General features: G+C 40.6%; 2 protein-coding genes across 7 annotated transcripts; one reads left to right on the top strand and one right to left on the bottom strand.

Annotated features, from left to right (window-relative positions):
- Positions 1-9,686: 9,686 nt before the first annotated feature.
- TIAL1 (TIA1 cytotoxic granule associated RNA binding protein like 1) lies at positions 9,687-29,021 on the bottom strand. 4 transcript variants are annotated; one of them, XM_081863366.1, is made up of 14 exons: positions 28,716-29,019; positions 23,079-23,146; positions 19,743-19,839; positions 17,066-17,164; positions 16,785-16,839; positions 16,219-16,306; positions 14,282-14,357; positions 13,501-13,609; positions 13,290-13,385; positions 13,121-13,205; positions 12,321-12,444; positions 11,872-12,011; positions 11,160-11,251; positions 9,687-10,780 (listed from the first exon to the last, which is right to left on the bottom strand). In XM_081863366.1, exons 3-14 carry the CDS (start codon positions 19,752-19,754, stop codon positions 10,728-10,730), a joined length of 1,029 nt encoding a protein of 342 aa, XP_081719492.1. In that variant the 5' UTR covers positions 19,755-19,839; positions 23,079-23,146; positions 28,716-29,019; the 3' UTR covers positions 9,687-10,727. The 4 variants fall into 4 exon arrangements, with proteins under 4 accessions (XP_081719492.1, XP_081719491.1, XP_081719490.1 ...); XM_081863365.1 differs by having other exon boundaries at positions 17,066-17,215; positions 28,716-29,018; XM_081863364.1 differs by lacking the exon at positions 23,079-23,146 and having other exon boundaries at positions 28,716-29,021.
- An 8,433-nt stretch (positions 29,022-37,454) lies between these two features.
- Positions 37,455-58,891, top strand: BAG3 (BAG cochaperone 3). 3 transcript variants are annotated; one of them, XM_081864569.1, is made up of 4 exons: positions 37,455-37,997; positions 53,755-54,102; positions 55,737-56,102; positions 57,644-58,891. In XM_081864569.1, exons 1-4 carry the CDS (start codon positions 37,812-37,814, stop codon positions 58,418-58,420), a joined length of 1,677 nt encoding a protein of 558 aa, XP_081720695.1. In that variant the 5' UTR covers positions 37,455-37,811; the 3' UTR covers positions 58,421-58,891. The 3 variants fall into 3 exon arrangements, with proteins under 3 accessions (XP_081720695.1, XP_081720694.1, XP_081720696.1); XM_081864568.1 differs by having other exon boundaries at positions 37,456-37,997; positions 55,734-56,102; XM_081864570.1 differs by having other exon boundaries at positions 37,458-37,997; positions 55,734-56,106; positions 57,660-58,891.
- Positions 58,892-66,540: the final 7,649 nt, after the last annotated feature.

The raw sequence follows: 66,540 nt of genomic DNA, 5'->3' as shown, positions 1-66,540 counted from the left end.
CTGATGCAGTCAAAATAAATTAAAAAATTAAAAAATTGTCCAGTAGCACCTTAGAGACCAACTAAGGTTGTTCTGGGTATAAGCTGAAGAAGTGTGCATGCACATGAAAGCTTATACCCAGAACAAACTTAGTTGGTCTCTAAGGTGCTATTGGACGATTTTTAATTTGCTTATTTATTGAGAGACCTAGATTTGTTTTGCTTCAATTTCAGACCGAATTCAAGCCACACTTCCCCCCTCTTATCCTCTAGGTTACATATGGAGCAAGTAGAACACTTACGTTTTAAACTGGCAAACTTGAAGAGCCCTGAATGCAAAGCAGCAGACCGCTTCCCAATTTAAAACAAAAACAAATATTTGAGATGAACCTAGAACAGCAATCCGCATCTGAAGATAGGAACCAAGAGAGATGAAGTTCAGAGTGCACAGAGAACAGGAATCTGGGCACCTATGCAATGTTTACCATGGTCCCCCAAGCCAACGCCAGAACAAATGTCATTGGCCCTTAAGGTATTAAATGTTACTACTTGCCAGTATAATTTACAACACTGGGGAAATGAGCATTTAACTGAAAAGATGAAAGGATAGAATCACACCTTTTCCTACACCCTCCATGGACAATGGTAGCTTTCCATTTAGTTCAAGGTGTTAAGTCTCTTGGATCTCTATGGTTTTAACATGTGATCCAGTTGCAGGAAGCTTAACGAGGGTTAGATGCTTGCAAAGAGTTTAGGATTTGTGCTATTGACCTCAAAACATCTTCTTGCCATATGGATGATTTGATGTGTAGATGCTCCACAGTATTTATATATTTAAATTCAGAGGTTTCACATTGCAATCTCCCTTGGAAGTTCTTTTGTGCAAAGATGTCCATCTTAAGTTCAGTTAGACTCCCCTGAAAGGGTGAAATGTCCCCCCAGGAGCTTTTCTGTATTGTCATTTCTTATGTGAGATGTATGCCCATTTATTCTTTTGCATTGAGACATGCCTCTCTGTCCTATATAGAATGCAGAAGGCCATTGTTGCTTAACTCAGTGTTTCCCAACCTTGGGTCTCGAGCTGTTTTTGGACTACAACTCCCATCATCTCTAGCTAGCAAGATGATGTCAGGGATGATGGGGTCTGTAGTCTAAAAACAGCTCAAGACCTAAGGTTGGGAAACACTGGCTTAACTAGACAGGCAGCCCAGTTCCAAGCATCGTTACTGAGAAATGTGCCTTGCCATGGGACTCTTAATGCACAACCATTGTGAACCCACACGATGGACTGCATAAACGCAGTAAGCCAGCAGAGAGCCATCATTCTTTTCTGTGTGTAAACTGAGAACGGTCTCTTACTCTAAATATTTTTAAAGTCTTTTAGGATTCATGTTCTCTTTATATAGTCCAGCATGAATCTTCCTGGAAAGCTTAAAAAAACACACCCCATGAATGTCTGCCAAAACTGTAATGAATACAAAGATGCTTTTATTGCCTTGCTGCACTGTAATACAACATAATGTCCAGAATTCGTGCCCAGAGCATATTTTTGTTAAAAGACCTGAAACTAGCAAAGCCAAATCATGTCAAAACATTACCAACCTTTAAATAGGAGAAAAAGGAGAAAGGGGCCTTTTTTATATACATAACGAACACAAAATGTTCTATAATCTCTCAATGCAATATCTCTATTTACAAAATCTCTCTCTCTCTCCCCATGTGGATTTGCCAAATTCCAGCATCAAGGGAATTCTTATAATTGCTGAGGTGCAATAACTTTCAACACCAAGCAGCAAGTCCAAGCCATTGCTTATACCGTAATACAAGTGTCATACATCTTTGGTTTTGGTAGTCACTTTGAATGTCTACATTTGAGATAGAATTATGAGAGAGAAACGTGTTATAAATAAATATAAACAGCTCCATAGCTACTGGAATTCCAAAGCCACATCCTGTCCTCATCAGTTTACTACACGGAAATTTACAAGCAAGGAAGAAAGTGAGAACAAATTGCAGAAGACATGGGGTGTGTCCATATTTGAGCATTATGCAGCCGTTAGCTACTTTCCCCACATTCAAATCAGACCTTATCAACTTTCCACACATTCAAATGAGACCTGAGGTATCCACACCTGAACGTATTTGAATTTGTAAATGAGGAGCAACTTCCACTTTTCCTGTTCATAGAATCATAGAATCATAGAGTTGGAAGAGACCACAAGGGCCATCGAGTCCAACCCCCTGCCAAGCAGGAAACACCATCTGAGCACTCCTGACATATGGTTGTCAAGCCTCTGCTTAAAGACCTCCAAAGAAGGAGACTCCACCACACTCCTTGGCAGCAAATTCCACTGTCGAACAGCTCTTACTGTCAGTAAGTTCTTCCTAATGTTTAGGTGGAATCTTTTTTCTTGTAGTTTGGAACCATTGCTCCGTGTCCGCTTCTCTGGAGCAGCAGAAAACAACCTTTCTCCCTCCTCTATGTGACATCCTTTTATATATTTGAACATGGCTATCATATCACCCCTTAACCTCCTCTTCTCCAGGCTAAACATGCCCAGCTCCCTTAGCCGTTCTTCATAAGGCATCGTTTCCAGGCCTTTGACCATTTTGGTTGCCCTCCTCTGGACACGTTCCAGTTTGTCAGTGTCCTTCTTGAACTGTGGTGCCCAGAACTGGACACAGTACTCCAGGTGAGGTCTGACCAGAGCAGAATACAGTGGCACTATTACTTCCCTTGATCTAGATGCAATACTCCTATTGATGCAGCCCAGAATTGCATTGGCTTTTTTAGCTGTTCATACCAGTAGGTGTTCCCCTTTTTGTCCCCACCTTGAAATTTGTTGATTCTTTTATGCTGATTATATACTGACAGAGCATGCATGCAAACAGCTGCATGCACACCCTGTTTTTTTAAAAACTCCCCAAACAGGAAGTGTGCAAGAGTCAGGCAATTGTAAATTTGCTTGTGCATTTTTGTTTTTGTGCAAATCTTAGGGATCAAAAATGTGAGAGACACTCCAAGGAAATGAAAACAATTGAATTCACAGCACACACTTTTCAGATTGCTCCATAATATCTGGTGTACAATTTTTTTTAATGTGGCTTGCATGTGCAGTGTTCTGCTTTTCTGCAAATCTGAGGGATCAGAATAAGTTAGGATCACTGCTGGAAAAGGAGAGAAAGCACTGGGGAAGTATACGGCATGGAGTAGCAGGAAGTGACAATTGATCCACCCTCCCCCAAAATATTGAAATAGTCTTCAACCCCGATTTCCCCCAATTTACCAGATTATCCTCATATGCAGTTAACCCCAATTTACAGGAGAAAGCTTCAGGTTGTGTTGTCTGAGGGTGCCATGTGAGTATGCAAATCAAATGGGAATGCAAACACAATAAACTCTGGTGTGGACAAGCCCTATCAGGAAGTAAGCTTGGGGTGGAAACATCTTACAGTACCTGCAGGATTGTAGAGCAGAAAGTTGGCTTGCAATAATCTGGCTGGTAATAAATAAGAATAAGAATAAGAATATCTGTTTTAGTTGCTTTATTATATGGTTTTTAATCACCTTGAAATTTATGTGAAAGGCAATTCATAAAATTAATTAATAATAGTTTCCCTTCAAAAGTATTTATTATTTTAAAAGAAAGAAAAACCTGCCATTTCATGAGTTTCATTTTACCCAGTTGTTGCTCTCTCGCTTACATCGTTTGTAGTCTCCACATGATTTTCTTTCTTTTCTTGGTAGTGTTAGACAATGACATATTATTAATAGTGAAATAGCAAGGACTACACATTGCCTGGTGTCTTGTTCAGAATGGTGTTGAAAAGCTGGGCTTCAAAGCATAATGACTGTCAGAGTATCTGCCATCCAATTTTGTGTCTAAATACAGAAGACATCTGGTTTAAATAAGAGACACTTCCACAAGGGTTTTTGTTTTTGCTGTTAATGAATGAGATCAACACACTTCAGAGAAAAAATACCACTGGTTAAATACTTATTAGCACACATCATTAAAGCCATCCACAATGATGATGTTGACTACTATCACACACACACAACACACACACTCCACAATCCCTTAAATTGCTGGCAACTTCATATATTTTAAAAGCTTTGATGTAGATCACAATCCCACAGGAAGAAATCTGAGCAAGTCTATGTCTGCAGAGTCTGCCAAAGCAGTAACTTTTTTGGCAGTAGCTGTCAGGTATTTTTCCTGTTGCATATTCAGTTGTAGGTAAGCGTACACATAGCACAGCATGGAATAAAACATACGGGAAGCCTGTGGCACCAATTGACTAAACGACTGTGATTTCATGGAATTTTAATAAACAGTAACCAAATTTATACTCCAGCATCCATGAAAAAAGGGATAGGTTTGACACTTTGGGGGGTCAGGAGTAGCTCACATAGACCCTAGTCTTTAGCATATGCGCTGCCGGGGTGCAAAGATCCTCCCAGCGCCTCCAAATTTAGTTTAGCTCCCAAATTAACTTTTATTATGTTTATGTCACTATTATCATTTGATAAATAGCACTCAAGCCTGTGTGGCTCCGAAAAGAGTTTTTTTGTGTGTGTTTTGTTTAAAACCAGCTTTTTTAAAGAAGACAAAGAATACATTGGGAGTTGGTGTAAAGACTCCACGCATGCGCTTACGGTCATAGGGAGGTGTCTGAAAGAGACGGGCGGGCATTGTGCGCATGCGTGGGAGAGCCATCTCAGGCAGCCTTTCATTGTGGGGGGAACCTTATTTCTAGAGGAGCTAGGAGGGCCTTTGCAAACGCGCATATACAAGTTCTTCTTGGGAAGGTTCTGGAGCCTGTGTGCACTCCCGTCACTAGATAGGCGCATTCTCTTTCTGTCTGTCTCTCCCTCTTTCCTGTCACTCCCCATCCAGCTGGCAGGCGGCGTGAGATCAGCCATGTCAAAGATGCCACTGACCCCGCTGCCGTGTAGCAGCTCAATACAATACGGTTAGGCAGCTTCAGCGGCGGGCTCCTGGTGCCCCCCAGAATTCGGCGCCTGGGTGCCCCGCACCCCTTGCACAGCCAGGTAAAGTTGGCCCTGACCCTAGTGCAGAAAATTCTGGCGCGAACGGGACAGACATCTTATTCCCCAATTAGTGCATGTACAGCATGATGTGAAAGGCCATAGCTAATTTCCTTGGAAACAGAAGATGCCAAATTGTAGCTGAGGCATGTTACAATTCAAATTATGAAATTCAAAGAAATGAAGGACCTAAGCAGGGCTTTGTTCACCTTAGTGGTTACCTTCGTGGAGGGAGCTGTAAAATACCCTGCACACAAACTGGATGGAAGCAGTGGTAGTGGGGAACCATACAGAGCAGCCTCCTGGTGATGGCAAGTTTGGGTGCAGCAGCCCTTAGGAACAGGGTGGCTGGGAGCAGGCACAAGAATGGTTTCCATTTGCTTTCTGTCCTTCAGTATCTTTGCAGCCACATTTCAAACATTATCTCAGCAAATATAGGAACAAGTACCTCTTCTCCGTTTTGGTTACAAGTAAAGCTGATGGTACTGAAAAGTGCTGCCCAATCCTATGCTTAACCTCCCAGCAAAAGCAAGTACTGTATGCAGAATGCATTTTCACAGAAATGTCTAATTTTGCTTTTATCCCCTGAAAAGGCACAGACAAGGGATGACTGAAAACCAGCGTGCAAAACTTGGGACTCTTCTTTGCAGACCCTTCTAAATATCTGCATTATAAAAGTTGAAACCAACAGGTAAATTAACTCTCAGATGCCGGGAATTAATTGACGCTATACATACAGGGCATCCAAGGAGTTTGCAGTAGCCATAGACTGTTGAAACTACCATATGCATGACTGTAAAGCATGGTAGAAGAAAAATTCTAATCCATTGTTATGTATAACTCTTATGGAGCAGGTTACGCTTTCTTTCTTATAGAAAGTACCATGAGGTATTTGACTAGCAGTTATTTCTAGTTTACAGCCTTCTGCCAATACCCAGGTGTAGAAAAGATGAGTATTGAGAATGAGGTAAATCTATCTATCTATCTATCTATCTATCTATCTATCTATGAATGCTGCTACATCTGGAAGATCTAAATGCAGATCTTCCCTTGAGAATTTAATTGTTCGCTCTTCGGATAAACTGGTTAAAGTACTCCAGCATCTTTCATTGTTTTATTAACTCAGTTTATTTCACTTTGGCCATTTTTTATTAGGCACAGATTAGTTCTGCGGAAAACGCATACATATTTAAATATGGAGATAGAGCACCTAGTATCCTATGCATACAGTCCTGAATTCGGTACCTACTTTGATAAAGGGCATTAACCACAAATAGGTTACATACCATTTAGATCAGGATTCAAAACACTGCTTCAGCAGGCATGAGCCCAGCGGACCAAATAGAACATCTGACCTCAATGCCATGTCAAAAACTTTTTCTTTTTCTTTCTTTTTTGGTAAACACACCATTTCAAAAACAGCTTGTGATGTGGTACAAAATAGGGATTATAATTTAATAGACATAAATCTAAAGTGCTTGTGTGCATGTAGCAAAGTTCATAGTTCTTTAAATCCTGGATCATAATCTTTAACCTGCATCCAAATGCCAACTTTGCCAGATTGGTTCAGTTGGGCATCCTTGCAATGACAAATATACTAGATCACGTTTTGGGCCCTGAAAGCAAAGTGGCCTGCTTAATCCCTCTATAAAGCTCAGTGTGTGTGACGGAGATATTCGTTCCCTCAGCTCCTGCTGCTCACAAGCATACTGTACCATAACATTTAACGTGGAGTAATATCCAACAATTTATCTTTAAATTAGTGGCTCTAACAATATATTGTAGTAATGCGTTCCAGATTGTGAAATGCTTCCAAACTCTATCCCTACCAACTACAAGGCACAAATTATGCCCCTTTGTTTAGTTATCCAGTAAAATTGAAGTAATGTAACATAGCTGCTCTCTCACCTCAAGTTCAATAGAAGCCATGGTCTTTGGGTCTTAGTACTAAGTTATAGAACTTACCAATACTTATCCAAGGGTGCCTCCAGGCTGCCAGTATTCTGCAAGGGTGATTGGAGCATTCTGCAACTTTAAGCAATCACAACTTTAGAGTTTGCATGCTTAAAGTGGATTAAAGTGTCCTAGCACAACCATCCCACTCGACTTTTTGCAGTTTTGAACGTGGCAGGAAAATGCAATTAAAAGCATGACACGAACTCTACAATTCTACGAAAATGCCTGACAGGAAGGTGTGTAAACACCCCATAAGCAAATCAGGATCGATGATCAAATGACTGCCTTGTGAATCAATTAGAATGAATTATCCATAGACACCAGGCATAGACCAGTCACCGCATAAGCTTCGTGCAAGCAGATCAGGATGAATGCTGAATAAACAGGTTCTCTGTAGGAGCCCCATGGCAAATTAATACTCTGTCAGCTGCAATAATTTTGCTTTAAGTGCAAGGGATCAGATGGCAGCCTTTTTAGTTCTAGCAAGAAATTAGTTCTTCATAAATTGAGGAAGTAGTTCAGTATGGGATAAGCAAGAGTCTAGTTGCTGTTGTTATTTCCAAAAATAAACAATGCCGTTTCATTCCAGATCGCTCATTAAACATCACTTAGGGTTGTGCTTTTTTTGTATATATGTTTTTTGAACAGTTGTTTACAGATTAGACAGAATTTCCTTCAGTATTTTCCATGTTTCAAAAGCTATGCTGGATACTAAGTACCAAAGTTTAAGTGAGAAAATAGCAGTATAATCTATGCTTAAACAGAATTTCAGTCAATCTGCACAGATATAGACTCTTTATAAGTTCATGGAACTATGAACATTTAATGTAGGCACAAACATTAATGTATTAGAATACTTGAACAGACTTATCAGCTAAGTGGTGTTAAGTACCACAATTCAGAAGTTTTATCTGTTCTCCTGTATCTATGAAGATACATTTAAGAATGATTTTTTTTTCATTCTGTGCTAAGGCCTACAAACATAACCTACCTTCTGTATCAGACAGCCTTTTGCTGAGCGATCCGACATGGTAAGACCTTGAATTCCTCCCACGGTATGCATGCAAGCCCTACCTCAAGAATCAGGTTAAATGTGCAGCTTAGATTCTATCTCTTGAGCAAGGCTCTTATCTTAGGATAAAGCAGGGCTAGAGATCCTGTGTTGCCCTATACATGTGGTTGGACTACAACTTACATCAGCCCTAGTCAGCATGACCAATGGCCAAGGATGATGGTAACTGTAGTCTAAACATCAGGAGAGGGACAGGATGAAAAAGAATTGTTCTATGCAAAGAAAAAACAAAACAGTTCCGTTCTGTCTAACTAATACTCCAGTGGAACATATTAGATTAATTACATTCATATTTAGGCGCAAACACTAAGAATGCTACTAAAAATATATGTAGACTCCCAATACACTGGAAAGCGGTTCTGTAAAGGCTACATTGTTATAGGGAAAACATAAGTAAGAATGCAGAATAAATCAGATTTTGCTTTATTGAAAAATTGTTGAAGGATGTCAATTAAAAACCTTGGCTCAGGTCATTGCATGCATGTGGGATAGCATCGTGCTCCTTTCATCAGGATTCCACATCCCAGTGGTGTGAGGTGGGCAGTGGTTGATCTCTGCAGGTTAGATTCCAATATAGTATAATGTAGCATCAAAACTTTTGGGTTCCAGAAAAACCCACTGAGCTGTGCTGGTGAAATATTTGAGAATACAACCATTAGTGGTCAAAGAAGAAAACTCACAAATTACAACTCTCTGGCCTAAAAACCCCCTTGAAGTATCTTGTGGCTGGAGTAAAATTGAAAACGATTTAGTTTTGAAGGAAAAAAAGTTTCCTATAAAAAAACTGTTCCACCTTGGTATGTTAACCTAGAACTTTTACTTTTAGTGGTTTCTCCATCTTCAATTCATGCACTTGCTAAAAACTGCATGGTAAGGCCCTTAAGATAAGACCAAGTGAGGTATACTATTGAAACCAAATACAGACTTGGGAAACACATTTATGTAACATGCATCACTCCTGAAAGACATTATATTTCATTACTTTTCTGATTACTGTTACATTCATGTTGTAAAACAGAACCAGAGGATAAAATTCCTTTGGGAAGCAGTTGCTGGTCCACGTACAGCATGGACGAACAAAATGTTATTTAGCAGGAGTAGCATTTTTTTAAAAAAGTAATTCTATCTTCTTAGATTTTGTAGTCTGTAACAATAGAGTCTGTGCCCTATCTTCCCAGGTTTAACACAATTCAGAAATTCAGAACACCTGAAGAATATTTCAGATAAAGCACAGGGTTTAGAGATTCCCCTGCTGCTAATGCTGACACCCCTTGAAACAGTTTAGAGGAGCCACTGCTTGAGCTGCAAAAAGTCTCCTATTCAGTGTTATCCAAGTAACAAGACGATTGGTTTGCCCAGAAGAAAAAAACACTTAACAGTCTCAGAGAACACATGAAGCATTTTCAAATTGCTCTAAATCTGTAATGTGGGACTTTTGTCACATCCACTTCTTATTCAGGATTAGTATTTTTCTAGAATTGGTGTCTACTGAAACGCAAGTCTATTTTGTTTATTCATTGGAGCGGACTATTTATCCAAGTGGAGTGCTTCAGTGCATTCAGAGATGAAACATCTGCACCCCCTAGCTGTAGTAGGTAACACACACAGTTATTGTATCTAACTTACATTCGTTTTCAACTCAAAATTTATTGAGGCAGTTGTGTCAGTGTATCCACAAAGTAAGTGAGAAATAACCCAAGTATACCTTTTGAACAACTTCATGATTTATCCCAGTAATACTCGGTGCACAAACAACCCAGCCTCTGTACAGGTTTGTCACATGCAAGCCACCCCAAAATACAAAAAAACAACAAAAAACCCCAAAACATTTTAACTAAGAATAAGCCACAGCTCAGTATACTTGTTTCAACTGCATTTCTGTTAACCAAATGGCACATTGAGGAATTTCTAAAATAAGGTATTTTAACAATCTGGTTAAAAAAATTCTTGGGCTAAATATTTCTAGATTTAAAAAACATCCCCAATTTTTTTTTAACACTCAGTTACTATACAACTTATAGGAACCGTCAAGTAGGTATACAAGGTTGTCAACCAAAATATTTACATACTGAGTAACAGAAAGCAAAATAATTCAGGTTTCTAGTGACAAAAGGTATTGAAGAATTAAGGCTCTTTGTATAGTTGTGTCACTTTACATAGTAGCCAACTTTGGAAGTGTCAGTCTTTCACATTCTTGTCAATCTACTGCAAATATAGCAGCAGAGCATATTAAGTATTATTTTGAATAATTACATTGCTACTTCTATCTCTGAGCATGCTTTTGCAACATTGCAGTTAGGTACAAACTTTTATGTAAAAGTACAAGTATGACTGCTTAAGCACCATACTTTGGAAAAAACTGCTTCCCCAAAATCAAATGCAATTTTTTTTCACTTCAAGCAAACAAGATCTGGAAAGATTTAATATGCTCCTGAATGTGGTTAACAAGTGTTTGCTCAAGTATTGCAGATAGCACTGTTTTTCAGCAAAGACTGAAATATTTATACCAGACTTCAGTTTCTTCAAACATATGGAAAAAAATAATTTGTGGAAAAAAAGCTATTTCCATGAGTATGTCTTCTGAATGATGGCTTTGTGGTTAATGAAGAAAACACTGTCTTCTTTGATGTAATGTTTGGTCCACAGCCAAAACGTCAGGATTTACTGTTCAACTAAAAGCATCTTTAATGTCATTTTTCTTAAAATCTGTGATGTAAAACACTGAAGACAAAAAAAATGGAATGGTAATCTAAGAATCAGGTTGTTAAATATTTCTTCCTAACATACCAACATTTGCAGTCAGAACTGTCTTTATTGACTTTATTTTAAATTTTGTACATAAAGAAAACATGTTCATATCCATCATGAACACAAAACTTAAAAAGGCATAACTAGAAGACATTTGTGTCCTTCACCAAAGCAAATGCTGTGCTAAAGGTTCCAAATATTTTCAATTTTCAAAATAAATATTCTCTCTCCTCCCTCCCCCTGCCAATGTCTATATTCCAGGCTTCAGAATAATCACTGGAAATTGAAACCTATCTTGAAATCACACTTCTAAACAGAGTCCCAGCTCACTGTGTTTGGTAACTTGCCATACCATATCCAGCCTGATTGGGTATTACAGGAGCTGCTTGTCCCTGGGCAGGCTGGGCACCAAATCCACTCATCCAGGCTGCAGAAGGTGTTTGACTTGATTTTAAAATAAGAAAAGAAAAGAAAAAGGAATGAATTATTTACTGGGGGAAATCGGGCATGTTGTATTTTGCAACTATCAAATTCCAGAACTGAGAGATGCTAAAATTTGTAACATGACTTGGGAATTCAAAAGATATTTTGGTTAAATCAATATAGTTTCTCTTTGTAAATAATTACATTTAAAAATACTGACTTTATTACTATGCATACATTCATACCTAATGACAGCAAATAAAAAACAGTGAGTGTCAGGTTCGTTGTGTTCTCTTCCTACCTCCCGGTCCATAGACAAACTATAGTTTGAACAAACCAAAGTTCATTTTTTAAATGAAAATTGCAGGGTGTGTGAACCCAAGGCTCACAACTGCTGATTTACATAGAACAACAGTAGTTAGTACTGAAGACAAACACATCACCCTCATGTCCCCCATTTCATCAAGGTTGAAAATTAGCATTAATATAAAGTATGAGAGGTGAGTTTAGAGACAGTAGATTTCCTTCACCAAGAACAAAAGTGATGCTAAGTAAGGCACAGGCAAAGATTCCAGATCAGAGTTTAAACTGTTTTAGAAAAGTGTCTGCCAACAGTAATTTTAGTGAAACAAATTACTTACTCCACACCAAATCCCTGTTGATTCCACGCTTGTCCATACATTCCATAAGATGGCACTTGCCACCCATTGGCCACATACTGTCCATACTGCTGTGGATTCCCATACACTTGACTCCAATGTCCCCACTGACTGTAATCCACCTAGCGATTAAAAAAAGGATTAAGATTTAAATAAACTTGAAGCAACATAGTGCACACTGAGTATATAAATAGACACAAACTCCATCAACTAAAATTAGCAATTTAGTGGCAAGTAATTTAAGACCTATATACACATTCAGCAAACTGGGCAAAGTACACACACTGTGGGGCAGGTTAACTGCAACCTTCCACTTCGATAGGACAGTTTGCAAATGGTGCAGTCACCTCTAGCTTTCATGCACTAACTTCAATCACTTAGAGAGATACATGCAGAGGCTGTAGGAAACACTATACAAACAATCCAATTACCTGTTGGAAGTTTTTACTTATATCTGGCGATTCTTTACCCCAATAGCATTTAACAACATGGCCTTCAATTGTAGTTCCATTTACTGAAACAATGGCATGTGCTGCACTTTCATGAGTTGAAAACCTATGAAACAAAACATGAAGTCAGATTTTACCAACATATGTGCAGAAATGGTGCAGTTAACATATACTATTGTCTACAGAAGCATTCGCCAACCAGGTGCGCACCACATGTTTCAGACAACAGCTCCTAACCCATAAATTCCAGCTGAGCTGTGGCCCAAACTATATGGACACCAGGCCGGCAAAAGCTGCTCTGTATTTTGCTGCATGAAAGTGCAGAGAATGACGTAAGAATAATAAACTTCTTTGCTTGCAAAAATGATAGCTATTAATACAGCATCAATGTACATTGTGCTTTATAAAACAAACACAAATAAATCAGGCATGCCCCTTTCCAGATGAACTTACAAACTTAAATTTCAACAGAAAATAAAAGTCCAATAGCAGATAAGGCAGAACCTGAATCCTCAGCATTCAGGGATTTAGTGATTTAACTGTTCAAGAACCTCCAACATAGATGTCCTAAACTCTAAAAAATACATGCAGAGCACCACCCACACGTTATCACTTCTTTTGACAAAAACAAGTTACTTCTAAATGCAACTCCACGTCTTCTTTTAAAGGTTCAATTCTTCCTTTCTCTTTAAGGACAGTAGATTTTGGGTAACATTTTCATGTTTTATTCTGTAAACAAATTGCTACTTTAAGACATAAATAAATAGTAATAATTGTCCTACCTCACAAATGAGTAGCCTTTTCCTGGAAAAGCTCTTGTTTCCATAATCTGTCCAAAAGGTGAAAATGTCTGTCTCATCAACTGATCTAAAGGTAGTAACATTTTCTGTTAGAAATTTTTATGATTAATGGCTTCAATAAATTTCTTATAAAGAGAAATGCGATCCCTACCTGTTAATCCAGAGGCAATTCCTCCGCAGTAGACTGTACAGTTTTTAGGGCTTGACTGATTTACTACATCTTCAAATCTCAGTTGTTTTGTGCTATCTGAAAGACAAATGACACTTTAAATAATTGCTTTTCAGTTATCTTTCCATTTCATAACAATGAAATGATTCACATTTACCAATACACCCCAGCTGACCTCCTTTTATTCACTTACTTTCTTGTGTACTTTTAGGGGCAGGCGGTTTCCGTGTTGCCCAGTTAGTTCTGATTTGTCGACCTCCTAACCACTGGCCACCCATATGCACAATTGCATTTTCTGCATCCTGACAAAGCAAAACAGATTCTGTTTTCAGAACCAAAACACCTGCAAATCTGAAACTTTGTACATACATAGTCCAAGAAGCTCTGATTACTGAAAAGGTATTGTACAGGTGTGCTCTGTTGCTACTTTACACACTTTTAAAAATCACTAGATACCAATGGAGAGATGCTTCATTCTCTTTCACTGATAAGGGTATCAGAATTGCTAAATTGCTTCCTTAATAGACAGAGCACTCAAATTTTGTGCAGACAGGTCCAAGCAAACATAAATTCCACTCATAAAATGGAGCATTTCTGCCTCCACAGAACAGTATTCCTTATAGCAGAAGAAAGTTGGGCCACGTCTCTGCACAGTGGTACCTCTACTTACGTGCCACTCTTGTTACGTATCCTCCAGGATACACACATGGCAAACCCGTAAGTATATTTCTGGGTTTCTCCTCGTGCACATGCGCAGTAGCGCTCTATCACACTACGTTTGTGCGCAGAACATGCACCTCCGGTTGCAGAAACCTCGGGATCCGATTGGAGCTCCGGAATGGATCCCGTCCGCAACCAGACGTACCACTGTACTAGAATTAAAGGATTTGGAAAGTTGCCCTTCACATGCCTTTTTATATTAATACATCAAACACATTCAGTGTCAACAAGTGGCAAAGTTTCTGACTGCTTACCAATTTATTATAAAACGATACAAAGCCATATCCTTTAGATTTTCCTGTTGCCATATCTTTAACTACCCGTGCATCCCTGGGAAGAGAAGCACAGTTATATGAGGAAAACATTAAATATTTTCAAAATAAAAACTAAAAGGAACCACACACACTGTATTGTGAGCATAATTTTCCCTATTATAAACTCAATAACCCCTATAACTATAACCATTCCTAAACTCTCCCTATTGCTTCTTTGCCTGTTAGAAAAAAAGCAGTAGGACAAAAAATAACATGTAATAAACATGCAACCTATCCATATAACCTGCACTTTCTACAACTATGTTCAGATTTGAAATTTTAAAAAAGGAACAAAGTTTCCTTTTCTAATACTCTATCTGCTAGGGTCCTCTTCACTGTTCTATAAATTACTCTAACATTTCTAACTATTTTTACCATGCATTTTCTAAATAAATGCCCTCTGCCTAGTGATATAAAATATGAAATATTAAAAAATTGAAAAAGAGGAAAAAAATAGGAATTAAAAGGCATACATGGCCTGTTAACAGATTTCTTTATTTTTCTTGGTCAATTCTCTACCATCATTTTGGAGTTTGGGCAGCTGTAAATTTTGAAAAATTGACATTTTCAGAAATTTAAGAAAGGAGAATAAAACTAACAACAATGCTAAGCACACCAGTACGAAAACAACAAATTTTACACATAAATTTTAGTGAGTAAGTTAAAATGATTGGAAATATAGAACTGCACTGAATATAGAATGTTAAAATGTAAATACTAAGATATGTATATATAAATAATGTATAATAAGAATAAATAGAAATGAGAAAAAAATCTACAACTGAGTTCCAGTGTGCACAGTTCCTTGCAGTTAGCTTCAAGATCCTGTCCATTCTTATGAGCAATTCTGCAAAATAATCAGAATGCTATTACTTTTAATTGTGACTTGGACTTAAGAAAAACTGCAGGTCTCAGGTATAAATAAAGATTGAGAAATAGCAACCTGTATTCAACCTTTTTTATATTTGCTCGCAAACAGTACTACTTACCACATTGAGATAAAAAGCAAAGTAAACAAAATAGACAAAATAAGATTTACGTTTCAATTGAAAATATGTACAGATTGTATATAGAAAAGATTGTTTTTTTAAGCAGAAATATATTCCTGTAAAGTAACACAAGATGTTCAAGTTTTGTTTTGGTGTTGTTAAAAGGACAAAGAAAACAATAGAAGAAAACCTCTGAAGAAACTAGATTATGCAACAAAAGAGACAGACATGCTATAGCACTTAACAGGAACACTTGCAATGTTTAAAATGTTCAATTAAAAAACTATAGTTATTTGGAAATCTATTCCCAATTTCTACTGTCTAAAAATAAAAGGTTGTTTTAGAAGGGCACACTTGTGCACCACTACAAACAAAAGCTGCTAAACTTACCAAAACGTTTGGTTTAATTTCCAAATGCATGAACTCTAAATATAACACCACTACTTGTCAAAATGATGAATGTACACTAGATTTTATTGCTTTCTACACTACCTTATATAACTTGCCTGCAGTTCAACACTATCTACAAAATTATCAGATGAGTACGAAACCTTGATTTATCTAACACACAACTTTATGTAAATTCCAAGAACCAAAACATATTTTCTTGCCAGCAATGTAACCCATTCACCACCAAACATACCAGGTGTTAAAAGCATGCAGCTTTCAATTGATTTGATGCAGAGACCTTGTTAATTTTTGTGGGGGGATAACTGAATGCAAAGAAACCCACAAGATCACTGTACCCCACCCATTGCCCATTATCAAGAAGACTTTAAAGAAACAATCCGAGCAAAGTGAAAGACATTTAACTTGAAGAAGAAAATACAATCATGTATTATGACTTGTTCTGTATTAGTGAATTAAGATACAAACTAGGATACTTACGATATTTTACCAAAAGGAGCAAATGCTGACTTGATGTCTTCTGTTGTTATTTCTGGACTTAAATCTCCCACAAACACATGGAAGTGATCTGAGGGAAAGCAAAAACCAATTAAATATATTTCTCTTAACCAGCACTTTAGTTCTCAGCGTAGACAGGGGTGCAATTCAAACAATCTTGTGTTTAAATTTCCAAGTCACATCTGCATTTAACCAGTAATTAAACTTGTTCAGCCAAAGAGTATTTATGGAGATTATAAAACCGAAGTAATTCAGCTACTATATAAAATCAAATTGCAGTAAGTGCATGAGCTCAGCTCTACAGTCATACCTCGTGTTGCGTTAGGTTCATGTTGCGTCTTTTCGGCTTGCGAACGCAGCAAACCCGGAAGTGTATACTTCCGGGTTTTGCCACGCGTGCACAGAAGTGTTCTGCGCGCTTTGCACATGCACAAAAGTGCTCTATCACGCTCCGCCAACAGCACCCCGTAACAAATCGTGTCCGCAACTAGAGGTACCACTGTGCTTTAATAGTTGATTTTGGTAGAATTGTTACAAGCATTACTTACTTGATGTATCTTTTTTCTGGCTACTTGGTGTTGTTGCCCAGTTAACCTTTACTTCCTGAAAAAAAGAAAAACATCAGTACAAACATAATTTTAGAATACATGCATAAATTCAATCAAGATACAGTCTTATTCTAATAATAACAGCAACCAAGATTAATTTTCAAGGTACTTCTAAGTAAGAACATGGTCAAAAATGCTTGTCATGGATCATAAATTAACCTATTAATTTCATTTACTATGTGTTTTCTTTGTTTTCTTTTTTTTTTTTTTTTGCAACGTACCTTTCCCAAAATTTTTCTCCCATTCATAGCAGCTAATGCAGCAGCTGCATCCCTGTGTTCATAAAATTCCACAAAGCAATAAGGGTCATTGCTTGTATGCTGCAAAACAGAAAATCCAACAGAAGAGTTGACCCTTCTGCTATCGGGTTGCTGAGAAGAAAATCCAGGAAAATATATTACTTAAAGCTAGAAAAGGAAGTATTACTACACACGCTTATAAAGTAACCTTAAGAATGGTTGTCCATTGTTTCACACTGTAAGTTTAAGATATAACATTCTGCTGTGACCCTGAACTAGACAGCAGCACATAACAATGCTGCATGACCAGAGCAGCACACACTGATTTCTCTTCCCAATGGATAGTACTGATAGCAGAAATATTCTTGATCACCTGCTGAGGGGGAGGGAGGCAAAGCTGAATCAGTCGCAGGCCATTAGTGCTGTCAAAACTGTCATAGCCAGCTATCTATGTGGTGGGCATAAATACAGCACCTATCCAACAGAAGGACACTGAATGCACACAGTGTTTATCACACTTTTGCACACTTACGACTAGATCCAGAAAAAACCTGTGCACAAATGTCTGTTTTGGCATAAAGATTGCCTTTACTAGATTGGGCTATGCAGCCTTTACAATTTGCTAATTCATTCACATAATCTTTAAAAACTGAATTCTCAGACATGATAGTTATGGAAGGAAAAAACTCTGCCTGATATCTGGGGTCAATTTCCTGTAGCTAGAGAGACAGAGTTGGTTATGCACATGTAGCACCTCAAGCACCGATAATTCCCAGGGTCGAGATTTTTGGGGGTGGATGAACAAATATTTGCAACTTTTACAAGGTAACAGAACCAAGATACAGACTAGAAGTTTGAACTTTTGGGTCTTACAGCAAAATATACTAACTTAGCAATCTGCAGATGGGGGGGGGGGGAACAACAACAACAACAACAATACCCAGCCACTCTAGGCAGCTTACAGTATATATAAAACATAGTAAAATACAGTTGTAACTTGGATCCTGAAAGCCCTGGAACTTGGATGTTTTGATTTCTGAACGCCGCAAACCCGGAAGTGATTGTTCTGGTTTGCAAATGTTCTTTTGAAACCTGAACGTCCGATGGTGCTTCCGATTCCTGCAGCCAATCAGAAGCCGCAATTTGGTTTTTGAATGTTTTGGAAGTCAAATGGACTTCACACACACACATCATATATCTGCCACCACCAGAAGACCAAGGGATGGCCCTTGCACCACTGCAGACTCCCTGTCATGCCTGCAGGGAGTTTTGTCAATGGAGATGTCCCCAACAATAGGAAATGTGTTATACCTCAGCCCCTGGAATTGACAACTAGAGTACAGACAGCAGAAAGTAATTCCAAAAGTCTGCTTGGGGCAACTCCAACAAATGTAGGGCTCAAAAATAAGGTCCACTCTGGGTAAGCTCACTGACACTGAATAACCAAACACACAATGGGATTAGCAAAAGTTGATCAAGACTAATTTCCATTTTATTATTTTCAATGAGATTTCAGTAATTTTTGCTGGATTATGTCAAGCGTAGTTTCAAGCAAACAATCTAGCAAGGGTTATTTGGGAAAACAATAAAATGGTTCATCAAAATGTAAGGTATGTTGCCATGTCAAAAGCACAGTCTTTTCCTGAAGCTATGAAAGCCAGAAATGAGGGTGTAAAATAGGAATGGCATGCAGCACCTATCATTTCTGGGTCCGAAAAGAGCCTGACTTTGATTCCTCTTTACTTTCAAGTGGCCTTTTAGTGAAACAAGATAAATATTCAGCAGTGGTGAAAAGCATTGGGGTGGGGGCACAGCAGGCAGCAAGAAACATCAGCAGAGTATCTAGGACCAACAATGCATATTGTACTGTATATATGATTTATATAGGTGTTAGCATGATAACGCTTTAAAATCCTGGACCTATTCTTTTTACAGCGTCACTCAGGGAAGAGAGATCTTGAACTTGCTCAGAGTCACACAATGAATCCCAGAACAGGCAAAGCTTAATATACTGCCTTTGTTTGTGAAGTTATGACTCTAACTGATGGAACATATTTTGATTATCCTGATGAAACAAGGGTAGTAGCGATTATCAATATGGTACAAGAGATATCATGTATCTCAAGTATTTCAAATAAAAATGTTTAGCATACATACTTCAGATGCAACTATTGTTGCATACAATAACTTACATCTGTTGTTTCCCAGACCTGAGAATCTTTTACCTAAATCCTTTAAGGATTTAAAGAAATCCTTAGTTATTAACTGCATGTTTTAATTAATTAAAAATGAATTCATTTGCATACAATTGTTTCACAGAAAAGAACATCCTATATAGTTTATAGATAATCTATACAGTTATAAATAATCTATATAATTTATAGATAATGGACACCATTTTAAAAGAGGCATTTCCTCCTGAGCAGGAGAAAAGGGAAGATTGTGCCTCCCTCTGCACTTTATGTACTAAAAATAAAATAATAATATTTTAAAGATGTAGTGCATGTTTAAAAGGCACATTTCAAAAGATTTTTTGATTCAATTAATCAATCACTAACTGCTGCAGCCCTAATAGAAATGTTTTAGGTAGCAGGTTCAATAATTACTTGAATTTTAAAATGAAACAATATTGACATAGATTAGACTGAAAGAGTCTTACCTCTGTTATCATTTTACAGCTTTTGCAGGGTCCAATTTGGCTGAATAACTGAAGTATAAGTACTTCAGTCACATCTCTGGAAAGATTTCCTACATAGCTAGACAGACAAAAGAAAAGGTAATGTTAATCCCATCATTCATCTCAAAGGATAATCTGTGCAATTTATTGAAATATCAGCTATCAATTGTGTAAGCAGAAAATATAGCACCTGTTAATAAACTTTATGAACACACTATTAAGTAGTCCACAGCTTTTAAAACTCTACTATGTATTCATCAAATACTGGTAAGTACTAACATTGTTGTCATTGAAGTATCACAAGTATGCTGATCAGTTATGTTGCTTTTTGTTAGATAAACCCTAACCCAGAGTTGAGGAACCTGTGGCCCTCCAGATGATGATGGACTCCAACTCCAATCAACCATAGCCAATATGGCCAATGGCCAGAGATGATGTGAGCTGGGGCTGAGTAACATCTGGCCAGATACATGTTTCCCATGCCTGCCTTAATTCTTGTGGAGCACAGGAAAACTAGGCTACAGTTTCAGAGATGGGCAGTCATGGATGCTACCAGTACTTTCCCAAGTTTCTTTTTCAAAAGATACCTCCACAGAATCCAACAAATGAACCTCTAAAGGCCAAAATTCAAAAAGTTTGGCACAAGAATTTTAAAATGGAAATTAGTGCATGCACGGGAGTGCCATTTTCATTTCAAAAAGTCCTTGCATGCATCAGAGCCTGTAAGTTTTTTTATTTAACCGAATGAAATTTAAATAGTGTGCTGGTTCTGTATGGGCGCCTTCCAAGGGGTAAACATTACTCAGAAAAATTTGGATATAGTCCCATTGAAAATAATGAACATAGTTATGACTAAGATCTACTCGAAGTAGGACTTAGGTGGATACAATCCTTTGCTTCTGTTAGAAATAACTATACTTTCAGAGCAGGAAAGGGCTGACAATTTACAATCAAGCGATTCATATACTAAAATAAAACAGGTTTCTAAAAATAAATTTCAACTTCATTTGAGAGGCAGTGTGGTGTAATGCAGTGAGTGGTTGAAGCAGCCTTTCCCAATCTGGGATCAAAGTTAGATGACAATCCCCATTATCCCTAGCCAGCATGGCCGAAGGACAGAGATGGTGGCAGTTGGAGTCCAACAGCACCAAGGTCCAAGGTTTGGGAAGGCTGGGTTAAGTACTGACATAGGATCAAAGACAGATTCAAATCCCCACGCAGCCATGAAGCTCAATGGGTGACCATGGGTAAGTCACCATATATCAACCTAAAGGATTCAGGGAGTGGGAACTATGTATGCTGCCTTGACCTCCTTTGAGTAAAGGCATGATGTAAAGAAATAATAAATGAAATGCTGCCAAGGGTTGAAAAGCCACATGCCATTTCCCAAGGGTTAAAAAGCTTTTTTCCATAACCACTGGCCATTAACGCAGCACTAAATAAGCTTATTCTAATACTACCTGTATGCTACTATTGCTCCTAATAAAAATCCATAGTAATAAGTCAAATAGCTTTCTTAATACCACTTTGAATCTACTTCTAAAGCAGCAATATCATCATATGTAGTATAGACTATTACTGCAGATATGTCACTGGGGATCTCTTAGCCAAGGTTAGGTGATCAGGAGTTGGCTTCTACCCTTCTCTAGAGCAACTTTCCACTCACACCCAACTTAATTGCCATTAAAACATACATCAGCACTAGTTATTGTTAGTGCTAACCACAAATAGACGTTGAAAGGAGATTACGGATCCTGGCAAAACTGTGGGTAATGCTACTGAGGTGGTTAACACTGGTTTCAAATATCTCTTAACCTCAATTAAATCAGGAATAGAAAATGTGCTATACATTGGGTAAGGAAGCCCACTCTCAAGCACTGAACTACAGTTCAGAGATCCCCTGAATTAGGTCTACAGCAGGTGATAATAGCTGAATATTTGAGATTTCTCTGGGTCCAAATTAAACAACCTTTCCATAAAACTAGTCTGCCTTTAAATAATATGACAACCAGAAGCTAATGGCCTTATTGTCAGTTGTCAAAATGCTGTAGTGTAAATACTATATTATGTGTATCAAACAAGGCTGATCCTGCTCAACTATAATGTACTAACTAGTACAAGAGTTTTTCTCATGATCCATGAAGCATCAATATTTTATGTACATATACCATCAGTCTTTAGTAATCCTCAGTTCTGCAGCCCCTGCCAGCTGGGGTGGAAAGCAGGCAGCAGGCAGAAGCCCTACTCCATGCTTCAAATAGGTGAAGTAATCAGACTCAGATCAGACCCAATTCTGACCTGTGACAGCAGTGGGGATTGCATACAACTGAGGCAAGGATATCTTCTGAAGGTGTCTTCAGGGCCCTTATGTGGCTCAGCTAATATATACAATGCAAACTTTCAATTTGTATATAACTTTATGCCTCATTGTCCAATAAAAAGCTTATTAAGGGGGGGGTTATGAATATATGGGCATGGGACAGTACTTGTGGCTCAGGAAGGTACTTTGAATGGGTGCCCAAGAGGAGATCCTTTGCAACACCACAGGAAGTGAGAAATATTTGACTCTTCAGATGTTGTTGCACTACAACTCCCATCAGTCCCAGGAAGCATGCCTGGTGGCCAGGGGCTAAGGGAGTTGTATCTGGAGGGTCAAATGTTTCCCATAACTGTTCTGTAAGATAAATGCCACTGACTTAAATCTAATTACAATATGATTTCAGTGACCAGCCTTGAGCAAATTACAATCAGCTGAGGGCCCGTCCCCCGTCAAGATTGGCCACTATTTGTAACACAGGGTCAGTAATACCAGCTCCCATTGTTCTTATGAAGTACCCTGAGAAATAGCAGAAACATTTTGATCCTTTAGGAGGGAAAGCAATATATATGAAGTATTTACATATCTTCTCTGATACTTTTGAAAACTTAAAAAAAAAATCACGCACACAAGAAAGTGGAAGGCATATGGAAAATGAACAGAAAAAGTAAGGAGGCTATTCAATGCAGACTAATTTGCAAGCCTTACCCATGAATCACATATTGGCTTTTGAATGAATCCCTTCAACTGAGAAAAACAGTTGGTAACATGAAGCCAGCCTATAGAAGCTCAATGTCAGTTTTGATCTTTTTTAATTTATTTTTTTAAAAGAATACATTTAACAACTGGTGAAATGTCTATTATGAATGAATATTGTAATCTTAAGGAACACTGTAATAGAATATTTGAAGCACACTAAATATTTTTCAAGCCATTTCCTATAAGAATACACAATTAACTTGGCAAAACCATAAATAATGAAATAAAGGCATATACTATACCTCTATAGGCTGTCTCCCTAATTCATGAGACATCACTTATGCTGCATTGACAGGCATAGTATAGAAACCTAGATAGATAACAGGAGTAGTTTATATTCTGACATATATAGGTTCCAATACTAGGTACTGTTGCTGCATGTAAAATAAAACATTTATACATCCTCCATCTAGTAGAAGGGAAAAATAATTCAAACTACATAACTAACTAAGGCTACAATTCTATGCACAGTTACCTCACTTGGAAGTGAACATTGTTAGGCTCAAACACTGTACCTAAATACCTCTATGTAACTGGCATAATAAATCTTGTGTACTAGTGGTACATGTTACTTGTTATACAAGTATACAATTTATAACCAGTAAAATGAAACCTAGATTATTTGTGTAATACAGTGTCCTCTACATCAGAAAACAAACAAGAATTTGTTGGTAAACAATGTGAAAATTACTAAGACGTTTAGGAAATGTTTCATTTGAAGAACAAGTTTACCATGTATAACAACAGCTAATAAATCTTAAAAGTGAAAGTCTGCACAGATTCCAGGCTTTTGTTTTTTACTAGAACCCCAAGGTACACCAACCAGAACCTGGTTCAAAAAACATATGCCAGGATCCAGACTAGGGGCACAATCCAAACTCCCACCCCCTGCTGACAGGGCTTCACAGAGCAGTGGGGCTACTGCTGCGCCTGAAAGCCCTGACACTCATGACAGCTGCAGAGGAAGGAGGTGGGCAGAATGATCCAAAATTGATCGCTCCACCTGCTCCAGTCTAGTGTAGTTATGTGGTCCAATGTGGTTATGAAATGACAATGAGACTGGCTCATTGACAATGAGACTGGCACCTCCATCCACAGAACATCATGCCAGTGGGAGGTACTGACAGTGGGCCTCCCAGCCAGCCAGCCACTCATTCAATGGAGGACCAGCTCAGTCAGATGAGAGACATCTCTGCCTAATTCAAACTCACTCCAGGCCAGCAAACGAGACATTTGAGTTACTTTGTAAATTAGTTGAAAGTAGGTTCCATGGAAATCAATGGGACAAGTTAATCATGAATAAGTGGAATCACATTATTTCTATGGGAGCTTAAAGTCAACCAATTTAGTCTGGATCAAATTCATTAACTTAGAATTAAAGAATGCAGAGTACAGTAATTTCTTTTGAGTACTAGAATGGGACATAATTCACAATCCTTCAAAACAAAAATCCACTTCGCCTTTTTCATTTCAAGAGAGAAGAGGGGTCATTTTGTTGTTGCTAATGTCAAAACGCCCAGAAAAGCTAGAAATCCTTGCCAACCCACTGCAAATCAGCCAGAGATCTACCAGCAGATGTAGTTCCACCTCCTGCCTACCCTGGTCAGTGCTATCTTACCAATAGGAAATTACACAAATTGAAAATAAATTTTAAAACTAAATTAGGAAACAGAAACAGGAAACAGAAAAAAGAATTCACCTGCTCTCATCTCAATGTCATGCTGATATTATCCCAGCTCCAAGAAGGGGGGTGATTAGCCCATGGTTCCCCAGATGATGTTGAATTTGCCATGATGGCTGGAGCGGATCGGGCAACCAACATCTGGGGGCCCCCAAGTTATCTACCCTGGCCCTAGAACCTCTTTCATGCCTCCTGCTGTCATGTAATGGACAGCTCTTAAAGATCTTACTTTTATTTGATTTACTGAATGACTTCTTGTTCTCTACTGGCACCATTGACATTATGCATCTTGGACCCTTGTGTGCCCCTTGTTGTGGCAAGAAATCCCTGCCTAGATTATATGAGCCACTACATTTAAAGTGTTTATTAACTTTTTGGTCCAGTATTGTTAGGAACTGACTCCATGACTTGTATGTAGTCATGAAGGATTGTTAGGAATTGCACCTTTCTTTAAATTTGTGTCCCCAGATGTTGCTCAACTACAGCTCCTAACATTCCTGACCATCAGCAAAGCTGGGTGGGGAGAATAGGACTTGTAATCCAACAACATCTGGAGACCGGAGGTTGAAGAACTCTGGATTACCTGACCCTAGGACATTCAAGCTTTGTAAGTTTTACACAGAAGTGTCCTAAGCACAAGGTTGTCTCTAAGACAACCATGTATTAAATGGCAGTTTTCTATTTTAAATAACGTTTTATAAAAGATGACAAGACATTTCAATACATCATTCACAGGCATAAATCTTTTAGGCACCCACAGAACCAGATGCTTGATATTTTTCCAGCCCTGTTTCTCAGAAATTTGGATCCATCGGAAATTCTCCCTTACAAAGCAAAAAAAGATCAATGATTCGTCTACAAGCATTGCAAAGTAAATTAATGGCTTGCAAAAGTATAGCTCAGAGCATAACTATTATAGTTCATGAATTCTTTCAGAGCAGTTGACAAAAACTGTGCCAATTTTTAAATACAAAAGAACTCATTCATATTGCATTTTTTTTATTCCTCTTACATCACATACGGAAATCCTAACTTTCTAGCAGAATGGAATTTGAACACAGTGCATACACCATATATATATATATATACATATATACATATATACATACATATATATATATATATCACTATTCTGCAAGGCTGTTGAATTAGGACTGGTAGCCATTATAGTGTTCCGTGAAACAGTACAAGGATGGCTGCACATTTTCTCTCTACTTAAGGCCAGAAGACAGAATGTGAGCCAAAGGCAGGCAGCTAACATAGCGTTGTACTCCAGTTTCTTAAGAAAGGAAACAGTGCAAAACTTTGGCAGCTGTGCACATATTCTTTTGGCACAGAAAACAGAGCAAACTGGTAAGACTTTATAGCGCTGATCCAGGTTTCCAAGAAGTATGGCAGCTACAAGAGGGGAGAGTGAATAAGTACCTCTGCATGCTTTCTAACAATGTGCAGTTTAAAAATGCTTTACTCAGAAGTAAATTCCACTGAATTCAGTGAAACTTAAATTCAAATAAGTTCAAAGGATGAAGATAACACCAACTGCAGTTGGGTTCTGGGTACTTTTCCAGCTCTGATTTCCAGCTTTTCAATCTATTAGAAATACTCCTGCACGGGTGGGTGTGTGGATGAATTATATCACTGGGAGTCCTGCAAAGCAAATTTGGTAAAATCTGACATAAATTTAGTTTGGCCAAACTTCTTGCTTGTTCTCATTGATAAAAACTTGATTAACTTGTAGCCAAGAAGAGAAAAATACCAAGCATCTGGTTATGCTCTAGTCTCACAAGCATGTGTGCACACAATCCTCTAGCATACAAAACCTTTTAATACTGACACTTCAAATGTTTATTCAACTTAAAAAAAAAAAAGATAACGCAGTGGACATTTGTCAGCTGCATGCTAGTTATATTTAGTATCCCACCACCCTGGCACATCCTGTCATTCTCTCTTCCACTATGCACAAAAGTGACACTCTGAACTCAGGCTCTCAAGTCAGTTAAGATTGTTTCCTAAAGATTCAGAGTAACCAGAGTTGGTTTCAAGCATGCAATCAGAGTGGAGACAAAGTGGCCAAGTAAATAATGTTTGATTGACTTCTTAACTTTTGTGGACTGGGAAAAGGATGGGAAGACAGACATGCAAAAACTGTTCTGAATGAACCACAGCAGCTGAGTCATGATTTCCATACAGAAAGATTATACTCCCAACTCATTGTGACTGAAATTAAAACTACAATCTGTTTAATTACAATGAACATTTTGAAGCTAGCTTCAAAATCAGTACAGTACAAGAAAGCTAGGTATATACTACAAAAGCTGTCTTCCACTTCCAAGGATATGGTCCAGGACAGAAGTGATGAACATGTGCCCATGTTCTTGTAAACACACTTGTACAATGTAAGATATAATCACAATCCTGAGGAACTCCAAACTTTAAAAAATATATACTTTCCCAGTGACCATGGTAGAAAGTTGTTTTAAAATGTTAGAGAAAAAATGCTAAATGATTAGAGTAAGATTGCAAATTAGGTTTTTATTTTATCTTGTATTTTATCTTGTGAACTGCCCTGAGATCTTGTGATATTTTTAAAAATAAATAAATAAATTAAAGGTTGTCCATTATCTTCAATTTTTACTGTATAAAGCATCCAACATTTTTTCAAGAGCAACTAAATTTTTTACATTAGAGGATAACAACAATGTTCTCTATTTCCACAAGTAAGTTCAACAGTCAGATACAAGTTATGTATACTGTAAGTCTGCTTATTTTATATTTACTTGCTTCCTTCCCCTACAACATGATGCTTCCAACATGGCTAACAGCACTAAACTTGCTAGCTCCCGAGCTTACTATCTCAAAATTTAAGTAGCACTGAACAAACGGCTTCTGCTTCATCAGTAGCTTACTTTAAATGCTTTAAGCATGTTTACATGCATTAGACAAAGAAGTGGTGACCTCATTTATACACTGATTGCTCAAAAAGCCCCACTACCAATGTTGCCTGGTTGTCACATTTTTCTCTCCTCTCACACTTCAGAGGTGGGATATGAGAGCTAAAACGAAAATCATTTACTTGATCACAGTCAAAATACAGCAAACATTTTGTTTAGAACAATTATTCTGCAAAAAGGAGGGAAAGAGGGTTTGGCTTGCAATATGCCTTCTAGTACAGTGAGCATATGGTTCGTAAGACACATTCTCTCTGTTTCACGAATACAAAAAGAACCTTATATTTCATGGAACATACATTTTTATCCCTCTCTCAGGTTTCTGAATCATAAAGACATCCCTTTCACTTGGCTATTCAGCTTTATTCTCTTGAATTCACAATGCTGCCCCCGCAATATTTTCTCCAATATATGCATCAGGTCTCCGGAGGATCTGATTACCCATATCTGCATCCACACCTCTCTACCTACTGACCTTTCTCCCCTTCTTGTTTTACTGGCCACGATTTCCGACACGGAAGCCTCACTGACCCAAGGCTCCCACCCCCCCCCCACGCCTCACAGAACTCCAAACTCAACATATGTTAAACCCAGCCTGTTGACACGATTACAACAGCCCTGGTGTTCAGGATCCCACAGAAGAGCCCCGCGCCTCGTGGAGAGTGAGAGGTTTTGCTCTGTTCCGAATTACATCTTCTCCTAATTCCCTTTTGGCGAGAAGAGAATTCTTGACCCCTTGGCAGGAGGGCCCAGGACCCACATCCACGTAGGACTGACGTTCCCCTGACAAGGGACCAAGGGCCTATGAGTTATGGAGCTACAGAACAGAAAACGTTTCCCCAAACCTTCCCGAGGTGGGGAAAGGATCCCCAGCCCCACAATTCCTGGCATGTCGCAAAGAAAACCATTTTGGGTTGTACCTCTGGCTCCAATGAACTGTCTTTCCCCTCAATAACATGCTTATCTTTTTTTCCCCACCCCAAAAAGACCCCCAAATCCCCCTTTGGCTGAGGCACATCAACTCCTTCCCCATTAAAGAGATCTACTCGATCACCTCCTAATTGCCTACCATTCCTCCCCCCCCCACCCGCTCGTTGCCACGACTCCCCTCCCCCTCGACCCTCTTCGGCCCCTCCAGAAAGGCGCCACCCCGCGCACGTCCCCGCCTGTCAGAGCCCTCCACCCCCACCCGCCCCCGGTCTGCCCACCTGCGCCCAGGTGCTCAACCCACCCACCCCAACCCCACTCACAGTGTCTTGGGCTGCCCGTCGTCTTCCATCGCGGCGAAGGAGGGCCGCTCGCAGACGGACCCAGGACACCGCGCGGAGGGGGGAGGGGACTACCGGTAGGCTCCGACAACCGGGAAGGAGGGGTGGGGTGGTGGTGGGAGGGCTTTTTTGTAACGAAACGCGAGAGCTCCGCGGCCCCTCGTTTCACGTCCAGGCCCCCGGCAGAAGCAAAAGACTAGGACCGAGAGAAGGCGGGGGGGATGGGGGAAGAGGAGGAACTAGAGATCCACAAAATGGCCGCAGCCGCCAACCACTCAGGAAGCGGCGTAACACGCAGGCGCAGCAAAAACACCTCTCCGGCTCAGCTTTTCCCCCTCACGACCATGGAGAAAGACCGGCTAGAGCGGCGGGCGCGCGCCGAGTTCCGGTTGGGCAGGAGGGCGGGGCTTCGGGAGGGGGCGGTGTCTCTATTTTACACAAAACAAATTCCTTCCAGTAGCACCTTAAAGACCAACTAAGTCAGTTCTTGGTATGAGCTTTCGTGTGCATGCACACTTCTTCAGATACACACGAAAGCTCATACCAAGCACACATGCACACGAAAGCTCATACCAAGAACTGACTTAGTTGGTCTTTAAGGTGCTACTGGAAGGAATTTGTTTTGTTTTGACTATGGCAGACCAACACGGCTACCTATCTGTAACTGGATCTATTTTACACGTAAGAGGGATATACGATTAGGACGTTTTTTGCGTGCTAGTGAATGGAGCAGGGGAGGGCTCTGCACTGAACTGAATACGTACAGTATAATTTAGAGGGAGTTTATTTTTTTAATAGCCAATTGTAGATTAAAAAGAAAGAAAAAAGAATTGTATTTATCAGTCGCCCAATAACTTCGGTTCTCCGGGCGATTGTGTAAAACAATATATAAAACGACAGATACTATAACTATGTAACACTATATAACTATCTAACGTAATAACACGGAACAACATCTCAACACATATTACTATAAAATAATACAAAGCTTTAAAAATTAATAGCCAGGTACAAATCACAGCATAATCTCAAAAGACTGCAAATACAGAACTGTGAAAATAAAAGGGTACTTGCGTGGCATTATAATTATTTTGTTAACTTATATCCTGCCTCCGCTAAGGAACTCAAGGTGGTGAACATGATTCTGCGCCTCATTTCATCCTCAGGTAGAATACACTGAGGCTGCATACGCTACTAGTGCTGGCTTGTGGAGCTGTGTACACACGGCTAGCCACAATCCACTTTGATCCTGTAGTTTTTTTGAGAAATACTGTGTTTTGATGCATTTCCTTCAATCTGGGATTTGAACAAAAACCATAGGAAGCCATTTACACCCACCCACTGGCACGGACAGACAGCAGTGACAGAACACACCCAACAAAACTGAAGTGTAAATTGGAAATGCATCTGCTGTGTGGGAAATTACCTTGGTACGTTTTAAGCCAGTAATGTGTATGCAACCTAAGAGATGGTGATTGGCCCAAATTCACCCCATCTGAACCTGTCTCTCAGGTCATATCCAAATAATCTAACAATTAAAGTGGGTTCAAGGCAAACCTTTCAAGGGAGGCCATTCCATAATCAATAGGCCATAGCTGATAAAGCCTCCCCTTTTGCAACCATCTCATATTGCAGCAGCACTAGAGTGAGCTTTTCTGTAACCCGAACCACGATTTATGTGGGATCTCTTTTGCTCTGAGTTTTCAACATGGATGTGATTTAAGGTGAATACAGTATAGATGTTCTACTAAGTGGCTTAAAACAAATTGCATTCTGCTACATTGGTTTTTAGGGTAAAGAATGTGTGGTCAACTGCCTCCACCACAATACTGTTTGTGTTGCATCACTGTACAGCTGTAGTTTTGGATAACGAGGAGGCTTTGCTTTTTATGCAGATGTCTGGTTGAAGACACATTTACCTGAATAAACTATTCAGATTCTGAACTGCATTATGCTAGTGGGCAATATTATCGTGGCTCAGGTAATTTCTCTCAGGGATACTGCTTTGAGACTCATGATTATGAGACTATATTATGAAGAGAGAGAAAACCTGGATGCCTGTGTAATATAATCATGAATGTAATGGAATGCAAATACAATACAGAATTAATGTAATGCAAAATTATCTGCAGATCTCTGTACATTTTTTATGCTTTTTACAACACAGATGGTTTTCATCTAGTATCTAGCATGTTTAGGCAGGGGAACCTTAGACCTAGGGGGACCAAGTGTAGCCAGCCAGCCAGGCCTTTTCTAATCAAAGCCAGTGAGGGTTATGGTATACCTGCACTCCCTCCTTGAGTACTTTTGCATGGCTTAAATGTGTCCCTGAACTGTGATAATGCATTTTTCTTGCCTGGAGAGAGAATTATCTGTGGGAAAACCTCTGCATTTTAAATGGTTTGAATGTAGCCTACTGTACAAAGGCAAGAGTCACATCTGTTAAGCTTCCTACTTTTGCCTTTGGTCATGGTCACCATGGTATGAAGCCCCTGGAAAGTTGCCCACGAGGGAATGTGGCCCTTGGGCTGAAAAGGTTCCTCACCTCAACAGACCATTTTGCCTAGCCTTTGTTAACATCTTTGCCCAGTCCACCACTGCAGGAAGAGCCTCATGAGTAGACTGAGCAGGCGCCCAGTCATATGGTAGAACTGTAATGCCCTACTTTACCATATCCATAGTGGGTTGCTCATCTTCAGATGCTCAACCATGGTATCAGTGGAGCAGCTTTATTCCCCAGACAGTGGTGCTGGCAGCAAATGTGTATTTTGCCATGGAGACCGACTCTCACACCAATGGTCCAACTCCAAAATAAAAGGATTGGCACCTGAATATTTTACATGTGTGGAGTGCATGCATACAAGCATTGCATAACCTGCAAATATGTACGTTGACATGTGACAAATGTGGAATGTTTACTTTTCTGGCAACTTAAAAACAATTTTTTTCTTCCTTGCTGATGAAAATCTCAGGCAAACTCTTTGGTTTCTTTTAATCCATAAGGTCATAAGAAAGGAATTATGAACATTCAAAGATAAAATGATGGATGTTTTCTTATTTAATCTCTCCATCCTCCCCACTCCCAAAAAGTATTAGAAAAGTCTGTTATTTCAGCACCTTTCCCTCCCTACCCCCATAATTAAACTAGCTCTTTGATTAGCAGTACAACTTAATCAGGAACTATCTAGGACCTTTGCACGTAAGATAGTTACTGGAACATAAATAAACACAGTGTTCTTGCCAGCTTAAAGAAATGTCATCCTGACAATACTTCAGTTCCAAACCACCTAAAATGCAAACATAAACCTTGGATCTATGCTGGTGTCCCTACTTAATCATGGTATAAATCAAGACACTCTTTGGACACAGTCCCACGGAGTTAACCAACATGTGATCTGCCAAAAACCAGTCAGTAAAGTTTATTAATAGACAAGAAAATTTGCTGCCTTCATGCTAACAAAGAAGGAGGGGGGGGGAAGGAAACTCCTGGATTTTGCAGACACTTGTTTTGTTTGCTAAAAAGGTCTCACGTTTCTCTACAAACAGTTAAACATGATAACAGAAGAATTATAATTCTCTGTCTTGTTTAGTTAAACTAGTGGAACATGATTCCTCTGCAGAATGACCTAAGCAGACACCTGTCTAGTTTTTAGCACCACTGCTGAAATTCTATGACGTTTTTCAGCAAACTGAGTTTGGGCCAAATTCAAAATTGTATAGCGATTAGGATTCTAAGGACCTTTACCATAACAATTTTTGCCAAAACAAATGTACATTCTTGTGCAGCTTTACTGAAAATTAACACACTTCTCCTGTTGCTTGTAGGCGTGTTCTGCTTTCCCCCTTCTCAAACCGTATTTTGTTCCTATAAAAAATAATCATCCTTCACAAAGTCAGCTAATAGGCACAGCACTTGAAGGAAACACAGACAGACACAAAAACACGCACTCACACACAGCACAGACAGCCAGGTCACATTCCTCAGATAAGGGAACAGTAGGGAATTGCGCCCCCCCCCCCTATAACCCACAACTTTAATTACAAATTTATGTATATATTTAATAAAGGTTTGTGACAATATTTAATCAAATAACCTCATTGCCTCTGCCTCTTCATTGTGTTTGAATTGTTACTAGCCAGCCTCTCCACACGTACCGTATTTTTTGCTCTATAAGACACATTTTTCCCTCCTAAAAAGTAAGGGGAAATGTGTGTGCGTCCTATGGAACGAATGCAGGCTGCGTAGCTATCCCAGAAGCCAGAACAGCAAGAGGGATCGTTGCTTTCGCTGCACAGCGATCCCTCTTGCTGTTCTGGCTTCCGGGATAGCCAATATTTTTTTTCTTGTTTTCCTCCCCCCAAAACTGGGTGCGTCTTATGGTCTGGTGCATCTTATAGAGCGAAAAATACGGTACCTGCATCAGTAATGTGTAGCTAAAACGAGCCAGCTTTTGTAAGGTTCTACTGCCTGATCTCACAAACGTAATTTTTACTCATGGCAAGTGACCAAGTAACTGGTTAATGTAAATCTGCTCTACTTGCTGTGCAAAGTGACTATACCAGAAGTATTTTTGCATTTTCTTGTTCCTTCTCTTCATTTTCCTTGTCTGTACGCCTTGCATCTAAAAAGAAAAAAAAAGCTGGAAATATAGTCAGTTCTTTTGATGATTAAGGTTGAGAGAGAGAGAGAGAGAAAGAAACAAGCACTGACAGTATGATGGGGGGGGGGGAGAGAGACACTGCCACACTATATTGCCTTGTTTACATCAAAAGACAGCTGTAGTAACAGCACATTAAGCACTAAAAAAATCAATGGAGATGGAATTCACAGTTGAATGCTCAATTTTCTCTGGTCCATTATGTGCTTAATAACACCACTTCCATGGCTGAGTTTATACAAGCATTTTTTAAATTAAAATTCTCAGTAGAACTGCAAAGGAGGGAGAGCCCTTAGAATTTCACCAAATGCTGCAGACATATTTTTTTTAAAAAAAACACACATAGTATCTGTTATATACAAATTGTCCAATACAAAGACAGACACAATTTACATACAATGCAGCACCTATGATGATCATGGAGTTATTTATTATACTGTAGTCTCCAGTTTAGCTCAAGTTTGGATATAGCACATGTAGTGAATAATGCTTTGTTGCAGTAGTATATCTTGCACCCCACTGGCATAGCAAAACTGCCAAATCCTAAAGCATCTCAGCTGGAGGAACTCGAGTAAAGGACTGCATCCCTTACCTACCTCTCTGTAAAACAAAACTTGTAGAGGAATGACTTGTAGGCTTCTAAACAAAAGATTGGCATGTGACTGCATGCTACAATAGTTTAAAAAGATGGACTGTAACAAAAACATTTCAGGAAAAGACTACAAATATTATTATTTTTTGTTTCAGCCACAAGGTCTCCTACATAACACCAAATTACTCTTATTCTTTTTGGAAGGTTCAGTTGGAGTCTGGCTCAAGTTCCACCAATTCTTAAGACCAGGGTTATCCCTCACGACATCATTATACCATAAGAAATAAACTAAAAATCCCACACAAGCATTAGGAGACTTTCAAAGCTGCCAGCAGAAGATTGTATAAACTAGAGCTTTCCAAACTGTGTCATGACATGTTAGTATGTCGGCTGCAATGTGTAGGTGTCTCATGCAAATGCTTCCCATGCTCCTAGTGGGGCTGGAAGCAAACCAGAGATTAATCATCCCTAGCTAACAGGACCAGTGGTCAGGGATGATGGGAACTGTAGTCCCAAACATCTGGAGGGCTGGAGTTTGCCTATGCCTGGTTTGCTAGTAAAACTGAATTAAAAGGTAAAGGTACCCCTGACCATTTAGGTCCAGTCATGGACCCCTGACCATTTAGGTCCAGTCATGGACCCCTGACCATTAGGTCCAGTCATGACCGACTCTGGGGTTGCAGCGCTCATCTCGCTTTACTGGCTGAGGGAGCTGGCGTACAGCTTCTGGGTCATGTGGCCAGCATGACTAAGCCGCTTTTGGCGAACCAGAGCAGCGCATGGAAACGCCATTTACCTTCCCGCTGGAGCGGTACCTATTTATCTTCTTGCACTTTGACATGCTTTCAAACTGCTAGGTTGGCAGGAGCTGGGACCGAGCAACGGGAGCTCACCCTGTCGCGGGGATTCAAATTGCCATGCTGCAAAATGATGCATGTCTAAAAAGTGTGTCACCAACATGAAAAGTTTGGAAAGCTCTGGTAGAAACAATACAATTTTGATTAGTGATAGCCACATAACCTCTTGTGAGGCGTTATCTACTTAGGAATGGGTATCAGCCACTAAATTTTCAATACTATCATGTATAACTATGGCAATAGTGCAGCAAGCTGAGGTGCAAGAAATCCATTGCATAAACTTCTGCCTCATTTCACTGTTTATCTAAAACTCATTCTGGAGGTGTTAAGCCAGGGTATGATCACCTAAAATGTCACTCCTTCACTTCCCCATTTTCCCACAATACCTAATCAAGAAGTTTCAGTGCCCTGAGGCACCTGCCAGAAAAAGCAACAAATACTGGTAAATAAAAACCTCCCACTACCCCAACAAACCCTGGCTGGCAGAATGAAGATACATTTTGAAAAGCCTTTTATCAGACATTCAGGAAAAAATCCTCCTGACCAGCAGTACTGGAACACTTATAATCAGTGACACTGCTTCTTTTTAAGAAAAAGTGTATCAGTACAGTACTTACCATGAAGTTGTTACAGTGCCACATTTTTAACATTTGCGGGGGGGGGGGGGAGCTGCTGGTACTGCATACACAAGTACCCCCAGAAAAAAGCACTGCTTATAACACCCCAATCAGACTGGAGCAGTAGTCTTTGTATTTAATTTTTAAGCCCAATTTCTCATTCCCAGCATCACATGAGAAGGACAGTAGGTATTAAGCCCTCCTCAATTGGCAGAAGCCCTACTTTCTCTTCTCTTCTCTTCACCTTTCTTCTGGTTTCAAGCCTGGCCAGGTCCCGTCTTTCTCTTCCTTTCTTCTTGGCTGTGACGTCTCAAAATCTTAGATTCCCCCTTCCTCATGACCCACTGCCACCAACTACTGCTCCTTTGCAAAAAAAATATTCTCGGGTCATTCTCTGGCCACGCCTCAATCGTCCACTTGTTAATTCTTGCCCTAAACAGTTTCCGAAGCTCCACAAAATCACTACCTCAGCCTTCTTCCTCTGACAACCTCCACTTTACTTTCTAAAGCAAGTGGCCCTATTTTCCTCCTTTCCTTACAGACCAACAATCCCCTTTTCTCCTCGCTTTGGCCAGCATCTTGCCCAGCTCCCTGCTTCATTTTCCCTAACCCATTTTACAACTTATCGGCTTAACTATGTATTAAAACGTTATGCTTCTTTTAGAAGAAGTAGCTTGAATGATTAGTGATCATGCCTTAATTGCACCCATATTAGATTACTTTAGCATGTTTCTCTTGGGGTTGCTGTAAAGCACTGTAAAGTATGTCAAACATATAACCTCCAGCTGCACTGCTTGCCAGTTTGTTTCTGAGTCCAGTGCTGATCTTAACTAGGTTGAATGAGGCCCTTGAGTTCTTGGGCTGAAAAACATCCCAGCCTCTGCTATACAGCTAGTCAACATTTATTTGTTCTCTTGAGTTTGCAGCTGACCATGCCAAGTTGTGAAGCTTATCATTATTTTTCACTTTCAGATGTGATATTTCTCCACCTCCCAAATTCCTTTGTTGTACAGCCAGACTGCAGGGTTTTCACATCTCTTCAATGTATCTGGCCAGGTAAACAATCCGAGGTATTTATTGTACTTTCTGAAGTTCACTGTCACTATGTGTGATTATGTAAAATGTTATGGAAACTAATTGTTCTATTTATCCCTGGTCTAGAATGTAGGGCCAAGGTTGCCTGGAAACGAACATCCTGTGGTTCTAATGGGAAACCACTACCATTAGTTAATTGGATTTATGATGTCAGCATTCTCATATTGCTAGCTAGTCTTGGGGTGTGGGAGGGAAAGTAGCTTGTTTGTTCTAGAGATGGAATCAAGCGTGCTTTCTCACTAAAGCAGACAGGAAAGGCATGGTCTTCACTAAAGAGCTGCAGCTGTTTTCCTGAGTCAGAGCCATCATGGCTCCTTGCCCAAAATCTGGGCCAGGCAGTATGGAGTGTGCTGCGTGACATGGATTTATGAACTTTTCGCAATGCAGGAACATAAACATTGCCTTGCTGGGTAAGACCCGTGCTCAGCGACCTACCTCCCAGGCTGCCCCGAGGATGATCGAGAGACGACTGTAAATAAATGTGCGCCCTGAAAGCGCCACAAAATAAGAACGGAAAGGTCTGGCGCTTGAAGCGGATACCTTAAGAAAATGTGCTTGGCATTGCAGCATAAAACTAGGAGCACACTTGTTGCGCGTTAGGATCTTTTGGCCACCCTGCCATACCTTTCAGGGTGTGTTTCATAAAGCACAGCAAGGGGGCAGCCTTTCCGTGCCTGTTCAGGAACAAACGCGTGGTTAGTTACTCCGGATCACCGAAGCAACTTGGGAGTTCAACCCTACGACGGGCGCGCGCGCGCGCAATGCGTTGGACGACCTGCTTCCAACCTCGGAAGGAGCCCAGTTAAATGAATCAGCATGCTCAAGCGAGCGTCGCCCGAAACCGCCGCCCAGCAGGCGGAGCGAAGCCGGCCGCTCGCCTTGGCGAGCAATAGCGCAATGACAGCAGCAACAGCGAGGGAGAGCGACTCCAGGAGGAGCTCTTGGCCCGGCTACCCGAAGGCGCGAGAGGCGCCCAGAAGTTTCCAGCGGGGCAGCTGCCCTGCGTCTCTCCTCCTCCTCCTCCTCCTCCTCCTCCTGTTTGGCTCGGAGCGGCTATTTCCAGACACTTCCACCCCCTTCGGTGTCCCCTCCCTCCTCGCCATCGAGCGATAAAGGTGCCCAGCCGGCCGGGGCCGCCTCGCTTGACTCTCCAGCGCGTGGCCCAGCGGGCGCCTGCGCTGCTCCTCGCTCGCTCTCCGGCGCTTCCCGTCTCTTTCGCGCTCGCTCTCCGTCCGGCGCGCAGCAGCAGCAGCAGCAGCATGAGCGCGGCCGCTCAGCCCCCCGCCATGGTCCACCTGGAGGCCGGCGCGGGCGAGCGGGAGCCCCTGCCTCCGGGCTGGGAGGTGAAGGTGGACCCGCAGACCGGCTGGCCTTTCTTCGTGGATCACAACAGCCGCACCACCACTTGGAACGACCCGAGACTCAGGGGGGACCCGCTGCCCAAGGTGCCGCCCGGTTCTCTTTTCTTCTTTTTGCGCACGGGAACTTGGGAAGAGTTTGGCGAGGGGGGACGGGGGAGAGGGAGCGGCGCCCCCCCCATTCAGGGCAGGGGGCTCCCTCTCGACTTTATGGGAGTTAAACCTTAGGGGCGAAGAGCGCGCGCGTGGAGAAGGGGGTTGCGCGCGAGACCTTTGGCGTCTCGAGTTTTTTTCTTGGAGAGGGTGGGGGACACTCCTTGGGACTTGGCAGAACCGTCCTGGTTGGCGTATAGGTGTCTTCTGTGTAGTGGGGGTGGGAGAGGGACGCCTCTCTCAGGCACCGGGAGAGGGGGCGCTTCTTGGTCTCAGACTGGGGCGTTTATTGGGGGGGGGAAGAGTCCTTCCTCTCCACGGAACGTGGCGCAGGGCGGCCTGCGTTGTGTGCGTGACTGTGTGTCTCGTTCTGCTGCGGTGACTCAGGAAGAATGTTGTTCGGGGCCCTCAGCTCTTTCTTGGCGGTGGAATTGGGAGTTGATAGGGCGGGCGGGGGGTGAGACCGGCCGGGGAGCCGCAGGCAAGTGAAGGGCGCCGGGGAGCCTTGCTCAGCTGCAACTCCGGATGGCACCGCTTGAAGGACAGCGGCGGCGCGCTTCCCCGAGGCTCCGTGAGCAATGCAATGCGGGTGGGGGCAGTGCCAGGAAAAGCCTGTCCTCCCCCCCCCCCCGCAGTAGATGGCAATGCAGTGAGGCCAGGAGTTGGCTTTTGTCTCTGACGCACTGCAGTCCTTTTTTTGTGCGTTAAATCATTTGATACCTCGGTCCTCGCAGTGTTTATTTAAAGTTGGCTAACTCGGCCTGTAAAAACTTTGGATTTACTTCGCCGGGGTGTCCGCCTCAATTACTGAACAGCAGTTCTTTTAAAATCCCTTGTATAGGGGATTTCCATTTTTCTCTCTCCCCCTTTTCTTTTCCTTTATTATTATTATTATTATTATTTATTTTAAAAAGGCTTGATCATGGAAAGATTCCCAAATCTGGCAGTATCAGTAGACAGAGACATGTCCTGACAGCCACAGAAGGATGCACTTTAGAAAAACCAAAACTTTCCCCTCTGAGGTTCTGTCGTATTCATCCTGAGATGTGTAAGATTATGTAAAAAAAAAACCCAATGTTTTTGTTCCATTTGTTCCATTAATCTTTTGGTTATGCAGTGACCAAATGACTTGTCTGAACTAGAAAGTTAATACCATAGTGGAAACAATTGCTGGTTTTCCTCCTATTCACTTGCAGGGTTTTTTTTCCATATGCTTGTTTTAGAGAGTAAAACAGTGATTGGCATACATTGGTATGTGTCATACCTCTTGGAGAAGTCATATTCACAATAGTCAGAAGTACTTAGTTTTGGGGATCTTGTTGAGCATGCCGGAGCAAAGCTGCAAAGTGCCAGTCAAATAGATTTGAGTGATCTCTACTGAACAATGTACTTGGCTTTTGTCCTGAAAACTTCATTGCTTCAGCTGTCAGAGAGAGTTCTTGATGTTCTGGAAGCAGCTTCCAGCTTTACTATTAAAAAGTTGTGCAGTGCCAGTGATGTGAGGGCTTAAAAGTAACAGCCACACCAAAGTGAAAACTAACACTCAAACCATTTAACAATTACTGTCATTTCTTTTAAATTAATTGGGGTTTTTTAAAGCAAACATTTATAACAGCCTTTTTGATTAAAAATATTATATCCTTGAAGGCTTAACCAGACTCTCTTTGAAGAACAATTCAAATAACAAATTATATAATTAGTTCATTTAAAAATTTGAAAAAGGTCCCCATAGCTGAATAACATTGCCTAACTAAAAGTCACAAGAAACAGAGGACTTCTCAGCTTTTCTAAAAGAGTGGAGTGTGCTGGACTTCCAAATGTCAACATGTATGAAGTTCCAGAGACATGGAACCAGGCGCATGTGAGGAGGGGGCACTTACTATGGGCCTTGGAGGGCTAAGCCAGTGCAGGGTTCCTGCTAGGAACCTGCCAGACTTATGTTGTTGTGTCAGAAATGCCATGGGCCTCGTAGCCAACTGGGGACTCCTGCCCCGGGGGCCTCAGACGAGCTCTGCACATGGGACCACCACAAAAAGCCCTATTGTACATGACAACCTCACCAATTTAGGTGGCAGGCAAGGAAGGAGGGACAATATAGCTTGGACCCAAACTGTTTAGGATATTAATGATTAAAACCAGCACCTTAAATTGGGCCCGAAAGCTCACTGTCAAGCACCCGTCAGGATTTTAGCAGCAGCAATCTTTAAAAGCAGGTCCATGTAGAGTGAGTTAAAAATACTCAATCCTGGACCACGGCATGGATTCTTGTGGTCAGGTCGAACCTCTCCAGATAGGGCTACAGCTGATAACTCCACTTTGTAAATGCCCTGGGTGAGGGGAGGTCTATATACATAACCAAATGACATAGGGTGAAGGAAAACCTTCCTTAGTTAACTTATATTCAGCTTCAGGTAAAGTTTCATTGTATACATTTATTACATTTGTATACCATCCATATAGCTAATTTCTTTGCGTGGTTTACAAATATGTTTAAATATACAAGTTAGGGAGGTGAGTTAGAATTCCTCATGGCACAGAGGAATGGTTTTAGTAGACACACTCCTTATAAATGAATACTGAATATATATGTGGTACAATTTCCTTAACCCTACATGGTTATTTTTTTAAAGGAAACTAGTGCTAACTGCAAAAATCTGCCTTGTCACTTGTTAAGATGATCGCATACTAGTATTTTAAGTTTATATTTTGCATTCATAGATGCACAAGTCCAGTTCTTGTTGAAAGGACCTCCTCTTCCAAATCATAGGCCAGCAGCTTGCTCTGTGCTTCTATCCTGGCCTAATTGTTGATTTTATCCTGTTTTGATGGATAGATATAAAAATATTGCCTATACAATTTTTCCTAGTAATGGGCTATATCGTGCACACCAAATTTCAGCTTTCTAAATGGCCTAAAATGATACTGATTATGCTGGGGTACAGTTTTCCTTTTTTTCTAGGAAGAGATGAGTACTATGTATGCGTCAAATTTCAGCCTTCTAGTGGTCTGAAAGCAGTGATGAGAAGCAGATATATTTCCACTACTGTATTTTTCTTCAAAAATTTCTCCATTTCTACAAATTCATTGTAAATAGGATAAATAAAAATGAGAAGTACACATAATCTGTACAAGATAAATCAATCCTGATTTATTATGGACATAAGAAAATTATATTATTCATTCCCCCCCCCCCAAATCTTATAATTGACTGGAAGTATCTTATACATAAGGGCATACAAGTTGAGAAGAGTGATGTACAACTGTTCTCTCCCCCCACCCCGAGCTAAGGCAGCAGAATGTTTTGGACTACATTTGGATCCAATTTCAGGGCTCTGCCTCATTAGAAAATACCCTACAATTTTGATTCACCAAGAATGAATCAGTCAGTGAGGCACAGCCTGTTGAAACAAACTGATTTAACATGGAGACAGACTGCATATGTTTGAACTTAATACCGTATACGTAATGATGGAATTTGAAGTTCTTAAATACAAGCCAATATTTTAGCACGTAGAAGAAAAGTAATCTATGGATTTTCTCATTCAGACATATCGCATGACGCTAAATACAGGTTAGTTTGAAGCTGGAAACAAAACAAAAAAAAGCCATGTCCACCTAGGAATTTTGTACCCAAAAGATTTGGTACTTTGCAGCTTTTGGGTAATTGGTACCTTCCAAAAGAAAGTGGTTTAGGTCTTTGTGCAGCTAATAAGATTTCTCTGGTCCTGCAGCATGTCATGCAGGAATTGGGTACACTGAATCAGCATAGTCAGGTTCCACCCAAAAACTGTAAAACCCTGGATGGCCATGCCCTAGGCACAATTTTGGTGAATGTCTAATGCCTCTTTTTTATTTTGTGAATTTCAGATTGATTAATGTCGTAATCATTCACTGTTAATGGGTTGCAGCTGAGAACTCAAAATACATTGCTTGAGAAGGAAACAAAATATTCCTCTTTCCATGATGGGGATTAAACATACTTATGTCAAATTAAACTGTGTAACAAGTGGAGACATGGTGTACAGCATTTCTCGCCTACTGCTAGTCTCATTTACTGGGGGCCAATGAACTGCTGCTATGTAAAAGCTGGTTGAAAATGTTGCTGCACAGCCGCAGCCCCAGGTGGCGTCTGCAATGTGTAGGAACAGCTAACCACCTGGGTTGACCCTAGCATGTGAAGAATCTCCATGGCAGCACTGCACATTCCTGTCAGCAGTTAGTGCTGGCATGGAGGCTCTTCATAATAATGGGGTGATCCACCTCATAAGCTCCTTCTACAGGTTCCAAAAGCTTCGTGCAGCCATCCACTGCCGTAGTAGGATGGCCATTTGAGCAGCCTTTCCATAGCTTTAGAAAATGTGTGAATAAATCTTTCGTGTGTTGAGATTCTCAGCCCCCTTTGAGTGTGCTATATGCATTTAATATTACAAATGGAAAGGTCCCCTTTCTTTTGCAGGGGTACACAATTGGAAAACAGGAAGGAGAAACTTAATTCCCATAGTATGATTTAAGAAGCCAAGATGCTAGATCGTGGATGATATTCAAAGTGCATAGCCATATCAGTTTAATTAGACTAGCACTTTAATTAGACTAGCAGTGTGCTAGGCCAACTTGGATATTTTTGCACTGAAAAAATAAAGGCTTGTGAACAGAAATAGTTGGTGGTTTTTAAAGTGGTTTTGCTATTTCTCTAAAAACAGTGTTTCAGTTATAGACCAAAATGTTAGGAAACGTCGAGTGAGATTTTTATTTTAAAAATGCTTCAGTAGTTATAAGATGCTTTTTACTCTCTTGCAATAATGGGAAATGTTGCTGTACGTGAGCTATAAATAAAAGTAGCATTTGCAGTGTTAGGAATACTCCTACTGTACTAATGCAGTAGTAGTATGAAAACTTATTATATCCCACTGATTTTCATGGAATTTGCTTATATGGCATATGATTGGTTTCATGTTAGATAAACAAGTGGTAGTTAAAAGTATTTTTCTTCTTGCCAGGTTAGAATAAATATTTATACATTTTTTAGAAGTAGCAAAAATGATTGCAGCATTTGAAGCACTGACTGGGAAATAATGTGTCATTAGGAGAGGAAAGTTGGTAAATATGCCAGCTAAAATAAAAATAAGGGTTTTCTCCCTAGGCTTGATTATTATTATTTAAATGTGTTGATTTAAAGGTGTACTGTTAATTTGTCAACAGAGTAGGCATTACTATAAGCCATAGATATGACTATGGCCTAATATAGTTTTTGGAATTTGCCAGTATGTTGCACATATTCAAATTATGTTGTTTGCAACTGGTAACCTTGATTGGCATTGTGATTTCATGCTTTAAAATAGCAGAGCTAGGAGTAATTTCACATGCCAGTAAAGTGGCCTCAGATCTTCCAAACATGGCTGCTGTTAGGGCCAAAGTTACACAGACAGACTGTATGTACATAATAAGATGGGCAGATGGATGCTACTTCATTCTAGATTGCTTCATGACTAATTTTGAAATATATAACCTCCTCACTTGCCATCTTGAGTGTTTAAGTCTGAAACAAGATAGGAAAAGATTTTGTTGAGCCGTTTTTCTTTTGGGTCAGATTTACTGACCCAGTAGAGCCGACCAAGTAAAATAATAAATTTTTACTGATGGATCTGACCAATGGGCCATCTCGCCCAGCTTCCAGTTCACATAGTGGCCAACCAGATGCCTATGGGAAGCATTTTTAAATTTTATTTCTAAGCCACAAACATGGTCTTCTTAAACTGACAAGTGTGTGTGTTTGCGTGTATGCACGCACGTACACATGTATGTGTATTTGAATGAGCAAGGAAGTGGCTCCCAGCTTGCCGTCTTGGTGAACACTCCTAGGGAGCAAATGGCACATCTTCCAAATCATTATTTGACTGTTTGCTCCCTTGAGGTCCTGCCTTTTGAGCCTTAAAGCATGCCACACTTGTCCCCATTTCTGTTTATATACCAGCTTCATGCTTGGGACAAATATGAGTGTTACCTATACTGTACCTGTCCATGTTACTTTTAGGTCATCATTAAGGAGAGCTTAAACTGTCTGTCTGTCTGTAGGCTGAAGAGGGTTGGTACAGTGGTACCTCGGGTTACATATGCTTCAGGTTACATACACTTCAGGTTACACACTCCGCTAACCCAGAAATAATGCTTCAGGTTAAGAACTTTGCTTCAGGATAAGAACAGAAATCGGGCTCCAGCGGTATGGCAGCAGCAGGAGGCCCCATTAGCTAAAGTGGTGCTTCAGGTTAAGAACAGTTTCAGGTTAAGAACGGACCTCTGGAATGAATTAAGTACTTAACCTGAGGTACCACTGTACAACCAACTGATAAACAAGAATGTTTTTTTGGTATATAATATTGTCTAATTGTATAAATACTATAAGAAGAGCCTCCTGATTTTTAGCAAATGATTTTCTAGCACATTTCCTTTCACTTATGAAATAGTGCTCCTGCCCAGCTTCTAAGCTACCTTTCCTTCTTCTACCCTTCTTCCGTAATCATTCTGTCTCCAGGAAGGACCCCGATCCCCCTTCCATTTAGCAACTCTTGTGGGCCTATGATTTACACTTGGAAATCTACATAGGTTTGCCTACATTTCTGTTTGTTTATTTTGCATCGTGGTATTGCAGTGTCCTTATTTTGGCCCACTGAGCATTAAAATCATGTACAGGTTCACTGCTCTGCCTCTGAGGCACATTCGTACTGTAGCAAATAACTTGCTAGAAACTCTGTCTTCCTCTTCTCCAAAGAAAAGTCTTTGTACTGCTTGCTTTTAGTCTGGTGAGATGAAGCGATGATGCAAGTTCAATTTATGCAGCATTTATTTCATCACCTTCTGATGGAGCCTGAGCCTAGCATCCATTTATAGGCATGTAGGGTGAATGGTTTTGTATGCTCTAATGAAGCTAGGGCATTGTTGCCAACGAAGGCCCATCTTGATACACAGGCAAATAGTTTATTTTCTATAAAAACCAAGAAAGAAGACTCACTAGATTCGTGCAGTTTCTGAATTGCCTCAGGTACTTTCTTTTCTTGCCAGCATGTTTACCAGACACTGCTTTAGGAAACAACTACAAAGCCCACTTAATTAGCATTAAGTATAAATCATGATATAAAATTGATTAAGATATCAAAAGTAGACAGGTGCATAAATACACTGCATGATGAACCAACAGAGATAATAAATATGAACTAAATTGAAAAATGAGTCAGCTTGGCTTTTTGGAAGTATTCTTGGCAAACACTAATGAACCCTGGACCTTGTATATGCCAGCACTAAAACGTGAGGATTGAGACAATAGAAATCAAGCGCATATCTGCTTGCAAAATAGGTGGTTATATTGTACTTGGACTCAGGAGACCAGAAGTGTCTTGGTCATATTAGGTAAATGAAATGGAAATAATAGCCTGTTACGTGTTTAAAGTTCTATCGGTGTAAATTACTTCTTATATAATTATGATAAATGAGAACATAGTAACCTGGCAAGGACGAAAGAGACCAAAAGCAAACCTCACCACCACCAAACCCAAGTTTAATTGAGGCGATTAGCTACTGTCTTTGTGAGAGGATGGTAGAAGGAAGCAGGTGGTGATTCCATCTTTATTCCTTCTTCTGGATCACCTGATAGTTCAATGTGCTTATCCTCTTCCACCTGTTCTTTTACTCTGACCCATTTGTTTATATAGACAAAATACTAACCAGAAAAATGCACATGTTTAGCACATGAGGCAATGGGGTAGAATCAAAATGGGTCCAGAGGCTGGTAGAGTGTTGGGAAGAGAGGTATCAGAAATATTACAACTTTAGAGGTATGTTTGTGCTAGCTGTATGTTTTCAGGTCAAATTTCTATCTGAATAGCTTGTGTTGAATAGTATGCACTCATTCTGTTCTTGACAGTGCTGCACTTTCATTATAAAGTTTTACCATAATTCTACTCATGCTGGCAATTGCCCCACCACCTGTCATACACTGTTAATTGACTTGGGCCACAATCCCTTGCACAGTCACCTAGGAATAAGCTCCATTAGACAAAGGGGAACTTGCATCTTTTTAAACGTGCACAGGATTGTGCTGTGTTAAATGCAGCTCATAGTTCTAGTGTAAACGGAAAATGCACTAAGAGAGCACCAGCAAACTTGGACAAAACAGATCATGAAGACCTGCAAAAGAGGCTACTGTAGGTACACCCTCAAATTAAGATTGTGTTACATATTTTTGAGTAAACATAGCTCTTCTTCCTCTTGCACATGCTCTCAAATGAAAAATCATGACAATCTCATACCATTGCATCTGTTGCAGCTTTCCTACACTAGAGCCAGTGTGGTATAGTGATTATGAGCAGTAGACTCGTAATCTGGTGAACTGGGTTCGCTTCCCCGCTCCTCCACATGCAGCTGCTGGGTGACCTTGGGCTAATCACACTTCTTTGAAGTCTCTCAGCCCCACTCACCTCACAGAGTGTTTGTTGTGGGGGAGGAAGGGAAAGGAGAATATTAGCTGCTTTGAGACTCCTTCGGATAGTGATATAGCGGGATATCAAATCCAAACACCTCCTCCTCCTCCTCTTCTTCTTTCCTGTAAATTTCAAGATACAGCAAGATCATAGGAGCATTAGCCTACATAAGGAATGCATGAAAACTGAGCAAGATTTGTTTCACCAGTGGAACTAACTTCCACTTTGCTGTGGAGAAATGCTTGCCAAATCCTCTTAAGGAAATAAAGGCATTCTCTAACCTGAACAAACTGCAGGTGTGTAAAGATTGTCGTCTTTACCTATTTTGTTGTTGTTGCTGTTGTTGTTGAAGGGTCTGGCTTAGGTCACATCCACACTATATTTTTAAAGCACACTGCTTCCTCTTAAGGATCTTGGGAACTGTAGTCCCATCAACCTTAATGAACTATAGTTTCCCAATGTTCCATGTGCTTTCAGTGTACGGTGTGGAAGTGAGTATGGCTGAGATGCTTTCTGACTGCCTTCTTCCTGGGAAGTCATATGAAGGATGTAGCAACAGAGCATTTTTCTTTCCCAGTTGCAAATTTTTGTGCTGACTGCTCCTCCTTCATTTATCCTTTTGGTAACCTCTCAATAGTAGCCATATCCTTTAGACAAAACAGTTCTTGTAATTCCCCTCAAGTAAATCTTTTAGCACGATTTGGCTGTCTCTTCCCTGGTTTATAATTAATATTTCCAGCAGGCCCATCTGCTGAGTGGGAGCAAGCTCCTTCCACAAGTGGCCTGCTGGTAACAATGACCTCTGACCTCTCCTTCTCCCTATGTGTAATAGCGAGGAAGGGCAGTGGGTAAGAGTCATACACACAAGAGAAGGTGGTGTAGAGACCTCCTTGAAATGCACTCTTCTGTCTCCTTCTTGCCTTTGTACATGGCCCCTCTCCCTGCCAGCTTGGAAAAGCAAAAGCAGTATGTGTGTTTGCGAGTAGCTATCAAAAGGGCATGAGAGGGCATGGAACCATCCCAGCTAATTGGATATGGGAGAGGATGCAGCATTGGGGCTTCTTTTCCTGCCTGTTTCAGTTCAGGAAAAGCAAATGAGAGACAGACAGAAGAGTGCAAGGCTAATAAAGCCCATGGTGGTTTTGAAAGTCAAGAGAGGATGAAAAGTATACAAGGAACATAATTATCTTCTCACACCCCTTCGCCTCTGTCCCGCACCTCCGAACAAGGAGGAGGGGCTGGGTTGAGGCTGCAGGCCTACCATTTCCCTAACCTTACTGTGTAGCCTATGCACACTTTCAGAACACTTATGGAGGGAGAAGCAGGCTGTACGCATTGACCCCACCTTCAGTGTCCCTGCCCTGTTGGCTCCATCCCTGGCCTTCATTCTTCTTCATTCTTCAAGCAGGAAGGTTGGAAGGGGAAGCCTTCACTGGTTCAGCCAAACATGCTTAGAATTATGCATGGGAATGGAAACCTTATGTGGCCAAGGCTTCCATTCTTATTAAGTATTCAAAGTGAATGAAACTGAATTCTGTTCAAAAATGTGAAGGTTGGGGATGAAGCTGGCAAGTGCAGTGGAGGCAGGGCAAGCATGCACAGCCCCATTCCTCCATGGGTTGGAGGCAAAGCCTTGAACCGGGTTTATATCTTCTTTTATGTTGCTGCTGCAGCAGTTGTCTTTCTGGTCAAAGCATGCCTGGTCATGTAATGCCCCACAGAGTGATTTGTGTAAAGCCGTTGATTGGATATCATATAAATGCTTCTTAATGTATTGTAAGTGTAGCTGGTACTTAACCTCAGTACTTAGGGAATTGTTTAAGGTGTGTCTGCATTCCTCACTCATGTGCCTTGTAATTTAAGAATCTCTCTCCCTTCACTGCACTGGTGAAGCAAAGCAGAGATAAGATGCTTGGGCCATTCGTATTCATTCTAGATCACTTGGATTTAGCAGATCTAGTTTAGACCCTTTTGATATTTTTGCATTTGAATTATTTAAGATAGTTTTATCTTAGGTAAAAAGTCCCAGGGAGATTTGCATAATAATTAGAATACAAGTAAAGCAGATGCAGTAATTATATACAGTACAGAAATGGTATCAAGAACTGAAAACCCAGATGAATACAATCACTGGAGGCTACAGTTGTGCCTGAAAGTCCAGGGAAAATAAAAAGATCTTTGCCTGGCCCTGAAAGAACACAAAAATCCAGTTTTTGTGATAAGCCCAAGGTATGATAACTTAAAATGTCCCTTCTTTCTTCTCTTCCCCACAATAACGTTTCAGTAGACTGAGACTTGCACCAGAAATCCCAAAATATATTTTAATTGCTCCTCCAACAACATGGACAGCAGAATGAAGGTGCATTTTTAGAAATGATTAAAGATTTCAAACAAACCCTTTCTGGCTAGCACAATTTAAAAACTTTTTAACACTCAATCACTTGTCTTTCTTCTAATTGATTTCTAAGGCCAGATTTGGCTGTAAAGGCTGCTACAGGCAGCTCAGAATTAGGAAGCTTCTCTCCACGTGAAAGAACTCTTCTCTCTGAATTGCAGAGTGTGACTCCCACCCCTTCTACTTGCAAGGAACAAGGGTCTCTCCTTTGCAGAACAAGTTGTATTCCCTCCCCTTTACTAACTGTGCTTCTCTGGAACTAGGCATATTTCACGTTCATGTCAACTTTGTTGTTAATATTAAACTGCTTTGAGGGTTTTCTACAATCAAGCAGTGTATAGATTTTATGAAAGAAACATTCGTTTTCTGCTCTTTTGTTCCCTTAGACTAGCAGCATGGGTAAGAAACAAAAACAAAACTCAATGCAATGCAGAAACAATAATAATAAAATACAAGACCAATAAGCAAGTAAGAATATAGAACATTCTAGTTTTCCTAGTTTGTACACCTCTCTGAGATCTTAAGAAAACTTAAGTATAGTAAAAACAAAACAAATTCCTTCCAGTAGCACCTTAAAGACCAACTAAGTCAGTTCTTGGTATGAGCTTTCGTGTGCATGCACACTTCTTCAGATACTTGGTATCTGAAGAAGTGTGCATGCACACGAAAGCTCATACCAAGAACTGACTTAGTTGGTCTTTAAGGTGCTACTGGAAGGAATTTGTTTTGTTTTGACTATGGCAGACCAACACGGCTACCTATCTGTAACTTAAGTATAGTAAATGAGGTATAGTAAATGCAAACCACAAAAAATATAATTATAATTAAATTATGTAGTAAGAGTTAAAACAGCAAAGAAAATAAAATGACTGGTTCTAAAGAATATTGGAATATTTTTTTATTGCAAAACAATTAGCCCTTGAAGGTCAAATAGGTGAATTGCTCTTGCTTGATAACTGATGGCAAATAAGAATTGCTTCCAGATATGATAAACACAGAAAGTCTTATTGGCTGAAAGAGAGCTGACACTTCCACTTGTTAAGCTTTCAGTGCACTGATGAATATAGGTCTGTGTGAGCAGGAAGAGGGATAACTTTTGTGGGTAGTAACTATCCGCTTATATGTCTCTTTTCCTAATTTATTCTCATTTTCTGGAATTAATGTCTGAAGTTTATCAATCTCGTTTTCTAAAAGCCTTCAGATAGACTCAGACTGTGTGTTTGTGGTAGACCTCTCTCTATGTTATGTACTGAAGTTCTCACCCTGGGCCAGCAGGGAGATACTGTAGATAGTTTTCACTCAGGTCCATATATGCAAATAAGGGGTCGAAAGTGACGTTCAGTGATTGGATAGTTACAGGAAATGGTTACTGTTGCGTTCTAGTGGAGCTCTATATAAGCAGGCTGGCTGAACCCTTCAGTTCAGTTCTGTTCTGGCCTGTGAATAAACAAGAGCTGTTTGAAGAATCGCTGTGTCGTCTGATACGTTCACCCACAACTTAACACTCTATACATTCAGGCCTGCTCCAGTTATGCGTAAAATGAAGTAAAAATGCAATTTAAAGCACAAATATATAGCTGAAGGGCCGTGAACCTTCCTCCACGTTATCTTGACAGCTACTTGCCGTCTGGCTGCTTTCCTGCCAGTATATTTCTGGTATAAGAGCCTGACCCAGGTGGGATGGGTAGTGGGGAGACCCTGTGAGACACGTGTAGTTTGTCCCTTATTTAATGATATCTGCCCTGTGAGCAACAGCAGTACTTGTTATCTGATCTCACACTTGGAGATTCATCTAGAATGCGAGCCCAAAATAGAAAGACCACCGCAGGAAGAGCTTCATTAGAGGTCCGGGGGGGATTTCTTGTACAAAGTTCCATTTCCATCCTGTGTAGTGTCTTAGTATCGCATTACAAGCATACTCCAAGCTTTTATCTTCCATTCTCTCTGAATGGTTTTTCGTTTGATCTTCCTACTTGTACTTCCTTTCGCCTTTCCCCCACACTTTCACTCTCACATTATTGCGGCTGATAAACCCTTGCTTGACATTCAGTATTATCCATCTGTATCCACCATCAATAACATTCTTTAAATAGCAATAAAAAGAACAATACCGGCAACGTCTCTGCATTGTTCCCTGTTAACTTACGCGTTTTGAATATTTCTGTGCTGCTACCAATTTTGTTGTGGAGAAGGAATGGTGTTGTCAGCCATTATTTGTAAATACACGATGAGGACACTTACCAGGGATGACACATAAAACGTTACAGGGTTTAAATGAAACTGCGTTTTTCAGACGTCCAGAAGATTAAGCATTTGATGCAAACATGCCCCTCAGTTTACAAGAATTAAAAGCTGACCCTTAAGTACAAATGATTGTTACAACTCTGGCTTCAATTTATTGAAACGAGTATTTGCAAATTAATACATACACATACATGTTTGTGCACACACTCCAAGCATTTGCAAATCCTAAGCATTTTCACCTTAAGAAAACCTGGAAAGCAGCTGTAATAGCATCCACTGGGGTCATATGATCAGGGCCTGCTTTCCAGCCTCCTTCTGACTTAGCTTCCCAGCGTTTAGCATTTCTAGAACCCTTGTTTCTGGCTTCTATCTCGGCGCACAGTTTCTGGGAATCCTAGAACAGTAGAGTTGGAAGTGACCCTGAGGGATCTCTAGTCCAACCCCCTGCAATGCAAGAATCTCAACTAAAGTATCCTCACAAGGTTTGGTTTCCAGACCCTTTTATCATCTTGCACAGCTTGCCAGTATCCTCCTTAAATTGGGGTGCCCAGAACAGGACCACAGGTGTGGTCTGATTCACTCCTAAGCAGTAGTGGCTAGAGGGGTGGAATTGCTTACCTGGCTTCCCAGTGTGGAGGTCGCTGCCAATAACAGAGGGGTGGTGGGCAGGTTAGCATGGTGTGGGGCACAGTTGCAGTAGCATCAGAATTGCTGCTGTGCCCACACTGCGCTGAAGTCCCTGACACCTCCCCCTGCCCCTCAGTGACATGTGCATTAGGAAGCCACTGTGAGCTATGCTGCCCTGCTGTGCTCCGCTGGCTGAGTTTTTGCCAACAGAACATTTGTGAACAGTCCATGAAATCACAGCACATCAGCCAATGTGGACAATTGCCTTCTTGTCTAGGGCCAATTGCTTTGAAACCAAAGCTTATGTTCCCTTCTACAAAACCCTTTGTGAAATGCCCGAAGAGTGTTTATGCAACTGAATCTTGCATTCATGAAAATCACTATAGAAGTTGGCCTAATAAATGGTAACCCTATCTCTTCTGTTCTGTACAATTCATTCTACATGCTGCTACACGTGCTTGTCGGATCATGGGATTGGATTTAGAGACTCCAGCCCTGACAGAGCAGGAAACCTGTTCCAAGGGATCTACAGTTTTGGCTGGCCTTAGTTGCCAAGCCTAAAATGATGGTTGCCAAGACCTTGGCCCTCTCCTTATCCCTCACCTTGCACTGTGCCTCTGCATGAAATCTGGGGCAATCTCCTGCCCCCCTCTCTCCAAGTTCAGAGCTGGAAAGGAGGAGGCAGAGATTACCCCCTTCCAAAGCACAGAGTAACTGCAGAGATAATTGCTGCAGCCTTCATCAGCTCTGAACTTGGAGCTGAGCAGTGTACCATTTTGCTGCTGCAGCAGTCTCTAGGCTTCCTTTCCAGAGCTAGAGGGAAAGGCTGAGACATGTTTTAGTGCTGGGTGTGACAGGTCTTCCTAGTAGTTGCGCTGTGCTTCTGAGCCTCCCTACCTTGAAACTGGAAAGGAATGTTTGGCTTTCCTTGTCTCACTTGTCCAAGAGAATCTGAACCCTCACCCTGCAGAGTGGCGTCGTTGACCCCTTCATATTATGCCAGCATGCTCTGGTCTCTTGTGTTTAATCAGCAGTAGGTGCAAGAACTGCTGTTTCAGAATAGGGAAGAGTTGCTAATGTTGTGCACAAGCTGTGTACAAAAAAGATGGTGGGAATGTGGCAGAGAGATCAGGGAGAACCCTGGCATTTATTCCAGGAACGTTTATGCTAAATCAAATTATTGGTCCATCTAACTCAGTACTGTCTGTGACCTAACTGGTAGCAGCTTTCCCTTGTTTCTTGTAAGAGTATTTCCCAGCTCTTCCCAGAGATGCTAGGGATTGAATCTGGAACCTGTTGCATGCAAAGCACATGCCTTGTCACTGAGCTGCAGCCTTTCCTATGGACCCACAGGTTCTAATACTAGTGCTGCCTTTCAGCAGCTAGCAAAAAGATACATGGAGTGAATCTGTCAAGGTCTCCACCACATGTCTCATGCAGCATGTTGTGGTAGTTTCCCAGCACAACTCTTTCCATGCTCTGTATCAGCCACTGGAAGGTACAGGATTAGGCTGTAAATTTGATATCTTTTAAAATATCTCTCCCACCCCCAAAAAACCTGCATTAAGTTATTTCAGTAGTTAATGTAATGTCTTAATAAACTAAAGGCAACTTAATAAACAAGGCAATAGAATAAAAACATAGTTAACAAACAAACAAAAAAACTTTACAACGTGCTGTTGATAGTACCTGTGTTAATTGCAATGCATGTTTGAAAATACCTACACTGAAATATATTTTGTCTTAGTACCAACTTGATTCCCTAGAGTTCTTATAATTGTATTAGCAGTTATAGATGCCTTTTCAAGTTAGAATGCAACTAGGCAAAGGAGTTCCCGTGGGCATACAAGAAACGTTCTGGTGTGTAGATCAACACTGCTTATTAACAGCTTGTTCTGAACTGTATAAATCCCAGCTCCTAAATCTGCACCGTGTGATCTGTTTGTTTGCCTAGGAAAACCAATCATCAGCAAATGGTCCATCTCAAAATAGTCCGAACCAGTCCCAAGTCAGAGACGGAAACATGGGATACCCAAAGCTTCGTGCTGGTTACATCCCCATTCCAGTCATACATGAAGGTGCAGAGAACAGACAGCAGCACTATCCTGGCTATCAGCCTAGCATGCGAGCCAAGCCAGAAACCATTCCTCCCACAGCGCGGGCCCCGTCACCTCTAAGAAGAAACTTTGTCCGTTCACAGTCCCCAGCTAGGGGATTTGCAGAAGCTGCCCAAACAGATAAACCTTGTGGACAGACAACAACAGCTGCACCAGTCCAAGTACCCCTCTCACATAGATCCGAGGTAAGTTGACAGAATTGCTGTGGTATGTTTTGCATTAGAATATTTGCACCGTTTAGGGTTGCAATTATAGTGTGGAGTTGAGTGATAGCTGACATATAATTGGCTTTTCTTCCTTTACTCCCAAATATTACTAATTTTGTATGTGTACTTCGCATATATGCTGTGGTAGTCAACAGCTCTTGTCCGTCAGTCCCCCCACATCATGTATATAAAAGAAATTTCATACATATAAACATTCAAGGCATCATTATTTTCTTGCATACTGATCAGTTTAGAAGGAGATGCATTTCATGGCAATACCTATTCATTTGATTACTTGTTTCCAGAGAGAACTAGATACAATTGAAAAGGAAGATCATTTGCAAGCTGAATTTCACATATAATTAAATTGCTTGGTATGTAAGCTCTGAACCACTTTGAGCTCCATAAAGTGAAGCTATAGGCATGCTTGCATTCACTAAGTTGGACCAAGCAGTGCAAATCTGTGAGAGTAAAGGTGAGACTGTATCTGTTGCGTTAAGTTTAAAGCTTCTCCTGCAGGAAAGGAAAACATAAACCTGAAATAAGACTATAAGGGATTTTCAGTTGTGAATGTTTACACATGATTTCTATTTAAAACTATAAAGAAATAACAAATTGGGGTTTGTCTGCACAGTTGCCCATCACAACAAAGCTTTAATCTCCTTTTCGTTACGTTTGACTAAATTTAAAACCAAAAAGTGGTGTTTTGTTGTTGATATTCTCCTGGTAAAATGCAGGAGGGAGTCATAATTCAACATACTGTTTGAAAGGTATAGACAATGCTATGCCAACACTGCATCTGACCCTGGCTGCAGCACAAGCCAGCGATACATTGAAGGTGCCTTCACCCAGCCAGCAAAAGACAGCACAGGCAAAGGACCCCTTTTATAGTTTTATGCTGCCCTCAGTTTTTTGCACAAGTAAGAGTGGACAAAGCCACTCAAAATACTTCAGGTTTAAATCCTTCTGATAGTTTATTGTATTTAATATGATACCCATACATAATATTTTGTTTTGTTTTGCGTTTAGTTGACCACAATAACATAACCATAAATTAGAGTTGCTGGTTTAGGCTTGTGCAGTATATCCAGAGCCGTGTAGCTTTGTATATGTGACCACTCTTGATAGGCCCCCCTCAGACACTCAGCAACAGAAGCTCACTCTGCATTTCCTTAAAGCAGTGGAATCTTCTAAGTTGGATTGCTGCATGTTAAATCAATCTCACATTTGTTTTGCTAACTGTGACTCATGAGTTTTACAGCTCCAAGATTTCAATTTTCTTAAATTAATTTCCATTTATAATTAACAGAACAATTTAAAGGAAGGAATTAATTTAGTTTTCACATTTCTCCAGCATCCAGACTGGGGCAAGGGAAAAAGTCCAGAGGGAGCTTTCTTCAGATTAAAATATGCTGCCAAGCATGCTTCAACCTGTTGTTCCAGGCATTGTGGAGTGCCTAGTCTAGTGTATAAAACTGCCTAGTCTCTATGCCATATAACTGCTACCACTCCAATATCATAGATCCAGTAACCTCTTTTTTTGGAAAACAAACTTATGGCTAATATGATAGTATAATATGAATAACAATTTTGGTTTGTTTTTTCTCCAGCAGTCACCATCACCTGCACCTTCTGAGTCACCAACCCTTTCCCCACAGTCACCAGGCAGGCCCAGTTCAGGAAGCCACCAGCTCCCTCGTGGATATATTCCTATCCCTGTTATTCATGAGGGGAATTTTCCAAGGCAACCATTACAAGTCCACCATCAAACACAGAAGACACATTATCCAGCTCAGCAAAGTGATTACCAACCTCACCAACCAGTTTATGGCAAAATTCAGGTTGATGATCTGGATCAGAGGCCACAACGGGCTCAGTCACCAATCAGGGTGTCACAGAGAGGTTCAGCCAGTCGTGAAAGTTCACCAGGCAGAATCCAGTCTCCGACTTCCATAAGAATACAGTCAGTTAGACCTCAGGTAGGTGTGGTGAGCTTATACTCGTCCCTCATTTATTTCCATTACTATTTATTCTGCTGATTATATTTGGATTGCATTACTCATGCTAGAAATTTGCAAGGTAATCTAAAAGCCAATATCCATTCATTGACACAACTAATCAGCTAATGTATTCGTAGCAGATGAAAAATTATAGCTCCCATTTTTATTTTTTTTAATGAAACTATCTGGGCTCTGCTGTAACCATAATCTTAACTTTTGTCTGTTTAACATAGTTTCCTTATCCAGATCCTGTTAGTTGTGAGAGAAGGGGTCCATAAATTATAGTATACACCGTATTGTGCAACCATTTCCCCTCAGTTGAAGGAACCTCCTAGAGTCTTACTGTTAACGACATTATACTGAGTGTTCATTGGTTTTATCTACAATTCAGTTAACTAGCCTTTGAACTTTTTACCCTGTAGGGCATGCATAGGCAAACTTGGCCCTCCAGATGTTTTGGGACTACAACTCCCATCATCCCTAGCTAACAGGACCAGTGGTCAGGGATGTTGGGAGTTGTAGTCCCAAAACATCTGGAGGGCCAAGTTTGCATATGCATGCTGTAGGGCAGTGCTGAGGAGCCTCCGGGTCATGGGCCTGTTTGGCGCAAAAAGGGATGCTTTTAATGTTTGATGTATCATAGTATTTTAATATTCTTTTGGAAGCCGCCCAGAGTGGCTGGGGAGGCCCAGCCAGATGGGCGGGGTATAAATAATAAATTATTATTATTATTATTATTATTATTATTATTATTATTATTATTATCCCCACGACCAGACACTATTTGACATCAGGCACTGGACAGGTTACGCTGTAGTTCCAAACCCTTAAGCGTGCTCCTGAGCCTTCTTTTTCCAACCATTGGTAGAACTTGGCACTTTTTGAATCTGATACCTTTTTGTGTCATTGTGTGGCAAAAGAAGCAGTCTCCAATTTCAAAAAGACCTAATTATAAAGTGAAGGGTTAGATTAAGGCTGGAAAGGAAGAACTGGGAGCACGTATAGAATGCACTGCCGCTTCTTAATTTGCGGTTACAGCCACAGCTTGAATTCAAGTGGCGGGTTTCAAAATACTGCTTTGAATAAGGCATGTTTTGTTCCTCACTATTAGGTTCTCACATACATACATACATACATACATACATTTGTCCATCACACCTTAAAAAACAAAACAAAAATCCACAATTTTCTCCCCTGTTCCTGTCTATTCATGTTCTGATACTTTTTTTTCATAACTTTTGTATCCATAGAAGTCTCTTCTCGGGCTCTGGTCTATTTTGGGGGGATTTGTTAGTATTTTAAAAACTGGTGCAGGTTGAGTGTAGACTCATATATATATATATATATAGAGAGAGAGAGAGAGAGAGAGAGAGAGAGAGACATACAACCTATGACTGAACATTTAAATGTCATACATTTGGAAATGCTGAACTCAGTGCTGTCATTGTATTTGAAGCTGAAATCCCATTACATGTTTTCTTGGTTCCTGTTTACCACCAAATGTTGTTCTCATTCTTCAGGCCTCGCAGCCCCAAGTGGCAACACAAGTGCCAACACAAGCATCGCCACCAACTCTACCACCTGATATCAAATTTGAAAAGAAGACTGGCTCCTCTGGAACGGAAATCCCTGCTGCATTCATCCCCATTCAAGTTAGTCATACAGATACAGATGCTAAGCCAACTTCGCAAAAACCTCCTCCCGCAGCAGAAAATGTGGATAAAAAAGTTCCTTGCCCCCCTAAAGCTGCACCTGTCGAAGAAAAACCTATCCCACAAGAGCCTGAACCACCGAAGACTGCAGAAGAGCTTCAGAAGCATCCCGGAGTCTTGAAAGTTGAAGCCATTCTGCACAAAGCGCAGGCCCTGGAGCAGGTTGTCGATTCCTTTCAAGGCAAGCAGAATGACAAAAAATACCTAATGATAGAAGAAGATTTGACCAAATTGCTGCTAGCTTTGGACTCTGTGGACCCTGAAGGCCGTGCGGATGTCCGGCAGGTCAGGAGAGACGGTGTAAGAAAAGTTCAGAATATCTTGGAAAGACTAGAACAGAAAGCAGATGATGTCCCAGAGCCCGTTGAAGGGGACGGACATCAGCCACCTTTGCCTGAGAATAATCAACTGTCACAGGGGAAAATGGATGTTGATCCTACGATGGCGAACCTTCCCAAGGAGGCAAGTGATGAGAATGCCAAGGAGCAAGTCAAAGTAGAAGTGAATCAACCTGGATCTAAGGAAGAAGTAGCCGCCGGTCTTGCCAAAGAAACAAATAGACCTGAAAACGTGACTGAACCATAGCCACAGGAAAAAAATTAAAGTCCTCGGACTGTTTAAGTTAAAGTGTGTGTTAAGTGAAATTTAACTTGCATGCATTTCAGGAGCTTTGCACCAATTGGTTTTTAATAAACATAGCAGCTTGGGACACTGTAAACACTCAGGTGGGGGTGATGTGGGGGCATAAGGAAGAAGAAAAAACATTTAATCTATTTTCTGTATATTGCTCAGAGGATGCGTCTGAAGAATATCTTGTAAAAGAATTGTTTTCACACCACTCTGTGGTAGGGGAAGTAGGGTCACTATCAGCAAGTGAAACTTTTTAAAAGGCACTCGGCGGCAGTGGGAGGAGGAAATGTTTTCAATATTAGGCACTTTAAGTAATGATGCCTGGATAGCATGGTAATAAATTGTAGGGATATTTATATGTGTTAAGAACTTCAGTGCTATATTTTAAATGGAAAAAAAGAAATAAATAATAACGTAGAAACTTGATGAACCTGTGTGCTTTATAAATGGGAAATGCTGACAGTATTTACAGACCATTTTGTTACGTATTTCTAAAAATAGATTTCATCCAATACCTTATCCCGGCTTTGGAAATGCCAACTTCCACATGCTTTTGAATTAGTCTGTGAGTTGTCAAGTTTACATGCATTCCATCCAGACCTAGCTGAATTGCCTGAAGGGCCCCCACCTAAGTATTCAGAGTTGCGTAGTCAGATGACGACTCACACAAAAAATGCAGAGAGAACACAACATAGGCAACCAGTGCTGCTGTTCACTTCAGGGTAGAGTTGTCAACAATCATCTCAGCTGAGATACCATGAGATAAAAGGTACTGACTGGTTCCGCAAGCATCCATTCTTTCCACGCTCTAATTTCTTTATTGGACCCAGAGCTGACATTAAAACAAAGAGGGAAGGGAGAGGTCTTTTGAATAATCATAGTAACTGGGGACTGGTGTGCACATGTGTACATTAAGTCCCTTTTACCTACTAGCTAATGCTTTCCTGATCACATCCCCCATGACCTATTTTTTTACCACTTTTTTGCCCAGCTCAGTTTCAAAATAAGCTCGGCCTGGTGGAAAATAACAATGGAGGTCCTTTGCACTGAAGTTTCAGCACTGCAGCAACAGCTGAGCATCTGTACAATTTTCTCTTGTACAGCATACATTGGCATTTGTCAAGGAAATGATGAGTAGTCAAAGGTATGTAGCTCTGTATTTGTTGCATATGTATGAAAACCTGGAGCAAAATTAGATGGTGTAATATTCTATATCTTGGGCACCTGTAGAGGGGCTGCCACCACCTTTCATAACCTGTGATGGAGACGAGTTTATGATGTAATTTCCAACCTGTCAGCTTGGTGGTGGCTGAAAAAAGATGGCATGGACCACTGGATGAGCTTTGCAGGGTTCCTTGAATTGCAGCGCAACAGCAACCTGTTACAAATATAGTCACCGTTTATGGCTGGTGCACTTGTCCATCCATAGACCTGTCATTTTAGTTTCACTTTGAGAATCAACAAGGTTATAGTCGGAACACTACCCTTTTATTGGCAATATGGCCACCACTCGAATATAAATGTCCCTACATAGTTTTTGTATGAGCTCAACAGCCGCATACTCCTGCAGATTCAATTTTGGCTGCAGACACACAGCTGACATCAGGCAACAAGAATACTTATTAAATTAGGGGAGTCAGCCACTGTGACTTCCCATATGCAAGATATAAACAGGAACTCTCTTGCTTTCTCCCTTACGCATGCATACAGACACACTTTTATAATGTCACACTGGAAGAATTTATCCTGAGTTAGCCAAGATGGCAATCTGAGACCCTTTGCTACAGTCAGTACAACTTGTGTGTGTCTTCAAGCAATCATTCTTTTTCTTTTCTTTTTCTTTTTAGAAAAGACTTTTATCTGAAAGAACGTCTCCATTCTTGAAATCAATAAGGTTATTGTTAAAAATTTAGTCTGCTGTGATGCAATTGATTGCTTGTAGGTGTTTCTATACTGTCCTTCAAGCATATTCCCATGGCAGTTGCATATTCCCATGGCAGTTACTTGAACCAATGAGAACAAAATAGTTGGAATTTAAATATAAACAAAATGTAATATCTAAAAGGCCTGCAAGATCACAAAAGCAAAACAAAGTGCTGAACTCAAGACATTTTTATAGGAAGTTGTTTTGTTTTGTTTTGTTTTGTTTTGTTTTGTTTTGTTTTGTTTTGTTTTGTTTGTTTGTTTATTATACCCTACCATTTTCCCTGACGGACTCAAGGCAGCTGAAAACATGGGGGGGGGAGGGGGAACAATAATGAAAAACATTTAAATAATTGAAACTATATATAAGATGTATTAAAAACATACAGATAATTGCAATAAAAACAGCACAGCGCCAGCTCTTTCAGTAAAAGCTCACAAAAGTTTAGAATAAGGTTTTCAGTTGTCAAGTAAGAACAACATGGAAGGAGCATATAGCCTATAATAAATAATAGCATCATAGCAAACTATTTTTTTTAACAGTAGCATAATTGATTTCAGTAATGGAATCACTGCCATTATTTCAGATACAAATCCAGTAACTTGGTCACTATTTCTTGACACGCACACGGAGAGGGAGAGTTCTTGACACAAGAATTCGATGCAAATTCGGTTTGAATGGGTTTAAAGAATATACCGGTATGTTGGATACGTCATGCCATTCCCATTTATCAGTTTTGTAGTCTTTTTTAAAAGTCATGCCATGCCAGCGTAGTATTGACTCTTGGCCACTGTGTGGATAGTGTCATACGTTTGTCACTAAATTTGACTTGGGCTTGTATCTGGGTGGAGATGGGGGTTCTATATTGGTTCTGGTTAGAGACAATAAACCTACTGAGTCCCCTAATCTTTCCATAATGGTGCAGGCCACCAATGGAATCCTCAAGTTATGAAGGCAATGGCACAGTTCCCTGCGCCATAAGCCTTTGAAATTAATAAACCTGCAGCGTGGCCTGAATTGGGGGGGGTGCTTTTTCCTAGCTGTAAAGTTCTGCAAAGAGGTAGGAATAATGCAGGGGAGTTCAATCCATTGTGCTATGTATGCCCCCAATGTTTATAAATCCTTTACCTTTGCCAAAGTGGCCACGAGTATGACTGATGGTGTTCTGGCTGAATTATCCCCATGAAGAATGCAGTTTATGAGAAGGACTGTTTTTTATGAGCTTAGAAGCCTGGGGAAATGGTTCAGTCATTTCTTAAGGCCTTGAATTAACAGGCTGAATACTGTTGAGTTCACTGATAAAAAAGGAGGAACACTTCAAAGATTAGTACTTGGAATTATAGACAAGGAGCTTTCTGAGAGAATACAATTAATGGAAGAGTTAACTCTTCATAGAGGCAGCAAGGCAATCCAAGTTGATCATGACTCAGGTGAGGGAGCAAAACCAAACTTGGAGTGACTGGAAACAGGTAACCTGTACTCCACAAAACAGTAAAAGCAGCTGCCGCAGCCATTTAAAAAGGTCAATTTTGGTTGCTCTCCCCACTTCCAATATCTCTTCCTTTTGTAGCGAATCTTAGATCTGAAAGCCTGAGAGCAGGGACTGATCTTTGTAAGGCATTCAAGGAGGGTGTTTTTTTTAGAAAAACGACAACTGAAGAGTAGGATAAAAATACTTGAACTTACTCTTCAATTATCTGCAAATGCAGCACAAAGACCACTCAGAAGGAGCAATTCAGCCATTTTTGAAGATCTCTTTTCAGACAGCCTTTAGAGGGGTTTGTCCTTGATGAGAAGCACAGGGACGGAAGTGATCAAAAATGGCACTGATTGCAAAAGGTCTCGACAGATGCACAGCCATTAAATCTAGTGTGAAATTCACGTCCTGGGTTTTGGGACATGCAGCCTTTACAAAGTTAAAAGACTTCATCTCCATTACTCCTATATTACAGTTTTATGATGGCAGCAAGGCAGCATGCAATGATTGGCAGCTATGCTACTACAACTGCAGGGTTTAGAATGGATACCAGTTGCGTTCTGTTCCAGAACACTTAGCAAAGCAGGAAAACGTTATGCACAAATAAAAAAGGGGTGTTTTTCTGGCTAAGTCTTTCACAGCTACCTATGCGGTTTATCTTATTTCAGTCTACTTACAAGCCATGAATGCTGGGTGGCCATTATAAAAGAATAACTAACTAACTAACTAACAACAGCTTTGGACTGAGGACCATTATGATATCAGCATCTTCTAAGAAGAAGAAAAATGAGTTCAACCTAGTTGAGTGTGTACTAGGAAAAAAAATGCTCACAGCAGCCACCTTGTAATAGAACGCTGCAGTGTGAGTTGCAGGAGATTAAAGCTTAGTTTCATGTTGTGCATTCTTCTTTGACAGCATCTTAGGTTTCATCAGAACCATTATTTGTTTCTTTAATTTGTATTGCAGCAGACATCAACTTGTTAAAGCAATATAATTAATAATTAAAATATATTAAAAAAATTAAAACATTGAAATGCATTTACAACATCTACAAACATCTTAAACCACAAAAGTCTTACAGAGCATGCTCTGAGGGCACATGATGAAGAAAATAAATAGCTGGGTTCGGTCAGTGTCTGGATGGGAGACTACATGGGAAGTGTGTGTACGCTGCTTTTGAGTTCCATGATGGGGGAAAAGGTGGGATAGGACTATACTAAATAAATACATATATCCACTATATCAGATGAAAGTGGCTTATAGACCTTAGCAATGCTTCCAAGGTGACTAGAAAATACTTTGACCATGGGCAACTAAGTGAATTAGAAGGCCTGATCAGAAAATTATACCAAACCATATGGAAATACATTAAACAAGTTCTAACAAAATGCAGTGAACTCACCAGGTAAAACAAGGGGCGGTAAAGGACCCCTAGATGGTTCAGTCCAGTCAAAGACGACTATGGTGTTGTGGCACTCATCTCGTTTTCAGGCCAAGGGAGCTGGCTGTTGTCCACAGACAGCTTTCTGGGTCATGTGGCCAGCATGACTAAACCGCTTCTGGTGCAACGGGACACTGAGACGAGTGCCAGGGCGCACGGAAATGCACCATGCAAATAGCAGCTCAGTTGTTTAGAGCGTGCTGCTGACAATGCCAAGGTTGCAGGTTCGATCCCTGTAAGGGAGGGACAGATGCATATCCCTTCAGTTCCGGGAGTTGGCCTAGATGATCCTCAGGCTCCCAACTCTATGATTATGTTTGTGAATGCCAGTTGTTGAAAACCACAGGAGGGAAGAGTGCTCTTGTGCTAAGTCCTGCTTGCAGGCTTTCCATACACATCTGGCTGGCTACTGTGACAGTTGTACTAGATGGGCCTGCTGTTCTTATGGTGGCATCATATTGGAAACAACAAATGAAAGAATCTCTACTCCCTATACTCATAGAATCGTAGAATCATAGAGTTGGAAGAGACCACAAGGGCCATCGAGTCCAACCCCCTGCCAAGCAGGAAACACCATCAGAGCACTCCTGACATATGCTTGTCAAGCCTCTGCTTAAAGACCTCCAAAGAAGGAGACTCCACCACACTCCTTGGCAGCAAATTCCACTGTCAAACAGCTCTTACTGTCAGGAAGTTCTTCCTAATGTTTAGGTGGAATCTTCTTTCTTGTAGTTTGGATCCATTGCTCCGTGTCCGCTTCTCTGGAGCAGCAGAAAACAACCTTTCTCCCTCCTCTATGTGACATCCTTTTATATATTTGAACATGGCTATCATATCACCCCTTAGCCTCCTCTTCTCCAGGCTAAACATGCCCAGCTCCCTTAGCCGTTCCTCATAAGGCATCGTTTCCAGGCTTTTGACCTACTGTTTTCTAGTAGACCAGCCTTTGCCAGCCTGGTGATCTTCAGATGTTTTAGACTATAACTCCCATCAATCCAACAAGCACACTGGCTTGGGGCTGATGGGAGTTGTAGTCCAAAACATCTGGAGGGCACCGGGTGGGAAAAGGCTGTGATAGGACTTGGAAATGACTTGCAGCTAACCTGTGAAAAATGGAAGATCTGTGTGATTTGATGGTAAACAACACCAAAAGGAAGACAAATCAGAACACCCATTCCACCCAAGAACAAATCCTATTCTACAGTGGCCTGGTCTGAAAAAGTTGTCCCATATGATCACCAAGCTAAGAGGAGTTAGGAGTATTTCTGTAAGTCGTGCAATTCCACACTGAGAACCTGGGAAGAGAGTTTGTATCGAACAACAGAGACAAAGCATCTCAGACTCAGCCACTGTGTAGTTAAAAATAAAACACCCACATCATATTCTGTTGAGACTGAATGTGAAAAACGTAACAGAGAAGACTTGAATCAGAAACAGAGAATGATAAATTTTATAATGCAAGTGGGTGTTGAACTCATTTAATAAGCTGTCTGCCCAAAGTGTATCAATCCTATGGCGTGAGCTGTAACTAAGAAGCTTTTCTATTTACATAATTGCTGATTCCTGCATTGGAAAAAATCCAGTGAAAATGACAACTATGGAGACTTCCATAATGATGTGTTGGGATATCTTATAACCCCCTCACTCCCATCATGGACAATATATTCTTATGAGTTTGTGGATGGCAGACTCCCCTGTGTAATGCATTGTTGGTGCCAGACACTAAATCCCTGGACCCAAATATTAAAAGCTAAATAAGCCAGGCTAGTTTCTTCATGAGCTAATCGCCTGGGAGATGAGCCATTTAGAGAACAAAGGAAATGTAATGGGCCATTAAGAAAGGCTCTGTGCCAAAAGCCAAGTAGGTGGTGCCCCTCCTCCAGCTCTGAGTAAGAAAAAGAAAAGACAGAATCTAAAGCTGAGATTGAGCTATAGGAAAGGATGTTTCGGGTTGAAAAGGGCAGCAAGCTGGAGAGGGGCAGAGCGTGATGGTTGATTTCTGTTTGAATCCAAGGCTGTGGCTATGGGAGAAACAAGGCCCTCTTGGGGTGCCAGTGCTGTGAACCTCGGCATCGTAGGCTCAGGTTGTATGTATGTGAAATAAATAAAAAAATTAAAAAACTGTCCAGTATGTTATAAATAAAAATATGCCCTTTTCCCTTATGGGGTATCCAAGAGCCCATATAGAGTCCTTACATAGGTTCCCTATTGGTAGGAGAAAATAACAGAGGCCAACCAGAGAATATTGAGAAGCAAAGCAGCCAGTAAGCTGGATCTTTATTGATCTGTTGCAACAGGGTGCTCCCCTCACTCGCAGGAAAGGAGGAGGACCCACAAAAATGCCGTGCAAGGGCTTATAAAGACTTTTGAAATTCCCATCCTGTAGATCAAGACCACCCCAAGAAACATTATACATACATCACAGAAGGGGTGTAACCTAAGACCACCCCTCAGATACATCACAGAAAAGGCCGTCTAAAACAGAACATTTGCATGTTGTTTTTCTCCTGTCGCTTGTTTATTTCCTGTCTGGCAGGTTACTTGATTGGATTTCTTGGGGAGCCTGGGCAGTCTTTTGTAATGATAAGGCTCACACCCTTATTCAAACACAGACATACCCCCAAGACAGGATTTGTGAAGGAAGAGACAATGGGGAGGCTTTTCCATTTTGACCTTGCAGAGAAAACATTTGGTCAGTTTAGGAATCAAAATGGTTCCAGGTTGGTCTTCCTGTGTTGATCTATGTATGTGTGGTTATAAACATTACCATATATCTAAGACCATAAAATTCCTATCACAAGTAGCACCTTAAAGACCAACTTAAGTTTGTTCTGGGTATAAGCTTTCGTGTGCATGCACACTTCTTCAGAAAAGCTTCTTTCCAGAACAAACTTAGTTGGTCTCTAAAGTGCTACTGGACATTTTTTAAATTTATTTCGACTGCATCAGACCAACACGGCTACCTACCTGAATCTAGGTTGTATATATGCACAAACCATATACAGTGCTACCTCAGGTTAAGTACTTAATTCGTTCCGGAGGTCTGTACTTAACCTGAAGCACCACTTTAGCTAATAGGGCCTCCTGCTGCTGCTGCGCTCATCCTGAAGCGAATTTCTTAACCTGAAGCACTATTTCTGGGTTAGCGGAGTCTGTAACCTGAAGCATATGTAACCTGAAGCGTATTTAAACCTGAGGTACCATTGTATAATGAAAGACAGCACTGTGTCTG

The sequence above is a fragment of the Podarcis erhardii genome (assembly GCF_964252035.2).
Source record: "Podarcis erhardii genome assembly, chromosome: 5".
Taxonomy (NCBI): domain Eukaryota; kingdom Metazoa; phylum Chordata; class Lepidosauria; order Squamata; family Lacertidae; genus Podarcis; species Podarcis erhardii.
This window is presented reverse-complemented; position numbering and strand designations above follow the sequence as displayed.

Bases quoted from the DNA above. Each gene is read 5' to 3' on its own strand.
- BAG3 (XM_081864568.1), top strand. From the start codon at position 37,812: ATGAGCGCGGCCGCTCAGCCCCCCGCCATGGTCCACCTGGAGGCCGGC. The intron at 54,103-55,733 runs GTAAGTTGACAG...TTTTTTCTCCAG, and splicing joins CCCTCTCACATAGATCCGAG to CAGTCACCATCACCTGCACC. The intron at 56,103-57,643 runs GTAGGTGTGGTG...CTCATTCTTCAG, and splicing joins TACAGTCAGTTAGACCTCAG to GCCTCGCAGCCCCAAGTGGC.
- TIAL1 (XM_081863363.1), bottom strand. From the start codon at position 28,744: ATGGAAGACGACGGGCAGCCCAAGACACT. The intron at 13,386-13,500 runs GTAAGTGAATAA...TTTGTCTTTCAG, and splicing joins CCCTAAAAGTACACAAGAAA to ATAGCACAAAACAACTGAGA. The intron at 12,012-12,320 runs GTAATTGGATTG...TTTAATCGCTAG, and splicing joins TAAGTAAAAACTTCCAACAG to GTGGATTACAGTCAGTGGGG.